The sequence below is a fragment of the Cervus canadensis genome, chromosome 23 (genome assembly GCF_019320065.1).
Source record: "Cervus canadensis isolate Bull #8, Minnesota chromosome 23, ASM1932006v1, whole genome shotgun sequence".
In the NCBI taxonomy this organism is placed as follows: Eukaryota; Metazoa; Chordata; class Mammalia; order Artiodactyla; family Cervidae; genus Cervus; species Cervus canadensis.
The window spans coordinates 31,972,186-32,044,274 of NC_057408.1; the positions used below are offsets into that span (position 1 = coordinate 31,972,186).

The 72,089-nt window shown below is 36.7% G+C and overlaps 1 long non-coding RNA gene across 1 annotated transcript; it reads right to left on the reverse strand.

The window, feature by feature from the left end:
• Positions 1 to 13,645: 13,645 nt before the first annotated feature.
• Positions 13,646 to 39,448, reverse strand: LOC122425563. Its single transcript, XR_006264902.1, has 3 exons — positions 39,433 to 39,448; positions 34,984 to 34,999; positions 13,646 to 13,791 (listed from the first exon to the last, which is right to left on the reverse strand). It is a non-coding gene; the product is annotated as an uncharacterized LOC122425563 (long non-coding RNA).
• Positions 39,449 to 72,089: the final 32,641 nt, after the last annotated feature.

The following is a 72,089-nucleotide window of genomic DNA, read 5'->3' on the forward strand; positions in this document are numbered from 1 at the left end:
AATGAAAGAGCCCCGAGCATTCATGTTAGTGTAACCGAATGTATTTATACTAAAAGAGCTAGTCAAAAATTCAAAATGAAATAAAAGCTAAGAAAATAAGTATTTTTTTAATAAGTATGTTTTTATATTTACAAACTTTATTAAGTTTTCACTGGCTAGCACTTTCAGTATTATATTAATAAATTGTGGAAAATAAAATAGCATCTTATGTATCTGAATTAGCTAAGAAATGGTGTGTTAGGAATGACTACATTTGTCATCACTGAAATATTTTTTAATCATTTAAGATTATTAAATGATTAATCTCATTCTTTAGTTAACATATTATGTGAAATATATTTATATTTATGTTGAGGGGATTAAGCGTCATCATTATGAATATATCAAACAAACCAATCAAATCAATTGAGCCTTGAAACCTCTGGTAATGACAACAAAGTGAAGTGGATATATGAACATTGCCACAGATAATAATTATAAAAATTTAAATAGAATATATTATAAAAATTAGTTAAGACACTGGAAAGCATATCAAAGCAAAGAAAAACAAGACAATAGTTAATTTTCAAAAAACTGAAAATGGAAGAGAAAAGTTCTACTGGTTTATGTCTTTCTGGCTTGAGGATGTTGGCCATCCTTCAACTTGACTTCAGTGAAAGTAGAAAAATAGAGTGATAGGATATTTGCCATAGCCTCAAATGATTCCCCCAAACATTAATTACTGTCATGATTTTAATATATATATATACTCCACTTTTTTCAGTATTCTTCATCTCAGAAAGCAAACTTAATTCACATTAATTTCTTTTCTTTTAAATGTGGGCTGGACTTAGTGATTGATTTATAAAGAAATCACATCAAGAAAGAAAAAAAAAATACTTTACAGTGGTGAAACCTAACAGATGTCACTTCAGCCAAATTGCAAAGTTAGCATCACCAGTTCCAAGTCATGATAGAGTTTACCCATTGACATGGTGTGATGGAAGGACACTTCATCTCTTTGCTATGCTTTCCTAAAATCCATAACCCCAGTCTAATCATAATAAGCATCAGACAAACCAAACTGAAGAAATATTATACACAATTCTTGGCTGATAATTTTCAAAAGTGTCAAAGTGATGTAAAAGAAGGAAAGATGGAAAAACTATCACAGATGGAAGGAGACTATAGAGTCATAGTAACTAAATTTAAATTGGGATCCTGATTTTAATCTGGAATAGAAAAAAATAGTATAAAATCTGATGAAATTCAAATAAAGCCTATAGTAGATGAATAGTACTCTGCTAATATCATGGTCATGTTAACATTAAGAGAGACTGGGTGAAAGGTATATGGTGAAGCTCTGTACTATTTTTTATAACTCTTCTGCAGGTCTATAAGTTCAAAATAAAAAGTAAAATGTAAACAAAACAAACAAAAGCATCATCTCTTACATCACACACTGTGAATGAGACAGAAGCTCAGGACTATCACTAATTTCTCAACTGCAAGGATCTGGACCAACCTCCATCACTTCTGACTGCACATCTTTGGAGCAAGTGACTGCTATAACCAGTGTGTGAAATCCCCCAGATATATTGTGGACTTCAAAATGGATGGGATATTTACAGTTTCACAGGCAGCTAACACGTTGGCCAGCAGGTGAAAAGGACAAGATTTAAAAATTGGCAAAAGAACAGTGAAAGTCATGGCTATCTCCCAATTGGTCGAAGTATTACCAAACCAGAGTGCTAAAGAATATAGAAAAGGTAGTTAAGTTGATCCACGTAAAGGGCGTTCCAAAGAGGAATGGCAGATTTCTTCCTTACGACCTAGACTGGTAAGCTACCTCAATCCTATCTTTATGTCAGAGAGTCCTAGGCCAATTTCTCTGACTTCAGGGAGGTTGCAAGCTTGGCATGGCCCAGAGAGCAAAGGGATCTGCAGCTGAAGTTACTGTGACTGAAAAGACAAATCTTTGCTGATTGCAGGTATGTCTCTGTCTAAGGCAAACAGTCACTGGATGTACTAACCAATTATATGAACATATGGATTCATAAACATTACCTATAATTTGCTTAAAATACCTTTTTTTCCCCCAAAAAATAGAAGATAGAGTGAGCCAAACAGAATAGAGGCAAATAAAAGGACAATTAAAAGAAATTATTAATTTAATATTTGCTGAAAAGCAAAAGCAAATTCTGTAGAATTCTTGTTTGATATAATCATGAAGGTGACTGTGCCTCATCTGTGTTATGGATGTTTCCACATTTTATGTTGTAAAGAGATAAAATATAGTTAAGTCTCAGCAGCTCAATTATAAGCGATAAAAATTGCCAGTTATGACTTCTTTAGATCTCACAATAAGCAAATTATGGAGCAAATTTTCTCATCTTGGTTCACAATTGAGTTCATATTATGTAATGTTAGCCTAGCTTTTTCATTAAAGCAACAGTAGAAAATGATTGTTAATGAGCATAAGAAAGTATTTTTGACATGGAAATAGCTATTTCTACTTTTCAAAACTGTTTGTTCTTTTAAGAAGACAAATATTCCACCTTATAAACATGTTTGCAAAATGCCCATTTTTAAGATAAAGTCCAAGTCAGCACATGCGTAGATGAGCACACTTAATAAATGATATCTGAACTTTTTCTAATTTTTGATAAGAAAAGAAGGAGAGGGAGAAAGACAGAAAAAAGAAGAGAAAGAAAAGAGGGGAAAAGAAAGAAAAAAAATAAAGAAGAAGCAGAAAGGATGGAGGAAAAGAAGTATACATAGGAGGTAGACTGCTTTCTTTAGGGACCACTATGCATGTTATATGTACATGTATATTAGCTACTTTCTTATACTTGTCTTCATTCAAAATTCAAAAGTTTGCAGACCAGAGAGAAACACATACTTTTAAACCACACATCTTTACTCCCCAAAGAGGATTTGATAATGAAAGATGAATTAAAATCCTCAGATATTCACTATTCCTTCATACAGAGTTCTAATCTAATGAAAGGAACCAGAATATGCCATCTTGAATATGTCTGTTTGGTATACAGATTATTTTGAACTAAAAGCCTTTGAGAACCAACAGAGGCAGGAAAAACTCTAAAACCAGGGCACAAGTTTTCCTTTTGTAAAGAAAATTTACATTTTTAAAATAAATTTCCATTTGTAAAGATGTCTCCTTCTCCCTGACTTGAATAAGGAGACATTAATAACTTATCAATGAAAAAGGTAATGGCTTAAATTTGCAACATCAATATTACTAAACAAGCCTACTTTACCAAACTTTTTCTTTATCTTCTCCCTATAACTTGCCCATCACAGAAGTCCAATGCCTCTTTCTTTTTTTTACCTTGAAATGACATTTAAAATATTCTAACCAACTCTGAATTACTCATAACTGGGTGCTGCCATGTATAAATGTAGGATGCATGTGCCAACGTCTATTTTTCTCTTGTTAATCTACCTTTCCCCAGTGTAATTTATAGGGTTGTAGGGAAAGAATCTAAAATGGAAAGAGGAAAAAGATTTATTATTCTTCTTCTACAATATACAACATTCCATAGGTAACTTAGATCATGATTTTCAGTTGAAAAATGCAGAATTTAGACACAGATGAATTCCTAGACTTAAAGGAATACAACTTGTTAACATAAGATTTTCATCTATTTTCTGTGGTAATTAGCACCTTTATTGCTACAATTTGACAAATATGCAGTGTGATGTTTTACCATTGTGAGATGATTACCACGATCAAGCTAGTTAACATACCCATACCCATCACCTATTTTTGGTGTGGTGAAAACACTAGGAATTTACTCTCTCAACAAAATTTTAAATATATAATACATTATTATTAACTATAGTCACCAGTACATTAGGTTTCTCTAACTTATTCGTGCTTTGACTAGCATCACCCTATTTCTCCCAGGGCCATTTTTTTTTATTCTAATTATTTCAACATCAGATTTCTCCCCTCACTACTTCAGAGTCTGATAGATTAGGAGTAGTAGTGTAGAATATTATCATTAAAGAGTGCTGTTTGTTCACTGCATGAAACATTTTTAGACCCTGATGCTGGAAAAGACTGAAGGCAGGAAGAGAAGAGGATGACTGAGGATGATGATTTGATTGCATCACCAACACGATGGGAATGAGTTTGAATAGGCCTGGGAGTTGGTGATGGACAGGGAAGCCTGGCGTGCTGCAGCCCATGGGGTTGCAAAGAGTCAGACATGACTGAATGACTGAACTGAACTGAACTCCGTTTTGTTCTGTTCAGACACCAAGTCATGACACCAGGGACTGCAGCACGCCAGGCTTCCCCGTCCCCAGCCGTCTCCCACAGTTTGTCTGACTTCATGTCCATTTCATTGTTGATGCCATCCAACCATCTCAGCTTCTGTTGCCCCTTTTTCCTTCTATTTTCAATTTTTCCCAGCATCAGGGTCTTTTCCAATATGTTGGCTCATCACATCAGGTGGCCAAAGTATTGGAGTTTCAGCTTCAGCATCAGCCCTTCCAATGAATATTCAGTGTTTATTTCCTTTAAGATTGACTGACTTGGTCTCTTTGCTGTCCAAGGGACTCTCAAGAGTCTTCTCTAGCACCACAGTTCAAAAACAGCAATTCTTCAGCACTCTGTCTTCTTTACGGTCCAGCTCTCACAACCGTATGTGACTACTGGAAAGACCATAGGTTTGACTATACAGACCTTTGTTAGTAAAATGATGTCTTCGCTTTTTAACACACTTGTCTAGATTTTCATAACTTTCCTGCCAAGGAGCAAGCATCTTCTAATTTCATGATGCAGTCACCATCTACAGTGATTTTAGAGACCAAGTAGAGGAAATCTGTTACTGCTTCCACATTTTCCCCTTCTATTTGCCATGAAGTGATGGGGCCTGATGCCATGATCTTAGGTTTTGTTTGATTTGTTTTGTTTACTTTTTAGCATTTAGTTTTAAGCAGTCTTTTTCATTTTCTACATTCATGCTCATCAAGAGGTTTTTTAGTCTCTTTTCACTTTCTGCATTAGAGTGGTATCCTTCACATATCTGAAGTAGTTGATATTTCTCCCAGCAATCTTGTTTGAAATCTCCCAGCAATCTTGATTCCAGCTTGTAACTCATCCAGCCCAGCATTTCTCATGATGTGTTCTGCATTAAACATGGTTACGATATTCCTTGACATACTCCTTTACCAATTTTGCACCAGTCAGTTGTTCCATGTCTGATTCTAACTGCTACTTCTTGACCCATATACAGGTTTCTCAGGAGATAGGTAAGATGGTCTGGTATTCCCATCACTTTAAGAGTTTTCCACAATTTGTTATGATCCACACAGCCAAAGGCTTTAGTGTAGTCAATGAAACAGTGGTAGATCTTTTTCTGGAATTCCCTTGCTTTCTCTATGATCCAGCCAAAGTTGACAATTTGATCTCTGGTTCCTCACTTTTTCTAAATCTTGCTTGGACATCTTGAAGTTCTTGGTTCATGTAATGCTGAAACCTAGTTGCAGGATTGTGAACATAACCTACTGGCATTGGAGGTGAGTGTAACTGTCTGGAGGCTTGAATATTCTTTAGTACTGTGCTTCTTGGGAATTGGGATGAGGATTGATTCTTCCTAGTCCTGTGGCCATTGCTGGGTTTTCCAAATTTGCTGACATATTGAATGTGGCAATTTGGTAACATCATCTTTTAGGATTTTAAATAGCTTTGCTGAAATTCCATCACCTCCACAAGCTTTATTGGCAGCAGTGCCTCCTAAGGGCCTCTTGAATTCACATTCCAGAATATCTGGCTCTGGGTGAGTGACCACACCATCATGGTTATCTGGGTCATTAAACTATTTTTTGTACAGTTCTTCTGTGTATTCTTGCCATCTCTTCTTGATTGTTTCTGCTTCTATTAGGTCTTTACATTTTCTATTTTGTTGTAAAAATCTTTGGATGAAATATTCCTTTGATATTTCCAATTTTCTTGATGAAATCTCTGATCTTTCCCCTTTTGTTGTTTTCCTCTGTTTCTTTGCATTGTTCATTGAAGAAGACCTTCTTGTCTCTCCTTGCTATTCTCTGGAACTCTGCGTTTAGTTTGGTGTACCTTTCCCTTTCTCTCTTGCTTTTCACTTCTCTTCTTTCCTCAGATATTTGTAAAGCCCCCTCAGAAAACCACTTTGTCTTCTTCCTTTTCCTTTTTCTTTGGGATAGTTTTCATTTTTTTTTTTTTTTCTGCCTCCTGTATAATAATATGGACCTCTGTATATAGGTATTCAGACACCCTGTTTGTTAGATCTAATCACCTGAATCTATTCATCACCTCCACTGTACATTCATAGGGGATTTGATTTAATTCGTACTTGATTTCCATAGTGGTTTTCCCCACTTTCTTCAGTTTAAGCCTGAATTTTGTGATAAGGAGCTGATTATCTGAACCACAGTCAGCTCCAGGTCTTGTTAGATTTATATAGAGTTTCTCTATTTTTGGCTAAAAGAATGTAATCAATCTGATTCTGGCATTGGCCATTTGGTGATGTTGACATGCAAAGTTGTCCCTTGTGTTGTTTAAAAAGAGTGTTTGCTATGACCAGTGAGCTCTCTTGGCAGAATTTTGTTAACCTTTGCCCTGCTTCATTTTGTACTCCAAGGCCAAACTTGTCTGTTAGTCCAGGTATTTCTTGACTTCCTGCTTTTACATTCCAATCCCCTATGATGAATAGGATACATTCTTTTTAGAGTTAGTTCTAGGAGGTCTTCATAGAACTGATCAACTTAAGCTTCTTCAGCATAGGTGTTTGGGGCATAGACTTGAATTACTGTGATGCTGAATGGTTTGCCTTGGAAACAAACTTAGATCATTCTGTCGTTTTTGAGGCTACACCAAAGTACTGCATTTCAGACTCTTTTGTTAATTATAAGGGTTATTCCATTTCATCTATGGATTCTTGCCCACAATAGTATATGTAATGGTCATCTGAATTAAATGCACCTATTCCCATCCATTTTAGTTCACTGATTCCTAAGAAGTTGATGTTTACTCTTGGTATCTCCTGCTTGACTACGTCCAACGTACCTTGATTCATGGACCTATTATCCAAGATTCCTATGCAATACTGTTCTTCACAGCATCGGACTTTACTTTCACCACGAGACACATCCACAACCGGGCGTCGTTTCTGCTTTGGCCCAACTGCTGCTTTCTCTCTGGAGCTATTAGTAGTTGTCCTCCACCCTTCCCCAGTAGTATATTGGACACCTTCAGATCCAGGGTTCCTCTTCTTTTGGTGTCATATCTTTTTGCCTTTTTATACAGTTCATGGGATTCTCATAACAAGTATACTGGGGAGGTTTGCCAGTTTCTCCTCCATCCCCACCAAAGTCCTTCTCAATTCCCTAGATTTCTGCTTGCTTAGATATTCTATGACATCTTTTCTTACTATTGCAACCCAAAGGAAGTTTTATTTCTTTAAAACCTTGAACTGTGTTTAAGATCTGTACACTCTGGATGTATCACTTAGCATTTGATAATGGCCAATTATATGTATGTATATAATTCTATGTATATTATATGTATGTATGTATTATAATATGTATGTATATAATTGATGTATATACATCACCAATCCTTTGAAATCAGCCTGAGTTTATTTTTCCACTGGATGTGCAAGACTTAAATCTATTGTCATTATCTGTCATTAGGTCATAAGGTAACAATGGAAACGGGCCAAATGTTTCATGCAAACATCATCAAAGCCATGAACAGGATAGTTGAAAGTGATGGTAAAGTATTGGCTACCACGACGGTGAATTTTCTTCTTAGCAGCAAAGTTGTACATTTTTTAAATAATTAAAAGATAATTATTATAGAAAACTTCAAAGTTTAAATATTTCACAGTTTAAGCATTGAAGCCATCACTTGTTTTCCTATAACAAAATGCTAAGAAATCACTGCCCCTCTCAGCCAGTGAGATACATCATTAATGCCATACATCGAACTTAGAGAGTCATTTCCTATTTAATCTCCTGGATTTGCTATATAATTTCTCCCCGAATGTCCCATTGAGCTGATATTTTTTATTACTTCAGCTCAACACAAAAAGTTAACTTGGGTATAGGAAATATTATTTTTTAAATGAAAGTACTTTGCTTAGAAGGAGTCTTTGAAAAGAGCTCAGATGGATTCAGCAAGAGCATATGCTTTGATATGTTGAAAGAAACCTGCTTCACGAATAAGATGAGTTTTTTTAATGCAAATGACCTCATACTGATATATGTTGCAGTGAGTATATATTTAGATGATTTTTAAAAGAATTTCAGTATGGAAAGAAAGATCAGGAGAGTAGTAGAAAGCCAAGGAATCACACAAATGCAATTCTAACAATCTTTAGCCTGAAAAGTGTGGGAATCATGCTTCAGAAGTAGAGTCCCACTTCCAGAAGTAAAACCACTTACTGCAAGAGCTTCATATTGCACATAACAAAAATGACAAAAACCAACACATGAGCTGCCACTCCCTACTCCTGTAGACAGGACAGATATAACATCAAAAATTTCTTAGTCAATCTTTGTCTCTATCTCTAGCTATAGACAGTCATTTACATGCTTTCTCTATGCATGTTTTTCTACGTTTTCTTTTTTTTTTCTGGTAGTTTCATAAAAATGAAAAAAATGAAATAATATGTAGTCTTCTACTCTGTCTTCTCCACTTAAGATAATGATTTTGAGGTTTATCCTTGTTGTATATGTTAGTATTTTGTTATTTATTAATCAATTGTGCTCAATTTATATAAAACATTTTGTTTATACTTTCATCATTTGATGCACATTGGGATTGGTTCTAATCTGGGGCTATTGTGAATAATGTTCCCATGAAAGCCTTTGCATACCTAACTGCTCTTGGTAGATTCCCAGGTGTGGAGATGCTGGGTCATAATGGTCAATTTCTGCTTAATTTTCAAAAAGCTATTAGGTTCCAAATGGGCTATCCAACCTAACATTCACATTTAACCATCAATATAGGCACTAGTGCTAAAGGACCCATCTGTTGGTGTAGGAGACATAAGAGACATGGGTTCGATCCCTGTGTTGGGAAGTTCCACTGGAGGAAGGCATGGCAACCTACTCCAGTATTCTTGCTTGGGGAATCCCATGGACGGAGGAGCCTGGGGAACTAAAATCCATAGTGTCAGACATGACTGAAGCAACTTAGTGCACACACATGAAGAAGCTGTAAATTTTACACATACTTGTAGCCTGTATTTTATGAGTATGGCTATTCTAATTGGGTGTGAAGTGGAATCCTGTTTTACTTTTTATTTTCATAATTGCTAAAAATCTTATAAATCTTCTGATGTGCTTAATAGCCATTCCTAACAACTTCTTTATTGACTGTGCAAATCTCTGTGCAGATCTTTTTTATTTGATCTTTTCCTCTGATTATTTAATTAAAAAAAAACTTTTATGTTTTCTGTATGCAAGTCATTTATTAGATATATGATTTGCAAATAATTTCTCCTAATTTGTGGTTTGTCTTTTTTTTTTTTTTTTTGACGGCTTGTTTTTCTTTTTTTATTAGTTTATTTTTTTATGAATTGTTTTTGAAATTGCACCTAAGAATTCTATCAAATCCAAGTCCCTGAACATTTTCTTCAGCCAGTACCACACTGCCTTTACAAAGTCAAAACTTCAGAAACAGTAAAATTAAAACTAGGCCAGTAGAGTAGTGTTTAGTATGAAAGAGTTAATCGTTCACAAAAATACAGTTTGCAAGCTGAGTCTTCAAATTCAAAACTGATGTGAAGTTGAGGGGCAAAATGTTACAGGATGGTCTATAAAGTGAAAATGAGAAAGTTGTTTATCTTTTACAAAAATTGGATTACAATGAGGGTTTCCGTTTGTCGGGGTGCTGGTTAAAATGATTATCTTCTACCATTTTAAGAAGATAACATTTTTTGGTCATCAGAGAAACAAGGAATAACCAAAGTTTCCTTAATGTTCATAAAATAAGGTAGGTTTAGTTTTGCTCAAGGGACTTCCCTGGTAGCTCAGCTGGTAAAGAATCCACCTGCAATGTGGTGGACCTGGGTTCGATACCCGGGTTGGTAAGTCCCCTGGAAGAGGGCATGGAAACCCATTCCAGTATTCTTGCCTGGAGAATTCCACAGACATAGGAGCCAGGTGGGCTAGTTTTTAGGGTCACACAGAGTTGGACACGACTGAAGCAACTAAGCAGCAGCGTCCATTTTGCTTCAGGGCTCAACTGGTTGGTTGCTTGGGGGATTTTCAAACCACTTTATTTTAACAACTTGTATATTTGAATTAAGTATGTAAATTGCTCTTTTTCTCCTCTTCCTTCCCTTTTATTCTTTGTCTTCATTTTACTCAGCACTTTCAAAACACATTTACATCTGTTTTCTGTCTTCACTCTATTCTCTCTCATGACATCCCATCCCTTTTCCTTATTTTCTGTAAATAAGTCTTTTTTCTTGGGAAAGTTTTAAGATTTTCTCTTTATCTTTATTTTATGTGTTTTATTTGTTTGTTTTAATCATGTGTGGGGTGCACTGAATCTGAATTTCTTTAATCTTTAATTTGATGTCTTTCATTACATTCAGCCAATATTTCTTCCTACATATATTTTTTTCACCCCATTTCCTCTTCTTTTGCTGCTTCTGGGCTTCCATACAAACAAATTTTACGCTCACTTATTTATTTTTCACAGATATTATGTTTTCTTTCTTTTTTTTTTTTCTTTTTGTATAATTTCAACTGTTCTGTCTCATGTTCACTAATTCTTTCTTCTGCTGTATCCATTCTGCTGATAAACTCATCAAAATTATTTTTTATCTCTGATGCCAATTTTTTCATTCTAGAATTTTTAGCCAAGATTGTTAATTTTATCTTATTTTTACATACACATTCTTTGTTATATCCTTTATTGTACTTATTGTTTTAAAGTTCATCTTTGATAATTTCAACATTAGTGCTTCTGTTTCTACTGATCATTTTACCTTTTAGTGATTGGTCACAATTTTTTTTTTCCCTCATAATTTTGATTGAACACAGGCAGTATGTGAAAAATAACTGGAAATAATAAAGTATATACTTTTTGTCTATGCAAGTACATGTCTGCTTTTTGTTCAGACTGGCACCATGAGGAAGAGGTTGCTGAGTCAATCTAGTTTGTTGTGCTTGGTCTGGTCTTTGATCTAGTCCATGGTTGAGCATGGTCTAGTCTCCGTTCTTACATTAAATTCAAATTTGCAAGTAATTTAATTAATTTGAGGATGGAATTTCAACCCTCCCATCAAGCTTGGGATCTGAGTGCCTGGAAGTTTTATCTTTTTTCTCCTGTTCTACCTTCGTATTCTGTTCATCCTGTGTACCCTTAGGCTATTCTCTCTAAAGTCTACTGCATCTTCTCAGCAACAGACTGCCATTACCTAGGTCTTAATGTAAGCAAGAGACTGCCTAGGATTCTCTCTGAGCTCATGCTCTCCTCACAGATTTTAATGTGTCCAGGAACACCTGCTTTTTGGTATTCTGTGACAGGTCTAATTTCCATTATTACTCCTTCACTACTCACTATAGTTACTATCTCAAAATTAGTCTAAAAACTGGAAGATTTACCCAAAGATGTCAAAACTCCTCCAGTTTCTCTGTATCTAAGGCATTTGCAATCCTTTTTATAAACATTTATCAGATTACAATAATTTGAATATAATAATAATAATAATCTCTCCTCCCTCTAAATTCATAACTAATTCATTAATGTAATTTTACCTAACAATAAATCCCTATGTTTACTTTACCTTTCAAGTTTATTAAAACACCTGTATGTTCATGTTATAATAAATGCATTGAGCACATTAAGACATAATATATATTATCTAAATCTAGGACATCTATAGTCAAACACTTGTAGAAAAAATAATTGGGTCAATACTTGTACCCCATCATCCAGATTACAGCTAAATGTCTATTTCATTAAAAACTCTCATTTCTTTTTGTGGACATGACAATTATACTGAATAATGTCAAGTAGTTGCAAAATGAAATATTTCAGTTAAATACATACAATGTTTTCTCCATATTCTTGCAATATCATTATTGTGTGATGAATAGAGTAAATAGTTATGTAATAGATAACTGCTCCTAAAATCTAGTATAACACAGCAATTTTGATTCTGTAAGTTATATTTTTTGAAAACCAAAGATCAGCAATTATTGAATACTTCGATCTATAAAGAATGCTATATATATTGAAAGGCATGAGACACGGCTACTGTAATCTTTCATTTGTAAAAATATTATGTTTCCTAATTCGAACTTCAAATGTTAAAACTAGAAAACTGAAGTCTAGTTTATAGTTATCCATGTGTTGATTTAAAGATAAATGTCACCAGAATGATAATATGAAAATTATCTTAAACTTTGTGTTATAGGTGTTCTACTAGACCACTTAGAAATAGACATTAAATCAATAGTAGAAGGTTTCATAATGTAAGGATTAGTTATAATTCTACATTTTGTGTAATATTCATTATACCAATGTAAATTGATTTAGTATTTATCAATGGCAGTGCCACTTTCTACACCTCAGACACATGTTAAAAAAAAAAAAAAAGAAAGAAATATCTTCTCCCTGGAATAAGCTTTTGCTTTCTCTCAGATGAACTCATGAAACCATCACAGGAACTTGAATATCACAAAGATAATGCAGTACTATAAAGTGCCTTTATTTTGTAAGATCGCCATGCTGCTGCTGCTGCTGCTGCTAAATCGCTTCAGTTGTGTCCGACTCTGTGGGACCCCATAGACGGCAGACCACCAGGCTCCGCCGTCCCTGGGATTCTCAAGGCAAGAACACTGGAGTGGGCTGCCATTTCCTTCTCCAAAGTGTAAAAGTGATAATTGAAAGTGAAGTTGCTCAACATGTCCGACTCGTAGCGACCCCATGGACTGCAGCCTACCAGGCTCCTCCCTCCATGGGATTTTCTAGGCAAGAGTACTGGAGTGGGGTGCCATTGCCTTCTCCAAAGATCGCCATAATAGAGCACTATAAACTGAGTGCTTAGATGGAGAAATGCATATTCTTTGCAGTTTGAAGTCTAGAATTCCGAATTTAAGGTGTTGATAGGATCATGTTCCTTTTAAAACCTCCAGAGGAGGGTCTTGCCTTCCTTCTTCCAGCTTCTGGTCACAGCAGATGTTCATGGCTTTCAGCAGCATAATTCCAATCTCTCCTATCAACCTTGGTCCTCTTCACTGTCTGTTCACATTGTCCTTATTGTCTTGCTTTTGTGCTTGTCTGGGTCCACATTTCTTTCTTCTCATAAAAACACAAGTCATAATTGGTTAAGGGTCAGTGATACTTCAACATTACTTCAACTTAACTAATTACATCTTCCACAATTCTATTCCCAAGTACGGTCATATACAGGGGACTGGGATGAGAAATTCATATATATTTTGAAGAGAAAATCCAACCCATAAAATGAGTATTTGTGACTCATCAGTGTTCATTTCTGTCATAGGAGTTCAGTCTTATTTCTCAAGGGAAGATCTCTTGGGGGTCTTCTGTAGTTCTCAGCTAAATTAGTGTGTAATAATCTGAGCTTCTCCACAGCAAATATCACCATAGTTCAGTCCAGTACAATTCAGTTCAATCACTCAGTCATGTCCAACTCTTTGTGACCCCATGGACTGCAGCATGCCAGGCTTCACTGTCCATCACCACCTTGCGGAGTTTGCTTAAACCCATGTAAACTGAGTCGGTGATGCCATCCAACCATCTCATCCCCTTTCATTCTCCTTTGTTCCTGCCCTCAATCTTTCCCAACACCAGGGTCTTTTCCAGTGAGTCAGTTCTTTGTATCAGGTGGCCAAAGCACTGGGGCTTCAGCTTCAGCATCAGTCCTTCCAGTGAATATTCAGGACTGATTTCTTTTAGGTGGACTGGTATGATCTCCTTGCAGTCCAAGTGATTCTCAAGAGTCTTCTCCAATACCAGAGTTCAAAAGCAACAATTCTTTGGCGCTCAGCTTTCTTTATGTTCCAACTCTCAAATCCATACATGACTACTGGAAAAACCATTGCTTTGACTAAACAGACCTTTGTTGGCAAAGAAATGTCTCTGCTTTTTAATATGCTGTTGAGGTTTGTCATAGCTTTTCTTCTAAGGAGCAAGTGCCTATTAATTTCATGGTTGTGATCACTATCTGTAGTGATTTTGGAATCCTAGAAAATAAAGTCTCTCACTGTCTCCATTGTTTCCCCCTCTAACTACCATGAAGTCATGGGACCAGATGCCATGATCTTAATTTTTTAAAAGCTGAGTTTTATGCTAGCTTTTTCACTCTCCTCTTTCACTTTCATTAAGAGGTTTTTAGTTCTTCACTTTCTGCCATAGGGTGGTGCCATCTGCATATCTGAGATTACTGATACTTTTCCTGGCAATCTTGGTTCCAGCTTGTGCTTCATCCAGCCCAACATTTTGCATGATATACTCTGCATAAAAGTTAAATAAGCAGGGTGACAATATACATCCTTGTAGTACTATTTCTCAATTTTGAACCAGTCCATTGCCCCATGTGCAGTTCTAACTGTTGCTTCTTGACATTCATACAGATTTCTCAGGAGGCAGTTCAGGTGGTCTGGTATTCCCATCTCTTTAAGAATTTTCCACAGTTTGCTGTGATCCACACAGCCAAAGGCTTTAGTGTAGTCAATGAAGCAGAAATAGATATTTTTCTAGAATTCTCTTGCTTTTCCTATGATTCAAGGGATGTTGGCCATTTGATCTCTGGTTCCTCTGCTTTTTCTAAATCCAACTTGAACATCTGGAAGTTCATGGTTCAGGTACTGCTGAAACCTGGCTTGGAGAATTTTGAGCATTACTTTGCTAGCGTGTGAAATGAGTGCAATTGTATATGATAGTTTAAGCATTCTTTGGCATTACCTTTTTTTGGGATTGGAATGAAAACTGACCTTTTCCAGTCCTGTGGCCACTGCTGAGTTTTCCAAATTTGCTGGCATATTGAGAGCAGCACTTTCACAGCATCATCTTTTAGGACTCGGAATAACTCAACTGGAAATCCATCACTTCTACTAGCTTTGTTCATAGTGATATTTCCTAAGCCCCACTTGACTTAACACTCCAGGGTGTCTGACCCTTGGTGAGTGATCACACCATCATGATTATCTGGATCATTAAGATCTCCTTTTTATTGTTCTTCTGTGTATTCTTGCCACATCTTCTTAATATCTTCTTCTTCAGATATAATGATATAATGGTCATTTGAATTAAATTAACCCATTGTCCATTTTAGTGTACTGATTCCTAAATTTGTCAACAGTAGGAAATAAGTCATTGAGGTTAGTTTCTTTTTAATGTAATAGATATATATTTAATTAACTTATATTAATCATATCCTACATTTAAATATATTTAAAATTTTGTATCATATGTTTTTATTAGATGTTCATAAGACATTTTGAAAAACTGGCAAAAAGCAAACATTACTAAATTTCAGAGTAGAATTCTTTTTTGTTTATGTGATTTAATTTTACATATGCATATATGGTATTTTTGAAATTGTTTTCCATTATAGTTCATAACAAGATATTGACTATAGTTCCCTGTCCTATACAGCAAATCATTGTTGCTTGTTGTGTATATGTATATATTTTTAAATTAGGAGTCTAGCATTCTATTTATATTAATTCAAATAACTATAATAAAAATGTCATACATTTTTTACTTAGGCAAAAATTCAGAAGTTTTCTAATATATATATGTATATATTATATGTATACTAAAGCTTTTCTACTACTATGTTTGATAAAGACTTGCAAAGCATCAGAAAAAGAGATGGATAAGCTGGAAAACATAAACTAAATGAAATGGGAGCACTAAATATGAAACAAGCAAAGTGAAACAAGCTAGATAAAAGTAAAATATCTTCATATAGTCCTTTTTAAAATATATATATATTTATTGAGGTATAGTTGACTTACAATGTTTCAGGTGCAGAGCAAGGTGATTTAGTTATATAGAAACATATATTATTTTTGAAATTGATTTTCATAATAAACTATTACAAGATACTGACTATAATTCCTTAAGCTATACAGTGAACCTTTGTTGCATATCTATTTTTTAATTAGAAATCTAGCATTCTAGTCATACTAAGTCAAACAAGTAGAATCAAAATATCATAATGTTTTTAGTTAGGCAAAAATTCATATGTTTTTAAATATTTATATAGTATGTGTTTATATATATACACATGTGCTACATATATATATATATACACACACACAAAAGCTTTTCTACTATACTTGATGGCTTGAGAAAGAACAACAACAACAACAACAAAAGAGATGAAGAAGTTGGAGAACATAAGCTAAATGAAATGGGAGTGCTGATTATGGTATAAAAAAACCAACTAGATAAAAGTAAAAGTTTATCATACAGTCCAGTTTTTTAAAACATGATTGCTCATTAGAAACATATCTGGAGCTCTGGCAAAAAGAAAAAAAAGCATCTTCTGGGCATTTGTATTTTTCAAAATATTCCAAGAGAATTCTTATATGCATCTGGATTTTAAAAACTGATTACAGATTTTTCTATTAAATTGTATAGCTCTTTTTTAAGAGGATGAACATTCTTTGACTTTACCTGAACTACTTACAGATGGTTTTCTAAAGCCAAACTGTTTCTTCTTGCTTAGTACTTGTAGGTCTGTTTCCACTTGGTACCCATTGAAGGCCAATCTCTGCTGAGGGTGATATGACTATCAGCTATTTTTAAAGACAGCCTTCAACAATACCTAAGAGCAGATTGGAGCCCAGAACCCTTTGAATGCATGAAAGGTGGAAGAGAAAGTGTCAATTGATATTAGAAATTACAGTCCTCATCACTAACCAGTTTTAAAACTATGTCCAAAAGCATTATAGCTTCAAATGTTAGCAAGTTTTAGTGCTCTTCCACATTCTTTGATATCAGTAATGATGATAAAAGTAAAAGTGAAGTAAAAACCACATAGAAAAAGAAAGAATTAAAAGAATTGCTCTCTGTAGTTTGTTCACCAACCATACCTTCTACATTTTCCTACTGAATGATTTTTGCCACCACAATATAATGAATATATCCTTCTCAATACTGTCTCCAGCAAAACCTATTCTGCAAATAAATGGAGTTAACATATTATAATATTACTTTACTGTTTTGGCACTAAAATGAAAGAGCATTACATATTTATCCCCAAATCCTCTCTCTTTCTCTCTTTCTATATGATTCCCTCTCTTAGAATATCCATTATCTGGATATACAATGAATTGCTTCAGCTTTGTAATATATAATAATTCTGGTTAACACATCCATTAAGTGTTCAATGTTCTATACACATGAACAAAGATAGATTGCTCAGTCACTAAATCATGTCTGAGTTTTTGTGACTCCATGGACTATAGTCTTCAAGGATCCTCTGTCCATGGGATTCTCCAGGCAAGAATATTGGAGTGGGTCACCATTTCCTCCTCCAGGGGATCTTCCTGACTCAAGGACTGAACCCGCATCTCCTGCATCTCCTACATTGGCAAGGAGACACTTTACCACTGAGCCACTGGGAGCCAAAGATAGATTAGGTCACTGTTGACAATAACCAGGTGGTTATTTCTTCACCTGATTTTTTTCCTGGAAATTGGGCATATTTATTCAGTTTCCTTGCTGTCTTTTAAACTTTGACCACTTTCCATGATATTAACTGGTTAGTTGCTATTTTACTTGTTTGGAAGCCAGGTGATTTGAATAAAAGCTACTAGATGCAAAATTATACATTTCAAAAGAAATTTACCAGTAGGAGAAAGATGAAATATATCTCATTTCTAGTTTTTCTCTTAAACTTATAATCGAGACAATTATTTAGATAATCCAAGCAGAAATCTTACGGTTTGAGTTGAATGAATTTTATTGTATTATTTTTCCTTTGAAAGATTGAGGATTCTGTTGTCTTGGTATTGTCTCTATCTCCTTGAGGTTTCAGTTCTTGGAGGTGTTTTAATTAAAATTATAAACAAAGCATTATAATACTCATATTTTATCCCCTGCACTATGCAATGTGTACTGGCATAAGACAAATTGCTAATTTAAATTCATTAGGCTACAACTTCTTCTTAATATAATTATAATAAAATTAACTCTAATTTTTCAACATCTATTTTCTCTAATTATTGTTGTTCAGTCACTAATGTCCACCTGTTTATGATCCCATAGACTGCAGCACACCAGGCTTCCCTGTCTTTCAATATCTTCCAGAGTTTGCACAAACTCATGTCCATTGAGTCAGTGATGCCATCTAACCATCTCATCTTCTGTTGCTCAGTTCTCCTCCTGCCTTCAATCTTTCCAAGCATCAAGGTCTTTTCCATTGAGTTGGCTCTTTGCATCCGGGGGACAGAGTTTTGGAGCTGCAGCTTCAGCATCCGTCCTCTCAATGAATATTCAGAGTTGATTTCCTTTAAGATTGACTGCTTTGATTACCCTGCTGTCCAAAGGACTATCAAGGATCCTCTCCAGCACCACAATTCAAAAGCATCAAATTCAGCTTTCTTTACGGTCCAACTCTCACATCCATGGCATGAATGCAGAAAAAAACCAAAAAGCATAGCTTTGACTATACAGACATTTGTCAGCAGAGAGGTGTCTCTGTTTTTTAACACACTGTTTAGGTTTGTCAGAGGGTAGACAGAATAAAAATCACAATCACAGAAAACAAACCAACATGATTACATGTGTCACAGCCTTATGTAACTCAATGAAAATATGAACCATGCCATGTAAGGCCACCCAAGACAGACAGGTCATGGTGGAGAGATCTGACAAACATGGTGCACTGGAGAAGGGAATGGCAAGCCACTATAGTATTCTAGCCTTGAGAACCCCATGAACAATATGAGAAGGCAAAAAGACAGGACACTGAAAGATGAACCCCCAGATCAGAGTGCTACAGGAGAAGAGTGGGGAAATAAGTCCAAAAGGAATGAAGAGGCTGAACCAAAGTGAAAATGATGCCCAGTAGGGTATAAGTCTGGTGGTGAAAGTAAAGTCTGATGCAATAAACAACAATATTGCATAAGAACCTGGAGTGTTAGGTCCATGAATCAAGATAAATTGAAAGTGGTCAAACAGGAGATGACAAGAGGGACCATTGATATTTTAGGAATCAGTGAACTAAAATGGACAGAAATGGGTGCCTTTAATTAAGGTAACCATCATATCTATTAAAATTGGCAAAAATCCGTTAGAAGATATGGAATAGCTCTCATAGCAAAAACCAACCAACCAAACAAAATACAGTATTTGGGTGCAAACTTAAAGGTGACAAAATAATCTTGGTTCCTTTTCAAGGCAAACCACTCAACATCACAGAATTGAAGTTTATGTCCAAATCCCTAATACCAAAGAAAATTAAGTTAATGGTTCTATGAAGACCTACAAGAGCTTCTAGAACTAAGGCAAAAAAAAAAAAAAAAAAAAAAAAAAAAGATGTCCTTCTTATCATAGGGGGCTGGAATGCAAACATAGGAAGTCAAGAGATACCTGGAGTAACAGGCATGTTTGGTCTTGGAATATAAAATGAAGTAGGTCAAAGGCTAACAGAGTTTTGCTTAGAGAACACACCTAGTCATAGCAAGCACCCTCTTCCAACAACACAAGAAATGACTACACATGGACATCACCAGATAGTCAATACTGATACCAGATTGATTATATTCTTTGTACCCAAAGATGGAGAAACTCTATATATTCAGCAAAAACAAGACCATGAGCTGACTGTGGCTCAGATCATGAGCTCCTTATTGCTAAATTCAAGCTTTAATTAAAGAAGGTAGGGAAAAACACTAGACCATTCGGGTATGACCAAAATCAAATCCCTTATGACTATACAGTGGAAGTGACAAATAGACTCAAGGCATTGGATCTGATAGGCAGAGTGCCTAAAAAATCTATGGACAGAGGTTTGTAACACTGCAGGAGGTGATGACTAACACCATCCCCAAGGAAAAGAAATGCAAGAAGGCAATATGGTGGTCTGAGGGGCCCTTACAAATAGATGAGAAAAGAAGGGAAGTGGAAGGCAAAGGAGAATGGGAAAGATATACCCAATTGAATGTAGAGTTCCAAAGAATATCAAGGAGAGATAAGAAAGCCTTTTTATGTGAACGATGCATGGAAAGAAACAATAGACTGGTAAAGATTAGAAATCACTTCAAGAAAACTAGAGATACCAAGAGAAGATTTCATGCAAAGATTAGCACAATAAAAGACACTCACCATGCCAACAAATTTAGAAAAATCAGCAGTGCCCACAGGACTAGGAAAGTTCAGTTTTCATTCCTATCTCAAAGAAGGGTAATGCCAAATAACATTCAAACTACAGCACAATTGTGCTGATTTTACAGGCTAGGAAGGTAATGCTCAAAATCCTCAAGCTAAGCTTCAACAATACAGGAACCACAAGCTTCCAGATGTAGCAGGTGGATTTAGAAAAGGGAAGGGAACAGAGGTTAAAATAACAACATCTGTTGGGTCAAAGAAAAAACAAGAGAATTCCAGAAAACACATCTATTTCTGCTTCACTGGCTGTGTTAAAGACTTTTACTGTGTGGATCACAACAAACTGTGGAAAAAGAGATGGGACTACCAGAACACCTTACCTGCCTCCTGAGGAACCTGTATGCAGATCAAGAAACAATAGTTAGAGCCAGAGGTGGAACAATCGACAGGTTCCAAACTGAGAAAGAAGCATGTCAAGTCTGAGTACTGTCACCCTGTTTATTTAACTTATATGCAGAGTGCTGTGCTGTGTGCTTAGTCGCTCAGTCATGTCCGACCCTCTGTGGCCCTATGGACTGTTGCCCCCCAGGCTCCCCTGTCCATGGGGACACAGCAGGCAAGAATACTGGAGAGGGTTGCCATGTCCTCCTCCAGGGGATCTTCCCAACCCAGGGATCGAACCCAGGTCTGCCTCAATGCTGGTGAATACTTTACCCTCGGGGCCGCCGTTGGAAATCCAAGAATACTGGAGTGATTAGCCTAACATTTCTTCAGGGGATGTTCCTGACCCGAAGTCTCCTACTTCGGTAGGAGGTAGGAATACCTCCTGCAATTCTACGAAGAATTGCAGGCAGATTTTTTTACTAGCTGAGCTACCAGGGAAGCCCCTATATGCAGAGTACATCATGCAAAATATTGGGCTGGATGAAGTTCAAGCTGGAATCAAGATTGCTGGGTGAAATATCAATAACTTTAAATATACAGACGACACCATCCTAAAGGCAGAAAGTGAAGAATTAACCACCTCTTTATGAATATGAAAGAGAAGAGTGAGAGGAAAAGCTGGTTTAAAACTCAACTTTCAAAAAAACTAAGATCATGGCATCCACCCCATCAATTTATGGCAAATAGGTGGGGAAACAATGGAAACAGTGATGAACTTTATTTTCCTGGGCTCCAAAATCACTGTGGACAGTGACTGAAACCATGAACTTTAAAGATACTGGTTCTTGGAAGAAGAGCTATATGACAAACCTAAACATTGGCATCATTTTGTCAACAAAAGTCTGTAAGGTGCATATAGTCAGAGCTATGGTTTTTCCAGAAGTCATGTACCAATGAGAGAGGCCATAGAAAAGGCTGAGCACCAAAGACATGATGATTTCAAACTGTGGTGCTGGAGAAGACTCTTGAGAGTCAGCAAGGAGATGACACCAGTCAATCTTGAGGAAATCACCCATAATATTCCAGAAAGGACTGATGCTGAAGCTGAAGCTCCAATACATTGGCCACCAGATGTGAAGAGGTGACTCACTGGAGAACACCCTGATGTTGGGAAAGATTGTAGGCAAGAGGAGAAGGGGACAACAGAGGACAAGTTGTTTGGATGACATCATGGACTCTGTGGAGATGAGTCTGAGCAAACTCTGAGATAGTGAAAGACAGGAAACCCCAACATGCTGCAGTCCATGGAGTCATAAAGAGTGGACCCAACTAAGCAACTGAACAACAAAATGGTTTGCCATAGCTTTCCTCCAAGGAACAAGTGTCTTTTAATTTTCTGGTTGCAATCACTGTCTGCAGTGATTTTGGAGCCCAAGAAGATAAAATCTGCCACTGTTTCCAAGTTTTTCTCATCTATTTGCCATGAGGTAATGGGACCAGATGTCATGATCTCAGTTTTTTTAATGTTGAGTTAAGCCAGCTTTTTCGCTCTCCTCTTTTACCATCATCAACAGGCTCTTAATTCCTCTCACTTTCTGCCATTAGAGTGGTTATTGATATTTCTCTTGGCAATCTGGATTCCAGTTTGTGATTCTTGCAGCCTGGCATTTCACATGTGATGTTCTCTGCATATAAGTTAAACTAGCAAGGTAACAATATACAGTCTTTTTTTTTTTTTTTATTAGTTGGAGGCTAATTACTTTACAATATTGTAGTGGTTTTTGTCATACATTGACATGAATTAGCCATGGATGTACTCTTTCTCAAGTTTGAACCAGTTCATTTTTCTATGTCTGTATTAATTGTCACTTCCTGTTTCACATATAGGTTTCGTAGGAGACAGGTAAGGTGGTCTGGTATGCCCATCTCTTGAAGAATTTCCCACAGTTTGTTGTGGTCCACACAGTCAATGGCTTCATAGTCCATGAAGCAAGAATAGATGTTTTTCTGGAATTTTCATGCATTTTCTGTGATCCAATGGATGCTGACAATTTGATCTCTGGTTCTTTTGCCTTTTCTAAATCCAGTTTGTACATCTGGAATTCTCTATTCACATACTTTTGGAGCATATATTATCAAGCCTTACCTTGATAACATGTGAAATGAGTACAATTGTAGGGTAGTTTGAACAATCTTTGGCATTGTCAAGTCATTTTCTGTAATGTTTCTGGCTCTCTCATGATTAGTTCCTAATTCTTCCTTGATACATAATCAACTTTATTCATGATGTTTTCCCAACAGTCTTGAAGACAAAATTTTTCTCCTTTCTATCACCTAAGCTAATTCAGTGTAGGCTACCTTCTAATTCTCAACCTCTCACCTCAATAGCCACCTACATATAATAATTTAGTTTTTGGATTTGAAGCAAAACTTTTGTAATTTAAAAGGGTATTTTTACATCATTTCATTCATCCTAAAATGTTGCTAGGAATTTTTTGAAAATGAAATTCAAATTCAGGTAGATCAAGTGATTAATCACATTAAGGTGACTTACACACATGACACTGGGTCTGGGACTTGGGATTTAGTACATTTGAGCCCAATTTTATTTATTTTTCATTATATTATAGTGTTCTAGACACAGTTCATTGCATTGTACACTGCTAATGTACTTATACTGGTAAGTGAAAGTGTCTTCAGGAGGTCAAAGGATAAAATAACTGATTTCCAGTATCTAAGTATAGAAAAGCAATGTTTCCTGATATACTCTTCCTTTATACTGTGCAATACAATTGTAAATGAGTAAAGGGAAATGGGTTAGACATGGACAACAGCCTTGTCTAACTCAATGAAACTATGAGCCCTGCCCTGTAGGGCCACCCAAGACAGATGGTTCATGGTGGAGAGTTCTGACAAAATGTGGTCTACTGGAGAAGGGAATGACAAACCACTTCAGTATGCTTGCCTTGAGGACCCAAAGAACCATATGAAAAGGCAAAAAGATAGGACACTGAAAGATGAACTTCCCAGGTCAGTTAGGTGCCCAGTATGCCACTGGAGATCAGTGGAGAAATAACTCCAGAAAGAATGAAGAGATGGAGCTAAAGCAAAAGCAACACCCAGTTGTGGATATGACTGGTGATGGAAGCAAGGTCTAATGCTGTAATGAGCAATATTGCATAGGAACCTCGAATGTTAGGTTCATGAATTAAGGCAAGTTGGAAGTGGTCAAATTTGCCTTTTGATGGCAAGAGTGAACATCGACATTTTAGGAATCAGCAAATTAAAATGGACTGGAATGGATGAATTTAACTCAGGTGATCATTATATGTAATACTTTGGGCAAGAATCCCTTGGAAGAAATGGAGTAGCGATCATAGTCAACAAAAGAGTTCAAAATGCAGTACTTGGATGCAATCTCAAAAATGTTAGAATCATCTCTGTTTCCAAGGCAAACCATTCAGTATCACAGTAATCCAAGTCTATGCCCCGACCAGTAACGCTGAAGAAGCTGAACTTGAACAGTTCTATGAAGACCTAGAAGACCTTTTAGAACTAACACTCACAAAAGATGTCCTTTTGTTATAGAGGACTAGAATACAAGAAACACCTAGAGTAACAGGCAAATTTGGGGTGCAGAATAAAGCAGGGCAAATTCTTGTAGTACAGAATAAAGCAGGGCAAAGGCTAATAAAGTTTTGCCAAGAGAACACACTGGTCATAGCAAACACCTTCTTCCAACAATACAAGGGAAGATGCTATACATGAACATCACCAGCTGGTCAACAACAATATCAGATTGATTATATTCTTTACAGTCAAAAATGGAGAAGCTCTATACAGTCAGCAAAAACAAGACCAGGGGCTGACTGTGGCTCAGATCATGAACTTATTGCCAAATTCAGACTTAAATTGAAGAAAGTAAGTAAAACTACTAAGCCATGCAGGTATGATATAAATCAAATCACTTACAATTATACAGTAGAAGTGTGAGATAGATTTAAGGGGTTAGATCTGATAGACAGAGTGCCTGATGAACTATGGACAGAGGTTCACGACATTGTACAGGAGACAGGGATCAAGATCATCCCCCAAAAAAATAAACACAAAAAATCAAAATGGCTGTCAGAGGAGGCTTTACAAATAGCTGTGAAAAGAAGAGAAGCAAAAGGCAAAGGAGAAAAGGAAAGATATGTCCATTTGAATGCAGAGTTCTAAAAATAGCAAGGATAGACAAGAAAGCCTTCCTCAGTAATCAGTGCAAAGAAATAGAGGGGGGAAAAAATAGAATGGGAAAGACTAGAGATCTCTTCAAGAAAATTAGAGATAACAAGGGAACATTTCATGCAAAGATGGGCTCAATAAAGGATAGAAATGGTATGGACCTAACAGAAGCAGAAGATATTAAGAAGAGGTGGCAAGAATACACAGAACTGTACATAAAAGATCTTCATGACCCAGATAATCACGATAGTGTGATCACTCACCTAAATCCAACATCCTGGAATATGAAGTCAAGTGGGCCTTAAGAAGCACCACTATGAGCAAAGCTAGTGGAGGTGAATTCCAGCTGAGCTATTTCAAATCCTGAAAGATGGTGCTGTGAAAGTGCTGCACTCAATATGCCAGCAAATTTGGAAAACTCAGCAGTGGACACAGGACAGGAAAAGGTCAGTTTTCATTCCAATCCCAAAGAAAGGCAATGCCAAAGAATGCTCAAACTACCACATGATTGCACCCATCTCACACACTAGTAAAGTAATGCCCCAAATTCTTCAAGCCAAGCTTCAATAACATGTGAACTTCCAGATGTTCAAGCTGGATTTAGAAAAGGCAGAGGAACCAGAGACCAAATTGCCAACATCACCTGGATCATCGAAAAAGCAAGAGAGTTCCAGAAAATCATCTATTTCTGCTTTATTGACTATGCCAAAGCCTTTGACTGTGTGGATCACAATAAAACTGGAAAATTCTGAAACAGAACACCTTACCTGCCTCCTGAGAAATCTGTATGCATGTCAGGAAGCAACAGTTAGAAATGGACATGGAACAACAGACTGGTTCCAAATAGGAAAAGGAGTACATCAAGGCTGTATATTGTCACTCTGTTTATTCAACTTTTATGCAGAGTACATCATGAGAAACGTTGGGCTGAAAGAAGCACAAGCTGGAATCAAGATTGCCAGAAGAAATATCAATAGCCTCAGACATGCAGATGACACCACCCTTATAGCAGAAAGTAAAGAAGAAATAAAAGAGCCTCTTGATGAAAGTGAAAGGGGAGAGTGAAAAAGTTGATTTAAAGCTCAGCATTCAAAAACTGAGATCATGGCAGCTGGTCCCAACACCTCATGGCAAATAGATAGAGAAACAGTGAAAACAGTGGCAGACTTTATTTTGGGGGGCCCCCAAATCAATGCAGATGGCGAATGCAGCCATGAAATTAAAAGACCCTTACTCCAAGGAAGGAAAGTGATGATTAACCTAGATAGCATATTAAAAAGCAGAGACATTACTTTGCCAACAATAGTCTGTCTAGTCAAGGCTATTGTTTTACCGGTAGTCATGTATGGATGTGAGAGTTGGACTATAAAGAAAGTTAAATGGGGAATAATTGATGCTTTTGAACTGTGGTGTTGGAGAACACTCTTGAGACTCCCTTGGTCTGCAAGGAGATCCAACCAGTCCATCCTGAAGGAAATCAGTTCTGAATATTCATTGGAAGGACTGATGTTGAGGCTGTAACTCTAGTACTTTGGCCACCTGATGTGAAGAACTGACTCATCTGAAAAGACCCTGATGCTGGGAATGATTGAAGGTGGGAGGTGAAGGTGATGAGAGAGGATGAGATGATTGGATGGCATCACTGACTCAATGAACATAAATATGAGTAAACTCCGAGAGTTGGTGATGGACAGAGAGGCCTGGCCTGCTGCAATCCAGGGGGTCTCAAAGATTCAGACACGACAGAACATCTGAACTGAAATGAACTGAAAAGAAAATGTGAATCAAAATTGATTGGAAAAGAGAAAAAGAGTGCCTTGTGAATGTGTCCTGAAATAAAGTGTTTGGGTACAAATAAATGTCAGAGAGGGAATCATGATCATGGGGGGGAAATACTAAGATTTCCATTTCTCACTTTTCTGTAATTGGGTGAGTTTTTGAATTTATCATTGATGATCTTTTTAAACTTTTTTTTGAAACAGAGAAGGTATTTGCCTGGGTAGTCATTTGGCCATGTGGACCAAGGATTTCCACAGTTATATAGACTAACCTAACTACTTTTGACTGAAAAATGTGACTACCATACTGGAATATTCTAAATGAGAGCACTTCTTACATGATCAGTCCTTTAACACTAAGATATAACACATATAAGCCAGGATCACATTCCAGTGTACCACAGCAAGTAGAAAAAAATATATTTGCAGGTTTATGCAGTGATTGTTTTATTCATGCCAGTCACGTGTGTGTGTGTGTGTGTGTGTGTGCATTTGCTTACATTTTCTAATTAAATTATTTGCCCATAGTATCCATTGTATTTGGATAATACTTATATTCTCCACATGAATTAATATGATGGATATTCTTCAGTATTATATATATATATATATATATATACATATATAAACAAATGGGATATTTACAAAATTCTCATTCAGAGCCCTAAGTTGGCCTCAGAGGGACAGAAGTTATATTGGCAACTTGATATAGATTTTCCCAAGGAAAGAAACGTTGAGAGCATTCAGATATCATTGTCTTTCACATTCTTTTCCTTGCCCTCATCTTAGGCCTCAGTAAAAGTGAGAAAAATATATTTTTTGTTCCATCAAAAGGTTTGCCTTGATATTAAAAAGCAATCGACATATAGAACTTGGAGAAGAGTTTTTTTTTTTTTTGTGCCCTAATGAATGAATTAAAATTTACTTTTAGAATCATTTTCTTTATGATACTGTTTCTGATTTCAATGGCCTAAAAATAATGTCTCTTTTGAATATGACTCATTTTGGAACCAATGTTCTAAAGACATATGAATGTGAATGCCATTGAATAATTTAATGGGACTGTGCAAAGCAAATAGAGCCGTTCGAGTCCTTGCCAACAGAGTAGGGAAAAGCTGAATGCAAGAAACTTTGTCTGCACAAGTAAACTGTTCTACTCAAACACATACAAAAAGAGGCAGATGATCAGCCAGCTGCCACTTTTTATGTATAGCAAACAAACCCAATTATATAAGGAGGAATGTTCAAGTTGGCATTAAAAAGTTATCAGAAGGCCTGCAGAGATTCCCTCTGGAGCCTCCAAGACCAGATTCGGTAGCCAGTCATTTCTACTTTCTTAGATAATGTGCAAGGGCCATGGTGCTGATTAGCTCTTAAATCACACTCTCCCAGGAAAAAGTAAAGCCTTTAATTTTGTTAGTGGGCAGAGACATGTCCTGGGCTTCCTGTTTTTCACCTTAAATACTGCCCTGACAGGTGTAAGACACAATATGAGAATTATGTTGATGTCTGTGTGTCTGTCTGTGCAAGAAGAAGTTGAAGAATTTGCTCCTCTGAGGTGTACATTGATTCTTTATTAAATTAATAGGAAAAGGTTCCCCATGAATTTCAATTCAGAATTAGTATGTAAGTCATAGGGAATAAATCAAAAGTAAAATAAATAAATATTTAACAACTTAAATTTTTAAAATTTTGTGTATGAGAACTATAAGTAAAAGAGAAAGACTCACCCAGGGAAAGTAATTCCAATAAATATGAGAGAAGTTTGACCATCTTAATATGTAATATGCAAGTCAGTGACATTTCAGGGATATGAGTAAATAATTAACAGGTGAGATAAAAATAAACAAAAAATAGGCAACCTCACCATCAATAAAGTGTCATTCTAATTTTTTGAGGTCGAGTCATTATTAACTGGGATATATCAAGTTAACTTACCATTAACTGATCTACCACCAACTAACATATTGGAAAATATAGGGCTTTTTTTGTTTTCTCTTTTTAATGTGACATCTACCTACAATTAGCAGAGAAATACCTATAAGTAATGGAAATGGTATGCAATCATTGAGTCTTTAATATATAGTATTAAATATTTAGCTGTTGTTCAGTCCCTAAGTCATGTCTAACTCCTTGCATGAACTGCAGCATGCCAGGCTTCCCTGTCCTTCACCATCTCCCAGAGTTTGCTCAAATTCATGTCCATTGAGGCAATGATGCTATCTAACCGTCTCTTTCTCTGCTGCCCCCTTCTCCTTATGCTTTCCATCTTTCCCAGCATCCGGGTCTTTTCCAATGAATCAGCTCTTGGCATCAGTTAACCAAAGTATTAGAGCTTCAGCATCAGTCCTTTCAATGACTATTCAAGATTGATTTCCTTTAGGATTGACTGGTTTGATCTCCTTGCAGTTCAAGGGACTCTCTAGAGTCTTCTTCAACACAATTCGAAAGCATCAGGTTTTCAATGTGCAGCCTTCTTAATGATCCCACTCTACCATCCGTACATGACTACTGTAAAAAACATAGCTTTGACTATATGAACATTTGTCAGTAAAGTGATGCCTTTGCTTTTAATTAAATGATAATTATTTTAATACATAAGTTTTAATGACTTTATTTAATTGCTCTTTCACACTTACCTATAAATTCACAAATGAATAGAAGATCATTTTCCTGGAGATTAATGCCTTTCTCATGGACAGAGAAAGAAATTTCTCTCTCTTTCTCTCTCTCTATCATATATATATATATGACAAGCTTTCCCAGATACATCTGCCTTTCCTCCATCACACAGAGCGTGGTTCACTTACCTGCATCTACACAAGAGTATTACTGAGAACTCAGCTCAGGGAAAATAATAAAGTGAAAACATATATCAAGCCAGTTCTCTGGAGTTTTCATGGTCTATTTCTTTGCTGGAAGCAAAGATGGATAAAAGTATTTACCTCTTAAATGTTTACCTAATATTGTATGAAGCAGTGACCTTAAGTGGTCTTCACAGCTCATAGACCACACACACAAAACTATGAATGAGCAATTTTTATTCCCCTGAAACTAATGGTTCTAGCACACTCTTTTCCACTTCTAGAGAACTGCAAGTAAAGTCTCTGATAAAATTACTATAATTCATAAATGGCAGCGACCAGATTTCTGAATTTAGGTAAAAGTGGAAGATGTAATGGAAAACAGCAGAGAAAAATTGTCAGACCTTTATTAGAAAAGGTTGATTCAGTTGACTTGGAACTCCAAATTTTACCTTGTGTAATCAATTAACTAACCAATATTCATAACTTCAACCAATGCCTCCTGTGTGTCAAGATATAAACTCAAATTCCTTCAAGAGCCAGGTAGTCAATGAGACAAACAGGTAGGAGATCTAAGCTGAACATTTTGTAAATGTACTTCTACATATTGATGTGGCTACTCATTTGTTTTTCTCCCTCTCATGCATGAGTATAAAATCCACTGATATCATAACTTCTGGTTTTGAAAGAAGTCAGAAATTGATACCTATGTGTAAAATTTCCATAAAATAAATTTTGAAACCAATTATTTTTGTTTTAAAAACACATTATTTTATTTTTAAATACATTATATTTGCTTTAAAATGCATTATTTTTGTTTTAAATCAATATTTTGTTTTATAAACAGGCTAAATAAAATGTGTTTTTGTAGAATTCAGCTCACAGGTTTCCAGTTACAAAATTTTGGGTAAGACATTGTGCTAGACATTTTTAAGTGAGACACTGAAGTTTTAAGTTGTAATTGTTGCTCTCAAAAGCTTTCCATAGCAATGAAAAAAAAGGTATACATAGAAACATGAATTTTAAAAAAAAAGCATAGAACAATCTCTCCCACTTCCTTTCTGTGAAACTAGCAACAGTAGGAACCATATACAGAAGGATGACTGAACCCAGCAAGCTGAAGATATGGTCTGGTGCATTTGAAGTCCATGAAGGTTAAGAGTTGGTAGATTGGGGGTTTCATAGTGTTGAACTGGGGAGCCAAACTACAGGAAAAGAAAAATAAAATTAGAATGAACCTGAAATATAGGATCAGAATTGAAGATATTGCTACAAGGTCATACTTTTACACATATACAACTATATATATACATATATATATAGTTATATACATTTATATGTATATACAACATATATATAACATTGTATAAATTTATACAAATATAAATTTTATATATAACCTCAAAGTAAGTGGAAAGCTAAACTTATACTAGATACACAAAAGAAAATGAGAAACATATCTAAGTGTACCACTAAAGAAAGTCATCTAGCTACTTGGGCAGAAAGTAATAGAAGAAGAAGAAGAAGGAGAAGAAGAAGAAGAAAGAGAAGGAGAAGGAGAAGAAGAAGAATATATATATATGTATATATATTATATTTATGTATATATTCATATTTATATATGCTTTTCTAAATCACCAACTCAATGGACATGTGTTTGAACAAACTCCAGGAGATGGTGAAGGACAGGGAAGCTTGGTATTCTGCAGTCCATAGGATCACAAAGAGTTGAACACAACTTAGCAACTGAACAACAAATTAAATATAGATGTATGTAGATAGGTATAGAAGTTATAGGTATATAACTTTTATATATAGATATAAGTGTGTGTGTGTGTGTGTGTACTCACACTTGTTTTTTAACTCTCTTCTCTGAAATGACTTGGAGCAATGACATTCCAGTATCAGCAAGAACACTGAATGTCCAAATCTTGGTTTCCATGTAACATTTCCAGTAAAATAAGTGGAGAGAAGTAGAAGGAAAATATAGAATAAGCTTATACCATTTTTCTGGGCCAAAAAGTAAAAAAACAAACAAACAAACAAACAAAAAAACCCTCAAATAATAAAGAAGGTAAATGAAAGAGAAAAAGAAGCTAGACTGAAAAGGTTTTTAGTAACCCCAAACTAAAGCAATTTGAGAATCTTTTAAATTTGTATCCTAAATCATTGGAGAAATTGGAAATCCACAGAACCCACTAGGAAGAAAGAAGGAAGGAAAGAAAAAGACAGGCAGATAAACTCACTTTTTAATAGAATGACAACTAATGAATGTAGCAAAAGTGAAGTAATTGGAAAATTACTCTTCTGTAAACACTAGAGGAATAATTAAATTGTGGAAAAGACATCAGTGAATATTAAGATTACAAAAATGAAAGTATTTGCAGAAGGTTATATTTATACAAGAATCTTAGGATATCTTAATGCAAAATATTTATTGCATATAATAACTTTATAGAGTAGAAAACTCTACCAGATAATATCTCAGTCAGACTGATTTGAACTCCCATAAAGGAGCTAAGAGAGTCATCTAGAGCCTCAATTTTACAACTGTTCCCCAATGAACATCTTCAGGCTTCCTGACTTTTGTGACAAGTGGTGCTTACAGGGCAGTATATATTTGCATTCTTAAAAAAGCTGCTGCCTGGGAATATGGAAGAGTTTTCCAGACAAACAAAAGGGATACATAAGATAAAAAGATATAAAATGTGGCAACAAAAAATTTTTAAAAATGAAGGGGAGAGTAAAATGCAGAGTTTTAGGATATGTTCAAATCTAAGTCATCTAAATGAAGTAAAGTATTACAAATATAAATTTTATATATAACCTCAAAGTAAGTGGAAAGCTAAGCTTATAGTAGATGCACAAAAGAAAATGAGAAACATATCTAAGTGTACCACTAAAGAAAGTCATCTAGCTACTTGGGCAGAAAGTAATAGAAGAAGAAGAAGAAGAAGGAGGAGAAGAAGAAGAAAGAGAAGGAGAAGGAGAAGAAGAAGAAGAAGAAGAAGAGGGAGGGGGAGGAGGGGGAGGGGGAGGGGGGAGAGGGGGGAGGGGGAGGGGAAGAAAACAGGGGAACACCAATGTAGCCAGAAAGCTAATATCAAAATTGCAATAAGTACATATTCATCAATAATTATATTAAATGTAAATGAACTAAACTCTCCAATAAAAAACACAGTGTAGTTGAGTGTATAAAAAATAATACCCGTGTACATGCTGCATACAAAAAATGCTCTTTGGATGTAAAGGCACACAAAAGACAAGTTAAGACATGGTCTTCTGGTTCAAGATGGCAGAGTAGAAGGACGTGCGCTAATCTACTCCTGCAAGAGTATCAAAATTGCAACTCGTTGTTGAACAACCATTGACAGAAGTTTACTGGAACCCACCAAAAAGATACCCCAGGTCCAAAGACATGAAGTTATAGCAAGACAGGTCCAAAGACATGAAGTTATTGCAAGGAGGGGTGCAATTCTGATAAAATCAAATCCTATACCCACCGGCTGGGTGACCCACAGATTGGAGAACAATAATACCAAAGAAGTTCTCCCACTATTGTGAAGGTTCTGAAACCCACATCAGGCTTTTCAGCGTGGGGATCTGAGAAAGGGTCAAGGAATCACCAGGAAATCTGGCCTCGAATTCCAAGTCCAGGATTCAATAGCAAAATAACTAAGACAGAAAAATGGATAAATAACCTGGAGGAAGAATGGTGGAAATCTCTGCCACAGAACAGAATATAGAAAAAAAAAAAAAAGAGAGAGAGAGAAGAAATGAAGACAGTCTAAGAGACCTCTAAGACAACATTAAACACACCAACATTCACATTATAGGGGTCACAGAAGGAGAAGAGAGAGAAAAAGGACCTGAGAAGATATTTGAAGATATAATAACTGAAAACGTCCCTACCATGGTAAAGGAAATAATCAACCAAGTCCAGGAAGCACAGAGAGCCCCAGGCAAGATAAACCCAAGAAGCAAGATCCCAAGACACATAATAATCAAGCTGACAAAAATTAAAGACAGAAATAAAACATTAAAAGCAGCAAGGGAACAACAACTAATAACATACAAGGGAAGTCCTCTCAGACTCTCAGCTAATTTCTGATAAGCTGACTTCTCACCTGATAGATTTTTAAACTTGTAGAAGCTCTATAAGTCAGGAGGGAATGGGATGATATATTTAAACTGATGAAAACGAAGACTCTACAACTTAGAATATTGTACCCAGCAAGACTATCCTTGAAATTTGATGGAGAAATCAAAAGCTTTCCAGACAAGCAAAAGTTAAGAGAATTCAGCACCAACAAACCAGCTTTAATAAATGCTAAAGGAGCTTCTCTAGGCAGGATACCCAAGAAAAGGAAAAGACCTACAGAAAATAAGCACAAAACAATTAAGAAAATGGTATTAGGATCATGTGCAGTGCTGTGCTTAGCTGCTCAGTCGTGTCCAACTCTTTGTGACTACATGGACTGTAGCCTGCCAGGTTCCTCTGTCCATGGGGGTTCTCCAGGCAAGAATACTGGAGTGGGTTGCCATGCCCTCCTCCAGGGGATCTTCTCAATCCAGGGATTGAACCCAGGTTTCCGGTATTGCAGACTCTTTACCATCTAAGCCACCAGAGAAGCCCAAGAATACTGGACTGGGTAGCCTTTCCATTCTCCAAGGGATCTTTCCAACCTAGAAATAGAACCAGGGTCTCCGGCATTGCAGTCAGATTCTTTACCAGCTGAGCTAACAGGGAAACCCAATAGGATCATACATATTGATAATTACCCAAAATTCAAATGCACCAACCGAAAATCAGATTAGCTGATCAGATGAAAATATTTACATTTATGTAATTCCACTTACCACATGACTCAGCTTGACGCCCTTCCCCTACAATTGTATGTCATTATTTTAAATCATTAAGTTAATCATAGTCCCATTATGGATTGTGACTGTAATTATCTTTTTAATCTGGTTATTGATTGTGTAAAATGATAAACATCTTTTACTATTGTGACTATGTAATTATTGTTCACTTAATACCATTATATCATGATTGGTCAACAGAAAAATAATAAAACTCTATATCACCAAAATGAGGATCTAATAGAAAAACCAATTCAGTTCAGTTCAGTCACTTAGTCCTGTCTGACTTTTTGCAACCCCACGGACTGCAGCATGCCAGGCTTTTCTATCCATCACCAGATCCAAGATCTTGCTCAAACTCATGTCCATCGAGTTGGTGATGCCATCCAAGTGTTACGTAGTTAGAATAGGAAAAAAGAGTCCAGAACGGTAGTGGCAAAAAGACAAGGGAAAAGACCACAAAAATAGAACAAAGGAAGGTACAAGAACTGGATTGAGAACATCAGGTAAAACAAACAGCTCTACTGGCTAGCCCAATTTAAATACCTCAGGCTCAGGGGAAGGAGGAAAAACATATGAAAAGAGAAGTGAAAATTGAGCTGCAGACTTCTGTTTTCTTTCATCTTTTGGGTAGGCCCACCCTCATGCCTCCAGGATGTATTTTCCTTAGTGTGCTAAATAAAGCTGAGCTGTAACATGGAGCTGTAACACTGGTCTGACTATCGCTTCAAATTTTTGCTGCGGAGCAATAGAACTGAGGAAATTACAAACTCCCTCAACACAATCATCTAATCCTCTGTCATCTCTTGCTCCTCCTGCCTTCAACCTTTCACAGCATCAGGGTCTTTTCCAAGGAGTCAGTTATTCACATCATGTGGCCAACCAAAGTATTGGAGCTTCCCCTTCAGCATCAGTTATTCCAATGAATATTCAGGATTGATTCTTTTAGGACTGATTTCTTTTATGATTGACTGAATTGATCTGCCTACAGTCCAAGGGACTCTCAATGGTTTTCTCCAACACCACAGTTTAAGAGCATCAATTTTTTGGTGCTCAGTTTTCTTTGTGGTCCAGCTCTCAAATCCATGCGTGACTACTGGATAAACGATACCTTTCATTAGACGGAACTTTGTTGGTAAAGTAATGTCTTTGCTTTTTAATATGCTGTCTAGGTTGGTAGCTTTTCTTCCAAGGTATAAGTGTTAATTTCATGGCTACAGTCACCATGCATACTGATTTTGGAGCCCCCCCAAAAAATGAAGTCTCTCACTGTTTCCTTTATTTCCCTATCTATTTGCCATGAAGTGATGGGATGCAATGCCATAATCTTCGTTTTTTTGAATGTCGAGTTTAAGCAAGCGTTTTCACACTCCTCTTTCACTTTCATCAAGTAGCTCTTTAGTTTCTCTTCTCTTTCGGCCATAAGGGTGGTGTCATTTGCATTTAAGAGGTTATTGGTGTTTCTCTAGGCAGTCTTGATTCCAGCTTGTGCTTCATTCAGCCTGGCATTTGGCATGATGTATTCTACATATAAGTTAAATAAGCAGGGTAACATTACACAGTCTTGAGGTACTCCTTTCCCAATTTGGAACCAGTCCATTGTTCCATGTCTGATTCTAACTGTTGCTTCTTGTCCTGCATACAGATTTCTCAGGAATCAGGTAAGGTGGTCTGGTATTCCCATCTCTTTAAGAATTTGCCTGTTTGTTGTGATCCACACAATCAAAGGCTTTAACCTAGTCAAAGCAAAAGTAGAAGGTTTTTTTGGAACTCTCTTGCTTTTTCTATGATTCAATGGATGTTGGCAATTTTATCTCTGGTTCCTCTCCCTGTTCTAAATTCAGCTTGAACATATCAAAGTTTTCTGCCCACGTTCTGTTGAAGCCTAGCTTGGAGAATTTGGAGCATTACTTTGCTAACGTGTGTGTTGAGTGCAATTGTGTGGTAGTTTGAACATTCTTTGGCAATGGCTTTCTTTGGAATTGGAATGACTGACCTTTTCCAATTCTGTGGCCACTGCTGAGTATGCCAAATTTGTTGGCATATTGAGTTCAGCACTTTCACACCATCATCTTTTAGGATTTGAAATAGCTCAACTGGAATTCCATCACCTCCACTAGCTTTGCTCATAATGATGCTTCCTAAGGCCCACTTAACTTCACATTCCAGGATGTCTGGCACTAGGTGAGTGATCACACCATCATGGTCATCTGGGTCACGAAGATTTTTTTTTTGTATAGTTCTTCTGTGTATTCTTGTCACTATAATAATTCAGTTCAGTTCAGTCACTCAATTGTGTCTGACTCTTTGAGACCCCATAAACCGCAAGATGCCAGGCCTCCCTGTCCATCACCAACACCTGGAGTTTACCCAAACTCATGCCCATTGAGTTGGTGATGCCATCCAACCATTTCATCTTCTGTCATCCCTTTCTCCTCCTGCCTTCAATCCTTCCCAGAATCAGGGTCTTTTCCAATGAGTCAGTTCTTCACATCAGGTGGCCAAAGTATTAGAGTTTCAGCTTCAACATCAGTCCTTCCAATGAACACCCAGGACTGATCTTTAGAATGGACTGGTTGGATCTCCTTGCAGTTCAAGGGACTCTCAAGAGTCGTCTCCAACACTACAGTTCAAAAGCATCAAATCTTCTATTTTGTAGATAAAATAAGGCAACTTCAAGGAACAACATGGTGGACAGAGTGTTCAGAGCAAATTCATCTACAAACCACACATATTACCCTATAACTACTTTATATGAGGGCTGTGACAGGAACTCTTTAACGGAAGAAAATCTGCAATGCATTTAAAAAAGAGATGGAACATTTTCTCTGCCTGTTTTGTGCTCTTCTTTGATCTTCTTTGCTTCTCTTGCAGCCACATTTTTTTTTTTTTTTTCTTTTCCTACTTTCAATCTGTGGAAGCATTAATGAATACCTATGAGAGGGAGCTTGGGCTATCTGAGGCCTTCATTTTCAGTACATTAGTTAAGAGAACACAATTCTGCTGAGCTCTTGGGTGAACTCTGGGTTGGTTTTGTGTAAAAAATTCTCAAATTGTGATCAGAAAATGGAGGCTTTCATTCCTGAATGTCAGTCTTCAAGAAATGAAGGAAAACAAACAAACATAAAAACTGTGAGTGAATGCCTTGAATTAATTAAGCTCTTACTTCTCTAGTTATTCACTAACAAGACAGAAGAGAATGATGCTGATATCACCAATGATGGGGTAATATGTTATCCTTTTTAATGAATAAAATGTTTGTTAACTAAAAAATAATAGTTAATTGTGTAGAAGATAGACATAGAACATGAGAATTTACAGCTCATTAGCACAAATTGTGTTATATAAAATGATTTTAGAAATTGAGAGACCTTAATGTTATAATGGTCTTCCCTGATAGCTCATTTGGTAAAGAATCTGCCTGCAATGCTGGAGACCCCAGTTCAATTCCTGGGTCAGGAAGATCCACTGGAGAAGGGATAGACTACCCTTTCCAGTATTCTTGGGCTTCCCTTGTGGCTCAGCTGGTAAAGAATCCACCTGCAATACAGATGACCTGGATTTGATCCCTGGGTTGGGAAGATCCCCTGGAGAAGGGAAAGGTTACCCCCTCCAGTATTCTGGCCTGGAGAACTCGTGGACCATGGGGTCACAAAAAGTCAATTACAACTGAATGACTTTCACTCACTTTCAATATCATAATGTATCATATTTGCTATATTTATAATAGCAACTCATATTTATCAAAATTTAATTTGTGGCAAGTACTGTTGTAATTAAGTCTACTTAGCTGTGACTGTACACAATGAAAGCCTTACATATAAGGAATATATAAAGGGCATGCTTGCATGCTCAGTCATGTATGACTCTGTGGCCCTGTGGACTGTAGCCTGCCAGGCTCCTCTAGTCATTGGATTTCCCAGGCAAGAATACTGGAGTGGGTTGCCATTCCTTCTTCAAGGGATCTTCCCAACCCAGGGATGGAATCTGAGTTTCAAAAAGAGCAAACAAAAATTAAGACAATATATGTTGAAACTATATATACATTTTTATACATACATGTTTCTTATAAATTTGTATAGCAATATTTTGATTGAAGAAAAATAGAATGGTTGTAAGTGATAATAGTCCTTCAAGTCAGACAGTGTCAATGTAATGTTCACTTAAAACAATCAGTCCCCTTTGTAATGCCAATTAAAACTTCAGTCTGCTGTCTCACTAATAGCCAGAGTTGATCAGAAGGATATTCAAGTTGGAATATGGCATTCAATCAGTGATTTTTCCAAAGATTTTAAGAAAATGTTTTAGAAATATCTTAGTAATTTATTATAAAAATACATAAAAGTAAATTTTCTTATTTATCCCTGAAAACAGAGGAAAAACCTAGCTGGCTACCCCTACCCTTTTTGGCTGTTCCTGGATGGGGTTTGGGGAAGAACTTTTTCAAGAAGCAGATTGGGGTGAAAGACAATCTCTGAGAAGTATAAGTTTTAAATCACTAAACTAGATCTCCAATATCTTAATAAAATCTAAATTTCATGATCCACATGATTCTAATGTCTTGGTGTTAATGATATTTGGTCATTGGAAAGCTCCAGGAGGGCATGGTAAAGGAAGAAAATTTGTAGTAGAAAGTTTCTAAACATTGTCTAGACTATCAGTTTTAATTAGTGTTGACCCTAATATTACCTCAGCTTTGTTTTTATCAGTCCAATCTATCTTCCTTATTTATTTCTTGGTATCCAGGAACTTACACAAACCTCAGATTAATTATAATTAACCCTGTGTTCTATGGCGGGACTTCTCTGGTGGCACAGATGATAAAGAATCTGCCTGCAATGCAGGAGACCTGGGTTCAGTCCTAGGTTGGAAAGATTCCCTGGAGAAGGAAATGGCAAACCACTCCAGTATTCTTGCCTGGAGAATTTCATGAACAGAGGAGCCTGGCGGGCTACAGTCCATGGGGTCACAAAGAGTCAGACATGACTGAGCTACTAGCACTATGGTCTATGATAACTAGAAAGATACAGAATCAAGTTTCTTTTCGTTCAGCCACTCAGTCATGTCCAACTGTTTGTGATCCCCATGGACATATGGGGCCATACCAGGCTTCCCTGTCCCTCACCATCTCCTGGAGTTTGCTCAAACTCATCTCGACCTAGTCAGTGATGCCATCCAACCATCTCAGCCTCTGTCATCCCCTTCTCCTCCTGCCTTCTATCTTTCCTAGCATCAGGGTCTTTTCCAATGAGCCAGGTCTTCAAAACAGGTGGCCAAAGTGTTGGAGCTTCAGCATCAGTCCTTCCAATGATTATTCAGGGTTGATTTTCCTTAGGATTAACTGGTTTGATCTTGCTGTACAAGGGATTCTCAACATTCTTCTCCAGCACCACTGTTCAAATGCATCAATTCTTTGGCACTCACCCTCATTTACGGTCCAACTCTCACATGCATACTAGTGGAAAAACCATAGCTTTAACTATATGGACTTTTGCCAGCAAAGTAATGACTGTGCTTTTTAATATACTGTTTAGGTTTGTCACAGCTTTTCTTCCAAGTAGCAAGCATCTTTTAATTTCATGGCTGCAGTAAGTGTCAGAGGTGATTTTGGAGTCCAGAAAGTAAAGTCCGTCACTGTTTCCATTGTTTTCCCATCTATTTGCCATGAAGTGATGGGACCAGATGCCATGATCTTAGTGTCTTTGATGTTGTTAAGCTAGTTTTTTCACTCTCCTCTTTCACCTTCATCAAGCGACTCTTTAGTTCCTCTTAGCTTTCTGCCATTAGGGTGGTGTCACCTGAATATCTGAGGTTACGGTATTTCTCATGGCAATATTGATTACAGCTTGAACTTACTCCAGCTGTACATTTTCTACTTATATTTAATCATTTTGGTGTTTATAAAGGCGATGGGTAAAGTAGGTAAAGTAGGTGTTGCACATGTTCACTAGTGTCCAATTTTGTGTGACCCTGTGGAGTGCAGCCTGCCAGACTGCCCTGTCCATGGGATTCTCCAGGCAAAAATACTGAAGTAGGTTTCCATGCCCTCCTCCAGGGGATCTTCCCAACCCAGAGACCGAACCTGCATCTTCCATGTCTCCTTCACTTGCAGGTGAGTTCTTTGCCACTAAGGCCACCTGGGAAGCTGTATTGCTGCACCCTCAATGGTCGCTATATCTCACTGTGCGCACTATTCACTGAACCCACGGTAGGCAAAGAACAAGCTAAGAGGCTAAGAAGAGGAGGAGCTGTAGGAATTGCAGACACATTTATTCTTTCCTGGTTGATGCAGCAGCCATAGCATAACCTAACACAGTACAGCCGTAATAGTATACTGACCCAGCAGCCGTAATAGTATTCTCTCCTGGCTGATGCAGCGGCCATGGCAGTAAACATGCTTTATTCTCTCCTCTCATGGCTGACCCAAGGGACACTGCTGTGATGTAGCCATAAATGCTGCCACTTTCTAGGTGGAGCTCACTGTATCCCTATAGCACAAAGTAGTTCATGATTGACTACCTCATGATGCACATGTACAACGCTATAAATGATTTCAGCTGTTACACAATTATTAGTTATTATTTACAAAACGTGGGGCGAGAGAACCTGAACACACCGTCTTGGCCAATTTTCTCTTTCCCTACAGAAGCCCAAGATACAACGCTTTGAAGTACCGAGGTCTAATATAGCTTGCTTTCTATCTGGAGATAGCTGTCTAGTTCCAGGATCTATGATGTGTCCCATGCATTTAACTTGTTGCTTTGAGATTTGTGCCTTTTTCTGGGAGACTCTATCAGCCCGGGTCCCAACGAAATTAAGAATTTCAATGGAATTCTGATCTGAGTCCTCCATGGAGGGGCTGCATATTACTATATCTACATACTATAGAATAGCCCCTTCTTTTAGGTGTATTTCCCTCAGTTCCTTTCGTAGTTATATAAACATTTATAGGTTAACCAACATGCTTAATACAAATTTATCAACTGTCAAAATTACATGTTGGTCATGTGTAGTATACTAAGGTGGTTATTATCTACTTTCTGCTGCCATCCTGGAAGAGCCTCATTTGTTGTTTGTTTGTTTGTTTTACTTTTTTTTTTTTTCATTTATTTTTATTAGTTGGAGGTTAATTACTTTACAATATTGTAGTGGTTTTTGTCATACATTGACATGAATCAGCCATGGATTTACAAGTATTCCCCATCCGGATTCCCCCTCCCACCTCCCTCTCCACCCGACTCCTCTGGGTCTTCCCAGTGCACCAGGCCAGAGCACTTGTTTCATGCATCCAGCCTGGGCAGGTGATCTGTTTCACCCTAGATAATATACATGTTTCGATGCTGTTCTCTCGAAGCATCCCACCCTCGCCTTCTCCCACAGAGACCAAAATTCTGTTCTGTACATCTGTGTCTCTTTTTCTGTTTTGCATATAGGGTTATCATTATCATCTGTCTAAATTCCATATATATGTGTTAGTATACTGCATTGGTCTTTATCGTTCTGGCTTACTTCACTCTGTATAATGGGCTCCAGTTTCATCCATCTCATTAGAACTGATTCAAATGAATTCTTTTTAATGGCTGAGTAATATTCCATGGTGTATAATGTACCATAGCTTCATTATCCATTCGTCTGCTGATGGGCATCTAGGTTGCTTCCATGTCCTGGCTATTATAAACAGTGCTGCGATGAACATTGGGGTGCACGTGTCTCTTTCAGATCTGGTTTCCTCAGTGTGTATGCCCAGAAGTGGGATTGCTGGGTCATATGGCAGTTCAATTTCCAGTTTTTTAAGAAATCTCCACACTGTTCTCCATAGTGGCTGTACTAGTTTGCATTCCCACCAACAGTGTAAGAGGGTTCCCTTTTCTCCACACCCTCTCCAGCATTTATTGCTTGTAGACTTTTGAATAGCAGCCATCCTGACTGGCGTGTAATGGTACCTCACTGAGGTTTTAATTTGCATTTCTCTGATAATGAGTGATGTTGAGCATCTTTTCATGTGTTTGTTAGCCATCTGTATGTCTTCTTTGGAGAAATGTCTGTTTAGTTCTTTGGCCCATTTTTTTATTTATTTTTCTGGAATTGAGCTTCAGGAGTTGCTTATATATTTTTGAGATTAATCCTTTGCCTGTTGCTTCATTTGCTACTATTTTCTCCCAATCTGAAGGCTGTCTTTTCACCTTGCTTATAGTTTCCTTTGTAGTGCAAAAGCTTTTAAGTTTCATTAGGTCCCATTTGTTTAGTTTTGCTTTTATTTCCAATATTCTGGGAGGTGGGTCTTAGAGGATCTTGCTGTGATTAATGTCGGCGAGTGTTTTGCCTATGTTCTCCTCTAGGAGTTTCATATAGTTTCTGGTCTTACATTTAGATCTTTAATCCATTTTGAGTTTATTTTTGTGTATGGTGTTAGAAAGTGTTCTAGTTTCATTCTTTTACAAGTGGTTGACCAGTTTTCCCAGCATCACTTGTTAAAGAGGTTGTCTTTATTCCATTGTATATCCTTGCCTCCTTTGCCAAAGATAAGGTGTCCATAGGTTCGTGGATTTATCTCTGGGCTTTCTGTTCTGTTCCATTGATCTATATTTCTGTCTTTGTGCCAGTACCATACTGTCTTGATGACTGTGACTGTGCCTTTGTAGTAGAGTCTGAAGTCAGGCAGGTTGATTCCTCCAGTTCCATTCTTCTTTCTCAAGATTACTTTGGCTATTCGAGGTTTTCTGTATTTCCATACAAATTGTGAAATTATTTGTTCTAGTTCTGTGAAAAATACCGTAGTTGCAGGATATAAAATTAACAAACAGAAATCCCTTGCATTCCTATACACTAACAATGAGAAAACAGAAAGAGAAATTAAGGAAACAATGCCATTCACCATTGCAACAAAAAGAATAAAATACTTAAGAGTATATCTACCTAAAGAAACAAAAGACCTATACATAGAAAACTATAAAACACTGATGAAAGAAATCAAAGAGGACACAAACAGATGGAGATAAAATGTTCATGGATTGGAAGAAGCAATATTGTCAAAATGGCTATACTACCCAAAGCAATCTATAGATTCAATGTTTGTTTGTTTTTGGAAGAGCTTTAATCCTCATTTGAGTTTGCCTTACTTATATTGTTAAATAAGATGCACTAACTTCACATTTTTTAATAAAACAAAAATGAATATTTTTAGTGATAAAAGGCACAAAGAAGATAGAAATCATCAACCATTAAACACCTTAACAACAAAGAAACAAGATATATAAAGCAAAAATCAGAAGAAATATAAGAGAAAAAAATGTAATCATAGTGAGACATATTAACATTTCTCTGAGAATACTTTTTATGAAGTGAAGAAAAAATAAGAAAAGGGGCATCTTTAATGATGTCATCAATAATTTAAATATAATAGATTTATATTTAATGAATTTATATTAATCATATCCCACACAAAATTTTGTATCTTATATGTTGTTATTAGATGTTTTTAGGACATTTAGAAAAACTGGCAAAAAGATAAACATAACTAAATTTCAAAAAGTAGAGTTCTGTTTTGTGTGTGTGATTCAGTTATATATGCACATATGCTATTTTTCAAATTCTTTTCTATTATAAGCTATTACAAGACATTGCATATAGTTCCCTATGCTGTACAGTAAACATTTGTTGTTTGTTTCATATCTATTTTTTAATTAGAAATATAGAATTCTATTCATATTAAGTCAAGCAAGTGGAATCAAAGTATCATTAATTTTTTACTTAAGCAAGAATTCATAGATTTTCTAAACTATAAATATATATATATATATATATACACTTTATACATATTATTTACACATGTATACAAAACTTTTATAGTAAACTTGACAAAGGCTTGAAAAAGAATATCAAATTAAAAAAGAGAGAAATTGGAAAACTTAAACTAAATGAAATGGGAGAACTGAATATGAAATAGAAAAAGTGAAGCAAACTCTAAATGTAAAATATCCTCATACAGTCCAGTTGTTTTTAAACATGACTACTCATTAGAAGCATATCTAAAGCTTGGAGCAAAAAAAAAAAAAAAGCAATATCTGGGCATTTGTATTTTTAAATGCCAACATAATTCTGATATGCATCTGGATTTTAAAAAGTGATTACAGACATTTATATTAAATGGTAGTTTTGGCAACATATAATTCTATAACTTTCTGTGGACCAATGATGATACAATGGTAATAAGTGAATAACAGTTATATAATCACAATAATAAAAGATGTTTATCCGTTTTCACAATGAATAACCAGACAAAAAGTAAAAGAGAACTACAATTGCAAGCCATAATGGGAACATGATTAACCTAATATAAAATAATTACGTACAATTTGGGGAGTCAAGCGGAGAGATGTGTTAAGTGGAAGTGTATACAGGTAGATGTTTTCATCTGCTCAGCCAGTCTATGTCATTTGACCCATTTACATTTAAGGTAATTATAAATATGTATGATCATATTCTGAATTCTCTTAACTTTTCCTTGTCTTGAAAGCTTTTGATTGTGCCATCAAATTTGAAGGAGAGTCTTGCTGGGTATAGTATTCTTGGTCGTAGGTTCTTCCCTTTCATTACTTTAAATGTATCAAGCCATTTCCGCTGGCTTGTAGAGTTTCTGTTGAGAAATCAGCTGATAGCCTGAGAGGAGTTCCCTTGTATGTTATTTGTTGTTTTAATATTTTATCTCTGTCTTTAATTTCTGTCAGTTTGATTCCTATGTGTCTCGGTGTGTTCCTCCTTAGGTTTATCCTGCTTGGGACTCTCTGTGCTTCCTGGACTTGGTTGATTAGTTCCTTTCCCATGTTAGGGAAGTGTTCAGTTATTATATCTTCAAATATTTTCTCAGGTTCTTTCTCTCTTCTCCTTCTGGGACCCCTAAAATGTGAATGTTGGTGTGTTTAATGTTGTCCCAGAGGTCTCTTGCTGCTGCTGCTAAGTTGCATCAATCGTGTCCGACTCTATGCGACCCCATAAATGGCAGCCCACCAGGCTCCACCGTCACTGGGATTCTCCAGGTAAGAACACTGGAGTGGGTTGCCATTTCCTTCTCCAATGAATGAAAGTAAATAGTGAAAGTGAAGTCACTCAGCCATGTCTGACTCTTAGAAACCCCATAGATTGCAGCCTACCAGGATCCTCCATCCATGGGGTTTTCCAGGCAAGAGTACTGGAGTGGGTCGCCAGTGGCTCTCTTTATTTCTTTTCATTCTTTTATATGAATATATATATATATATTCATAGAATATAAATTCTAGAAAATATATATATATTCTATAGAACTATATGTATTCTATAGAATAGAATATATAGAATAGAATATATATTTTAGAATATATATATTCATAGAATATATATTCATATTCTGTTCTGTGGCAGTGATTTCCAGCATTCTGTCCTCCAGGATATTTATCCATTTTTCTGCCTCAGTTATTCTGGTATGGATTCCTTATAGTGTATTGTGCATCTCTGTTTTTTTCTTTAGTTCTTATAGGTCTTTGGTAAACATTTCTTACATCTTCTCAATCTTTGCCTCCATTCATTTCCCAAGATCCTGAGTCATATTCACTATAATTATTTTGCATTCTTTTTCTGGAAGGTTGCCTATCTCCACTTCATTTAGATGTTTTTTCTGGGGTTTTATCTTGTCCCTTCACCTGGGGCATAACTTTCTGCTTTTTCATATTGATTAACTTTCTGTAAGTGGTTTTGTTTTAGTTTTTATGGCATTCTTGCTTCTTCTATCTGTCCTCTGACAGCTGAGCTTAAGAGGCTTGTGTAATCTTCCTGATGGGAGGGACTGGTGGTGGGAAAAACTGGGTCTTCCTCTGGTGGGCAGGACCTTGCTCAGTAAAGCTTTAATCCAATTATCTGCTGATGGGTGGGTTTGCACTCCCTCCCTAGTAGTTATTTGCCTTGAGGCAACCCAGCCCTGCGGTCTATGGGCCCTATGATGAGATTAATGGGACCTTCAGGAGTATTTAAGCCAAAGAGAACCTTCCTAGAAAGTTGCTGCTGGTGAGGCCCTGCTGACCCACACCTTCACAGGAGGTAGCAGGTAGGCTTGGTTCAGTTTCCTGCGGATTCACTGCTCCTTTTCTCTGAGTCTTGGTGCTCACAGGGTTTTATTTGTGCCCTCCAATTCAGGAGTCTCTCTTTCCCCCAGTCCTGTGGAAGTCTTGTAATCACATCCCACTATGCTTCAAGGTCAAATTCCCTGGGGATTTCCAGTCTCTTTGTTGGGTTCCCAGGCTGGGAAGCCTCACATGAGGTTCTGAATCTTCACAACAGTGGGAGGACTTCTGTTCTCCAGTTTGTGGGTCATGCGTTTGTGGCAGGTATGGGATTTGATTTTATCGTGATCATGCCCCTCCTACCATCCCTCTGTGGCTTACTCTTTGTCCTTGGACATGGGATATATTTTCTTGGTTGACTCCAGCATCCTCCTGTCGAAAATTGTTCAACAGTTAGTTGTGATTTTGTTGCTCTTGCAGGAGGAGATGAGTGCACATCATTCTACTCCACCATCTTTAACTGGATTCTCTGAGTTCACATATTTTTATGAAACTGAATCTATGGACATTATTTCTTTCAGAATGTTATCATGATAACAGTGGTATTCATGTGTCTTTTACTAGAGTAAAATGTCCATGCAAATTGATAAACATTTGGCTTAAGTAAACATATAATAAACTATATCAGACACAGTAAGATTTACAAGTACTAACATTTATCATTACCTATCAAAAATTTAGGAAAAACCAGTCAAGTAGACCTGATACAGTAGAGTTTCCCTTTTAATTATCCTCTTGGGTATCAATAGTTGATGCTTCCTAGTATTTCTATATTGACCTGGGTTCAAAAAATAATTTAATATAACAATTATAGAGAGTTTTCAATCAATTCTGTTTGCAATTCTCTGAGTTCTTTCCTTGTTTAGTGCATTGCTACTGTCTATTTCTCTAGCTTTTCCAACAACATTCATTTATTAAATACTAGAGTTTAGAATGGTCCTTCATTAATACTTCAATCACAAAGCATGCAATTTATTTTGGGGGGAGGAAGAGGTCTCTTTTCTGCATACATTCAGGCAAGAAATTCTGAGAGCTACCTCTGTAATCCTGGAACCTGCTCTGTTCTCTCTTTCTGCGGTTCTCTTCCTCTCTCTCTAACAGTCTATTGATGAATATATAAATAATAGATAGATAGAGAGATAGATATTTAAACAAGTAAACTTCCTCCTTTCTATTTGTCTTTCTCTTCCCACTCTTCCTCACCTATGGTCTAGGAGACATTACTTAATATTAAAACAGACTGTAAAATTCCTCACTTTTTGGAGGAGGAAAGTAATATGTCAATTGAAAAACACACTCTCATCTAACAAAAGTCTTTTAAAAGAGTTTGATCAGGGGTTCTTCATATTATTTTCAATAGTCAATTCCCCACTCCATGATCTATTGCACCCTGAGACTGCCTATGACCCCTAACACATTGGCCACTTGTCATTAATTTTATTTCATTGGTGTTCATACTAGGTCCCTGGAATTTTCTCTTTTCAAAGAGGACAAAATGAAGCCTCAAAGAAGTTATCAATTACTCGAAGTCTTATATTTCATCCACTCTTACATTCACCAAATTTTTAGAATTATGCCATATCACCCAAAGTTTACACTGTGTATGGATTTTGATGTTTTAATCAACATGACTCACCATTTTCAGTTAGTTTTTAAGCAGGAAAAAAGATGATCCAGATAATCTTGGAGGAAAAGGGTGTGTGTGGCAGGAACAGAATAGAAAAACAAATAAGTCCTCAATGCAACAGGGAAAATGAGGTATATCAGATGAACAGAGAGAAGACCTAAATTGTTCATGGTGAGCTCTAGAATGGAAGGGTGGGAATCTGTGGTTGCTGCTGAGGAAGAGGCCATGTGGCAGAGGCTTACTTTCCTTGTGGACAGTGGCAGAGCTCTAAAAACAACAATGAAATAACCACACTCACCCAATTGTGAGATGCTTTTATATGTGTAGGTGATGGAAGAAAGAGAATTTTGGCAAGGAGACAGCTAAAGGTTTGGAAAGACAATAATTAAATATCATAGAAAAATCATCAGGACCTGAATTACAGATTGTGTTGTAGAGAATAAAAGATAAAATGGATACTTTTTTGCTTCAATATCACACTGTTTATAAAAAGCACTGAAAATGAACTATTTTCTGAGGGGCTGAGGAAGTCTCCTCTACCATCATGCTTGGTCTGCCCTTTTTATAGCAGCTTTTAATGGTGCTACTCCAGTTTAGCAGGAAGCACTACGCTTTATGTCTGCACTGTCATTTAAGTGTTTCTTCCCTAAACACAGTGTGTTTTATACCCTAAGTTACCAAAGGTATTACTGCTTGGCAGAATTTCTTTTTCATAAGTCATTTAAAGTGTCCTAGGTATCATTTTATGACAACTTTACAAGGTTTTTGTAGGTTATCATAGTTTCCTAGGTATGACCATAGTTATCCCCTGAAGATATAACTAATGATTTTACTTCCTCATCCTCAAATTTCTGTGAATTCACATTGTAATGAAAGCTATAAAACTCATAAGATTTGTAATGAAAGTAACACTGGGTGTTCTAGAAGAAAATCAAATGTCAAGATAAAGTCTCTGGGACATTATAATACAGCTGTATAAAAATTGTCAGATATTCATGTAGGCTGCTAGTTGCATAGAATTCATAAAATTATGAATTATCATTAAAAGGACAAAGTAAAGTTAAATGGTGAGGAGGCAATGGCTGGTTCCTTATTGGTAAACAGTGAGTATAATCTCAATCATTGTGTCTTGAAAACAAGCAGAAAAAATGTGAAGCCTGAATTCTTAGGAGATCCCACACAGTTCTCCAACACTAATAAGGTTTTTAAGAGAATTTTCATGTGACAAATATGTAATAGCATACAGCTTAGTAAGCTCTATGCTAGGCACCATGAGTAATGCAAAAGCAGTTTACAATTAGAAATATAAACCTATATGTATTATTTATGAGTTAGTAATGGTAAGTAGAAAATACTGGAAGAAAAGACATTATGTCATGTTGAATTGAATATAATTGACAGGACAGGATATAAAGACTGAACAAGCTAAACATAAATTCTTGTTACAGATAAGCTACTAATTTTGCTATCTTTGACTCATTGTTTTATCTTAATTTTCTCAACTAAAAAAAAAGATAGTATACTTTGGAATAGTAAAACAAAATTGTTTAAACAGGTCTTTCTGTTTTTCACACTTTTAATTAAAATTATTATTGGAATAGTATAGATATATAAACAGCTGTGTCCAAATTAGCACTAAGCTGCTTGTATATATGATTCAAAACTCTATAATGGCACAACTTAGTTGCTGACTTGAAAGAACAAGCTTTATAAAATCCAACCAGTTATTAAAAAAATGAGGATTTCATATAAATTCATGTACTTGATCCAAGTATATGAAGTTGATCTAGCTTCTTTAAAATAAATAGCCACAATTGGATGAAAATGGCAAACAGAATGTGTATATAATTCAATTTCCTTTTCCCACAGTATTACATGTCTCTTTTGAAAACAGAGACCAGTGAAAGAAATCTGTTGACTAACTTAAAAATAATTAATGTGTCATTTAATAAGCCATCTGAAAGCGTTTCAGTGGACAGGAAGATTCAAAGGTTCCTCAACAGTTTTGACTAATTAAGATAAAATGGTGAACCAGCTTTAAATATATATACACTTATGCAACTGAAAGGAACTAACAGATGTTCTGGTAACAATGAACTTTGTACATATAAGAGGTAAAGTCATTTGTAAATTATACTTAAAACAATCAAGGGTTACTCATATCTCCAGGACTATCTAACAGTTGCTCTGTCAATATAGATAGTAAGAAACTAAAGAAGAAAAATGAGCTTCAGAAATATCCTTCAATTTTCAAATTAGAAAATAAACAAATAAATAAATAAATAAATTACATGCCAACAGCATCCACAAATATAGAATGCCTCCAATAACAGGTAGTCAGAGAACTATTGAGAAGGCTGGAAAGGCATCTTTCCACAATCTTCTCATAATAAAAACTAAATGTTTGTCTTTAGAGAGTAACCTTTTTTCAGTTATTGATTTAGATATAGTGAAAGATCTGAATTAGATTCCACTTTTCTAGAAAATTAAAAACCCACATTTTCTTGGAGGGTAAAACAAAGCCTTGTGTGCACCAGGACCCAGAAGAAAGAAGCCCTGACCCTACAAGAGACTGAGCCAGGCTTGCCTGTGAGTGTCCTGGAGTCTATGGTGCAGGCGTGAGTTGACAGTGGCCTGCTGCGGGGTCTGACTAGAACAGTCCTGAGAGCCTCGGTGTACTAGCATAAGTCCTTCTGAAGGAGGTTGACATTACCGCTATTATCCCTACCATAGTTTGGCCTCAGGCCAAACTACAGGAGGGAGCACAGCCCCACAGTCAGTAGAAAATTGGATTAAACACTTACTGAGCATGGCCTCACCCACCAGAACAAGATGCAGCTTTCCCCACTGCCAGTCCCTACCATCAGAAAGTTTCCACAAGCCTCTTATCAGTATCCATCAGCGGGCAGACAGAGTGCAAACCAGAGTCATAGAAAATTAACCAAACTGATCACATGGATCACAGCCATTTCAAACTCAATGAAATTATCAGTCATGCTGTGGAGGGCCATTCAAGAAGGACTGGGCATGGTGGAGAGTTCTGACAATATGTGGTCCACGGGTGAAGGGAATGGCAAACCACCTCAGTACTCACCTTGAGAACTCCATGAGCTGTATGAAAAGACAAAATTATGCGGCACTGAAAGATAAATTCCCCAGGTCGGTAGATGACCATTATGCTAATGGAGAAGAGCTGAGAAATAGCTCCAGAAGGAAAGAAGAGGCTGAGCCACAGTGGAGGCAATGCCCAGTTGTGGATATGTCTGGAGGTGGAAACAAAGTCCAATGCTGTAAAGAACAATATTGTATAGGAACTTGGAATATCAAGGTAAATTGGAAGTGGTCAAACAAGAGATGGCAAGAGTGAATATTGACATTTTAGGAATCAGTGAACTAGAATGGGCTGAAATCGGTGAAATTAATTCTCATGACCATTATATCAACTACTGAGGACAAGAATCCATTAGAAGAAATGGAGTAGCCCTTATAGTCAACAAAAGAGTTCGAAACGCAGTACTTGGATACACTCTCATAAATAGCAAAATGATCTCTATTCGTTTGCAAGTCAAACCATTCAACATCATAGTAATCCAAGTCTGTGCCCCAACCACTAATGCCCAAGACGCTGAAGTTGAACAGCTTTATGGAGACCTACAAGATCCTCTAGTTCAGTTCAGTTCTGTTCAGTTGCTCAGTCAAGTCCGACTTTTTGGGAACCCATAGACTACAGCACTCAAGGCTTCCCTGTCCATCACCAGCTCCTGGAGTTTACTCAAACCCATGTCCATTGAGTTGGTGATGCCATCCAACCACCTCATCCTCTGTTGTCCCCTTCTCCTCCCACCTTCAATGTTTCCCAGCATCAGGGTCTTTTCGAATGAGTCATTTCTTTGCATCAGTTGGCCAAAGTATTAGAGTTTCAGCTTTAGCATCAGTCCTTCCAATGAATATTCAAGACTGATTTCCCTCAGGATGGACTGGTTTGATCTTTCTGTTCAAGGGAGTCTCAAGAGTGTTCTCCAACACCACAGTTCAAAAGCATCAATTCTTCAGTGCTCAGCTGTCTTTAATGCCCTGCTCTCACATCCATACATGACTAGAAAATCCATAGCTTTGACGAGACAGACATTTGTTACCAAAGTAATGTCTCTGCTTTTTTTTTTTTTTTCATTTATTTTTATTAGTTGGAGGCTAATTACTTTACAATATTGTAGTGGTTTTTGTCATACATTGACATGAATCAGCCATGGATTTACATGTATTCCCCATCCCAATCCCCCCTCCCACCTCCCTCTCTACCCAATCCCTCTGGGTCTTCCCAGTGCACCAGGCCCAAGCACTTGTCTCATGCATCCAACCTAGGCTGGTGATCTGTTTCACCATAGATAATATACATGTTTCAATGCTGTTCTCTCAGATCATCGCACCCTCACCTTCTCCCACGGAGTCCAAAATCTGTTCTGTACATCTGTGTCTCTTTTTCTGTTTTGCATATAGGGTTATCATTACCATCTTTCTAAATTCCATATATATGTGTTAGTATGCTGTAATGTTCTTTATCTTTCTGGCTTACTTCACTCTGTATAATGGGCTCCAGTTTCATCTATCTCATTAGAACTGATTCAAATGAATTCTTTTTAATGGCTGAGTAATATTCCATGGTGTATATGTACCACAGCTTCCTTATCCATTCATCTGCTGATGGGCATCTAGGTTGCTTCCATGTCCTGACTATTATAAACAGTGCTGGGATGAACATTGGGGTGCATGTGTCTCTTTCAGATCTGGTTTCCTCGGTGTGTATGCCCAGAAGTGGGATTGCTCTGCTTTTTAACATGCTGTCTAGATTGGTCATAGCTTTTCTTCCAAGGAACAAGTGTCTTTTAGTTGCATGACTGCAGTCCCAAACTGCTGTGATTTTGGAGCCCAAGAAAATTAAGACTGTCACTGTTTCCATTGATTCCCTGCCTATTTACCATGAAGTGAGGGGACCAGATGCCATGAACTTAGTTTTCTGAATGTTGAGTTTTAAGCCAATTTTTTCACTCTCCTCTTTCATTTTCATCAAGAGTCTCTTTAGTTCTTCTTCACTTTCTGCAATAAGCATTGTGTCATCTACATATCTGAGAATATTGATATTTCTCCTGGAAACCTTGATTCCAGCTTGTGCTTCATCCAGTCCATCATATCTCATGATGCACTCTGAATATAAGTTAAATAATCAGGGTGACAGTATACAGCCTTGACATACTCCTTTCCTGATTTGCAGCCAGTCTGTTGTTCCATGTTCAGTTCTAACTGTTGCTTCTTGACCTGCATATAGATTTCTCAGGAGACAGGTCAGATGGTCTGGTATTCCCATCTCTTTAAGAATTTTCCACAGTTTGTTGTGATCCATACAGTCAAAGGCTTTGGCATAGTCAGTAAACCAGAAGATTATTTTTTCTGGAACTTTCTTGCTTTTTCAATGGTCCAACAGATGTTGGCAATTTGATCTCTGATTCCACTGCTTCTTCTAAATCCAGCTTGAACATCTAGAGGTTCACAGTTTACACACTGTTGAAACCTAGCTTCGAGAATTTTGAACATTGCTTTGCTGGCATGTGAGATGAGCATTCTTTGGGATTGCCTTCCTTTGGGGGTTTCCCTGGTGGCTCAGAGGTTAAAGCATCTGCCTGCAATGCAGGAGACCCGGGTTCGATCCCTGGGTCAGGAAGATCCCCTGGAGAAGGAAATGGCAACCCACTCCAGAATTCTTGCCTGGAGAATCCCATGAAGGAAGGAACCTGGTAGGCTACAGTCCATAGGGTGGCAAAGAGTTGGACACGACTGAGCTACTTCACTTCACTTCACTTCACTTCTTTGGATTTGGAATGAAAACTGACCTTTTCCAGTCCTGTGGCCACTGCTGAGTTTTCCAAATTTACTGGCATATTGAGTGCAGCACTTTCACAGCATCATCTTTCAGGATTTGAAATAACTCAACTGGAATTCGATCACCTCCACTAGCTTTGTTCGCAGTGATGCTTCCTAAGGCCCACTTGACTTCACATTCCTGAATGTGTGGCTCTAGGTGAGTGATCACACCATTGTGATTATCTGGGTCATGTAGATTTTTTTTTGGATAGTTCTTCTGTGTATTCTTGCCATCTCTTCTTAATATCTTCTGCTTCTGTTAGGTCCATACCATTCCTGTCTTTGATTGTGCCCATCTTTGCATGAAATGTTCCCTCGTTATCTCTAATTTTCTTGAAGAGATCTCTAATTTTCCCATTCTATTGGTTTCCTCTATTTCTTTGCATTGATCACTGAGGAAGGCTTTCTTATCTCTCCTTGCTATTCTTTGGGACTCTGCATTCCAATGGGTATATCTTTCCTTTTCTCCTTTGCCTTTCACTTTTCTTCTTTTCACAGATCTTTGTAGGGCCTCTTCAAACAACCATTTTGCCTTTTTGCATTTCTTTTTCTTAGGGATGGTCTTTGTCACTGCCTCCTGTACAATGTCACAACCTCCATCCATAGTTCTTCAGGCAGTCTGTCTATCAGATTTAATCCCTTGAATCTATTTGTAACTTCCACTGTATAATGGTAAGGGATTTGATTTAGGTCTTTTAGAACTAACACACACAAAAAAGGTGTCCTTTTCATCATAGGGAAATGGAATGCAAATGTAGGAAGTCAAGAGATACCTGGAGTAACAGGCAAGTTTGGCTTTGAGATACAAAATGAAGCAGGCAAAGACTAACAGATTTTCACCAAGAGAATGCACTGGTCAGGGTAAACACCCTTTTCCAACAAAACAAGAAACAACTCTACACATGGAAATCACCAGATGGTCAATACTGAAATCAGATTCATTATATTCTTTGAGCTGAAGATGGAGAAACTCTATACGGTCAGCAAAAACAAGGCTGAGCACTGACTATGGCTCAGATCACTTACTCCTTATTGCAAAATTCAGATATAAATTGAAGAAAATAGGGAAAACCACTAGGCCATTCAGGTATGACTTAAGTCATATAACTTATGATTATACAGAGGAAGTGACAAATACATTCAAGGCATTAGATCTGATAGACAGAGTGCCTGAAGAATTATGGCTGGAGGTCCATAACATTGTACAGGAGGCAATGACTAAAACCACCACCAGGAAAGACATGCCAAAAGGCAAAGTGGTTGACTGAGGAGGCATTACAAATAGCTTAGAAAAGAAGAGGAGCTTAAGGCAAAGGAGAAAATGAAAGACATATTCATCTGAATACACAGTTCCAAAGAATAGCAAGGAGAGATTAGAAAGCCTTCCTAAGTGAACAATGTAAAGAATTAGAGAAAAACAGCAAAATGGGAAAGACTAGAGATATCTTCAAGAAAATCAGAGATAGCAAGGAAATATTTCATGCCAAGATGGACACAATAAAAGACAGGAACAGTATGGACCTAACAGAAGCAGAAGATATTAAGAAAAGGTGGCAAGAGTACACAGAAGAACTATACAAAAAAGGTCTTCATGACCCAGATAACCTAGATGGTGTGATCACTCAACTAGAGCCAGACATCCTGGAATGCAAAGTCAAGTGGGCCCTAAGAAGCATCACTAGGAACAAAACTAGTCAAGGTGATGAAATTCTAGCTGAGCTATTTCAAATCCTAAAAGATGATGCTGTGAACATAGTACATTCAATATGCCAGCAAAATTGGAAAACTCAGCAGTGGACACAGGACTGGAAAACGTCAGTTTTCATTCCAATCCCAAAAAAAGGCAATGCCAAGGAGTGTTCAAACTACCGCCCAGTTGAACTCATTTCATGTGCTAGCAAATTAATGCTCAAAATTCTCCAAGCTAGGCTTCAAAATTACTTCAAAATTGAGAATTTCCCGATATTCAATTGGATTTAGAAAAAAACAGAGGAATCAGAGGTCAAATTGCCAACATCCATTGTATCATAGAAAAACCAACAGCATTCCAGCAAAACATCCACATCTCCTTCATTCAGTATGCTAAATCCTTTGAATATGTGGATCACAACAACTGTGGAAAATTCTTTAAGGGATGAGAATACCAGACCACTTTATCTGTGTCCTGAGAAATATGTATGCAAGTCAAGAAGCAACAATTAGAACTGGACATGGAACAATGGACTAATTCAAAATTGGGAAATGAGTATATCAAGTCTGTATAGTGTCACTCTGTTTATTTAACTTATAAGCAGAGTACATCATGTGAAATGCTGGACTGGATAAAGCACAAGCTGGAATCAAGATTGTTGGGAGAAACATCAATAACCTCAGATATGCAGATGACACCACCCTATTGGCACCAAGTGAAGAGGAACTAAAGAGCTTCTTGATGAAGTGAAAGAGGAAAGTGAGAAAGCTGGCTTAAAACTCAACAGTCAAGAAAACAAAAATCATGGTGTCCAGTCCATGACTTCATGGCAAGTAGCTTGGAAAACAATGGAAACAGTGACAGTCTTTATTTTCTTGGGCTCCAAAATCATTGCAGATGGTGACTGCAGCCATGCAACTAAAAGACCCTTGCTCCTTGGAAGAAAAGCTATGACAAACCGAAATAGCATATTAAAAAGCAGAGACATTACTTTGCCAACAAAAGTCCTTCTAGTCAAAGCTATGGTTTTTCCAGTAGTCATGTACAGATGTGAGAGTTGGAATATAAGGAAGGCTGAGCACCAAAGTATTGATGCTTTTGACCTGTGGTGTTGGAGAAAACTCTTTAAAATCCTTTGTAATGCTAGGAGAGCAAACCAGTAATTCCTGAAGGAAATCAGTCCTGAATATTCATTAAAAGTACTGATACTCAAGCTGAAGCTCCAATACTTTGGCCACCTGAATAGAAGAGATGACTCATTGGAAAAGACCCTTATACTGGGAAAGATTGAAGACAGAAAGAAAAGAGGACGACAGAGGATGAGTTGTTTAGATGACATCACTGACTCACTGGACAAGAATTTGAGCAAAGTCTTGGAGATGGTGAATTATAGGGAAACCTGGCCATGCTGCAGTCCATGTGATCACAAAGAGTTAGACACGACTGAAGAACTGAACTTCAACAATAACATTTTGGTAAAGATAGAGTGACTTGAATTTCTGCTTATCATTTTTGTGTGTTACTTTGACATCAAATATACCAGAGCTGTGCTCATTCATCTCCAACTCTTTGCAGCCCCTTAGACTGTAATCCATCAAACTCGCTTGTCCATGGAATTTTCCAGGCAAGAATACTAGAGTGGGTTTCCATTTCCTCCTCCAGGGGATCCTCTGGACACAGAAATTAAACCCGCCTCTCTTTTGTCTCCTGCACGGGTAGGCAGTTCTTTACCCCTGAACCACTGTGGTAGGTATATTTGATAGCAAACTTACTCCAAGTTCCAAACAGAAGTTGTGAATGAGAGTTTATGTAGGAGAGATCTTTCAGCAAAATACTACACAAAGTCCTACCAGTATTGGTGGTCATGGTAGTTTAGTCACTAAGTTGGGTCTGACTCTTGAGACCTCATGGACTGTAGCCTTCCAGGCTCCTCTGCCCATGGGATTCTCCAGGAAAGAATACTGGTGTGGGTTGCCATTTCCTTTTCCAAATGATCTTCCTGACCCAAGGATCAAACCCAGGTCTCCTGCATTGCAGGCAGATTCTTTGCCAACTTAGCTATGAGGGAAGCCCCACCAGTATTAAAGTACCACAGTAGTAAGCTATATGTTCTCTTACCCCTTCATTTCTACTTTCCATGAGTAAACATTACATGTATAGAGTAATGCCATTATCATGGCAATAAGAACTTCTTGACATCTTTTCTGTAAAGAACACTGATTTTGATAATAATCTCTTTACAAGGGTGTCTTTGCTGAATTTCAGGATTTCTAAGAGACACTTAGCACATAGATGAGGAGAAAGAAAGAAAGAGAAAGAAAATAAAAGATTTAAAAAAATGAAATTAGATGCACTGATTAGAATAAGAAGAATATTTTCACTTTTCCTTCATAATTTCTACTTAAGAAGGTCCAGCTCAGTACCAAGAGAAACCTTGTTTTACAAACCCCTGCAATTTCTTCTACAAGGAAAGATGAAAGTGTGTGAAAGAGTTTCCCCAGCTATGTAGGATAAAAGGAGACCCACTTCTTCCCTGTCCCAACCAGAATATTTAGTTGTGATTTGAATGACAAGGTTAACAGTGGCAATATCAAAGAGATGACAATCTTATTAACTAGAAATCAATAAAAGGGGGGATTTTAAAAAATTACTAATATGTGAAAATTAAATATCATATTCCCAAACAGCCAATGGGTCAAAGAAGTAATCAAGGGGAAATTAAAAAAAAAAAAAGAAGAAGAAGAATCTTGAGATAAACAAAAATGTAGACAAAATGTACCAAAACTTATGGGAAACAGTAAAAGTAATTCTAAGGGGAAATTCTGCAGTGATAAATACCTATATTAAGAAAAAAGAAAGAGTTCAAATAGCCAAACTAGCTTTATATATCAAGGAACTGGGAAAAAAAGAGAATAAATTATGACCAAAGAAAACAGAAAGAAGGAAATAAGAAAGATTAGATCAGAAATTTAAATAATAAAAAGAGAAAGAGACCAGAAAAAGAATAGAAAAGATCAACAAAATTAAGCTAGAAAAGACATATGAAATTGACAAACCTTTAATTATAATAAGAAATAAAGAGAAAGAGAAAATAAAAAAAATTCAGAAATGAAAGAGGAGACATTACAACTGACACCACAGAAATATAAAAGATTGTTGAAACTATCATCATTGAATATCCTAGAAGAAATGGATAGATTCCTAGAAACAGTAATTACCCAATCTGAATCATGAAGAAATGGAAAATCTGTACAGACCAATAATGACTAAAGGGACTAAATTTATAATCAAGAACGTAGCAAAAAAGAAAAGTCCAGAACCAGATTGGTTTCATTGGTGAATTTTACTAAGCATTTTAAAAAGAACTATCAATCCTTTTCAAATACTTCCAGAAGCTTGAAGAAGATAGAGCACTCCCAAACTCATTTTACAAGGAAATAATTACCCCAAACATAACAAGACAGAAGAAGACAATCCAAGGAAAGAAAATTTTCAGACAATAATCTTGATGACTATAGATGTAAAAATTCTAAAAAATATACTGATAAAACTGAATTCAACAACACTTTAAAAGAATTATATACTGTCATCAAGTGAAATTTATCCCTGGGATGCAAGGATGGTTCAACATATGCAAAAAAAAAAAAGGAATAATAATCAATGTAATATATTACAATAATGGAATGAAAGCTAAGACACATGAAATTCTCCCAGCAAGAATGCTGGAATGTGTTGCAATTCCCTTCTCCAGGTGACCCTACCAACTCAGGGATCGAACCCGTGTCTCTTGCATTGCAGGCAGACTTTTTACCACTGAGCCACCAGGGAAGCCCCAAATCAATAGCAATAATTAACTAATAATCTGATGTAAAAATAGGAAGAGAACCTGAACAAACATTTTTCTAAAAGAGACATGCAAATGGCTAACAAATACATGAAAAGATGTTCAACATTACTAATCATCAGTGAAATGCAAATCACAACCACAATGAAATATAACTTCACACCTATTGCAGTGCTTATAGTGTTAAAAAAAATAAGAAAAAAAGAGTTGCTGGTGAGGATGTAAAGGAAAGTGAATCCTTTTACACTATTGGTGGGAATGTAAATTGGTCTGGTTACTATGGAAAATAGTATGCAGATTCCTATGAGTTAAAAGTGAAATTAAGTATGGCCCATGGTTCTACTTATGGGTATATATCTGAAGGAAATAAACTCGTTACATCAATAAGACATCTGCACCCTCATGTTCATTGCAGGACTATTCACAGTAGCCAAGACACAGAAATAACCTAAAGATTCATTGACAGATGAATAACCAACATGTTATATGTATAGCTATAAATGGAATATTATTTAGTTATAATTACAGTGGTAACATACACATTGCAAAAGGAAAATGCATCCTTGATATGTTGCCAATAATTTAATAAAATATTATATTTGTGTCATTGTATTTTGCTGCATATATTTTTATAGTATTCTAGTCAAGGAGAAAATGGGAAATACTGATATGTCCTGTTGAATCCAAAGATACTCTTCTTCAGTTTAGGCTCATTTGATTTGACTGTACTGGTAACCCTGCAATCTGATACATCTATTGGCTTGTTGGTTATAATAATAAAGTCATTAGGAACTGACTCACAGTGTGTGAAGTATGGATCAGTGATCTAGCATAGTTCGGTACCTGGGACCATATAGTGGGACCATGTGACCTAAGTTAGACCTTTTTGCTATGTCTATAAGTAATCCTGTGTGTGTGATCAGTCCCTTCAGTCACGTCTGGCTCTTTGCAACCCAATGGACTGTAGCCTGCTAGGCTCCTCTGTCCATGGGATTCTCCAGGCAAGAATACTGGAATAGGTTGCCTTGCCCTCATTCAGGGGATCTTCCCAACCCAGGGATCAAATTTATATTCCCAGGGTCTCCTGCATTTCAGGTCAATTCTTTACTGCTGAACCACCAGGCAAGCCCCCATGAGTAATCCTATGAGCTACTAAAGGCATAAAGAGGAAATCATTTTAATTTACTGTTATGAATTACTTAAAATACAGTTGTTAGTAGGCCACTATTTTATATTATTTTAAAATAATTGTGCACATACAGATTATCAATATAAACTTTCAGCCTACTTAGTCTGGGATAATGAGGTACAATTTTATTTTACTAATATATACAATTTATAGATGATTCTACCTTACACTGTCTCAATTTTCTATTATTTCAGTTTAGTGGATGAATTTAATGTGTACAGGAATCTCTCATCTATTGTGCTTTTTAATGTACACAGGTAAATCAGAAATTTGTCTTGTGAGGTTGGAAACTTACTTATAACAAATGAGAATAAGGAAACACAAATCAGTTGATTTGATTCCAGAATCATATTGAATCATATTGGAACTGCACTGCAGGGAGGCTGAGCCAAGTTGGACATGTTCAAGAGAAAAACATCTTGTTTAGAATCCTTGGACTTGTTTGGGTGAAGTCTGCTGGGAGTAGGTAGATGTAATTGAAAAAGAGAGTTTGAGGTACATTTTTTTCCCATGAGCTCTTTTGCCATGCAGAAGGAATTAGACCTTTATCTTGGGAAATGGAGTTACCTGCTGGTCTGGGAATAAAAAGAATGTTGCTGTGAAGAGACATATTTGTTAATTATCTCCAGGAGAGTTTAAAAATCAAGTAGACATGAATTCATGTTTTGTTTGTTGCTAACATGAATAATGGCATCTTTCTCTTCTTTTTTTTTAAACTGATTTGGGGATTTTGTTGTTATTGTTTTCCTGCTTTCACTAGCAGCTCTCTTTTAAGTCTCTAGAATTCTGTTTCTGTACTCTAAGCCATTCTTCCTCTTTCAGAAATATATTCTATCATTACTTCTATACTAGTTTTCAACGTGTCACAATCTTATCATGCAATTGTTCAAATTAAATTATTCCAACTATTCATGGTTCAGTAGAAGAGATGGTTCATACCTGAAGCATTCATCAACAAAAGAATATAAAGAGTCATACTGGGCTGTAAATTTCCAAGACGGGAAATAAAAGCATCATTTACATAAAATTGGTAAATACTGATGTTGAATGCTAAAGTTTAATGCCTATCAAAATATATGTAAACTCTCTCAGCTTTCTCATTTTGAATTTATCAAAAATGAAAAATTAACTTATCTTCTTTCTTTCTTTTTGGCCACACTGCATGGCTTGTGGGATCCCAGTTCCTTGACCATAGATTAAACCCTGGGCCTTGGCAGTGAAAGCTAAAACTCCTAACCACTAGGCTACCAGAGAACTCTCTAAATTATTTTGAATCATTTTATTTTTAACTTATAAAACCCTAGACAAGGTGAGTTCTATGCATTCTCACCACTATCTCTATCACATCATCCAATTTGTGAAATGACTTATGCATTAACTGTATTCAAAACTAGTGCATATAAGATTACAGTGCAACTGGTTTAGTGTTTCTTGATAGCTGGTGTTGCTATTGTCAAACTTCTTGATCGGCAAGTATACTGAAACTAGAGGTGGGTGTGAAGGGGAGAGGGGGATAATTAATTGCAGGCACAAAGGACTGGTACTGAAGATGGGATATAATTAGAGACTTAAATATTTTCTCAGAACACATAAATAACCTTAAATGAAGTTATCAGTAAAATAATTTATGAAAACAAATTGATTAGGCTGTAAACTCAGAAAGATAACAAGGAGAATAAAAGAAAGAACATAAGGAAAGAAGAGAAGAAACAAAATTAGAAATCAATGCAATAGAGAGACATGAATTACTAGTAAAGAAATTTTAAAGTTATAAAAATTAAATCATAAAAATGTGAAACTGGTAAATTCAATTAAGAAAAGGGGGAAAAAGAATGCACACTAGAAGATATGTTAATAGAAAAATAACCACCGATATATAAGATAAAAACAAGAAAAAAATAAAACAAGACCTAGGGCTGGGGCTTACTGTGGCTCAGATCTTGAGCTCCTTATTGCAAAACACAAGCTTAAAATGTAGAAAGTAAAAGCAAAACAAGACAAAATACTGGGTCATTGTGGTGTGACCTAAATCAAATCCCTTAAGAGTATATAATAGAGGTGACAAACAGCTTTAAGAAGTTAGATCTGGTAGGTTGAGTGCCCGAAGAACTTGGACAGAGGTTCACACCATTATACAGGAGAAGCTGACTAAAACCATTCCAAAGAAAAATCATTTTTCATGTTAGGAAGATAAAGCTCAAAATCCTTCAAGCTAGGTTTCAGTGGTAAGTGAACCAAGAACTTCCAGACCAGCTGGATTTACAAAAGACAGAGGAACCAAAAATCGAATTGCTGACATTCATTGGATCATAGAGAAAGCAACAGAATTCCGAGGGTGGGGGGGGGGGGGGATGGGATTCTACTTTTGTTTCATTGACCACTTAAACATCTGACTGTGTGGATGACCACAAAATTCTTCAAGAGATGAGAATACCAGACCATTTTACTTGTCTCCTGAGAAACCTATGCAGGTCAAGAAGCAACAATGAGAACCAGTCATGGAACAACTGACTGGTTCCAAATTGGGAAAGAAGTATAACAAGACTGTGTATTGTCAACCTGCTTATTTAACTAACATGTGGAATACATCATGTGAAATGCCAGGCTGGATGAATCACAAGCTGGAATCCAGATTGCTGATGAAATATCAATAATCTCAGAAATGCTGACGATACCACTCTAATAGCAGAGAGTGAAGAGGGACTAAATCTTGATAAGGGTGAAAGAGGAGAGTGAAAAAAAACTGGCTTAAAACAATATTTGGAAAACTAAGATCATGGCAACTTCTCTCATCACTTCATGGCAAATAGAAGGGGAAAAAGTGGAAACAGTGACAGTTTCTTTACTTGGGCTCAAAAATCACTGTGGAAGATGACTGCAGCCATGAAATTAAAAGACGGTGGCTCCTTGGGGGGAAAGCTATGACAAAACTAAACAGTATAGCCCTTTAACAGAGACATCACTACCAAAAAAGGTCCATTTAGTCAAAGATATGGTTTTTCCAGTAGTCATGTATGAAGGTGAAAGTTGGATCATAAAGAAGGCTGAGCACTGAAGAATTGAGGCTTTCAAATTGTGGTGCTGGAGAAGACTCTTGAGAGTCCCTTGGACTGCCATTAGATCCAACCAGTCAATCTTAAAGGAAATCAACCTTGCATATTCATTGGAAGGTCTGATGCTGAAATTCCAATACTTAGGCCCCTTGGTTCGATGATTCAACTCATTGGAACAGACCCTGATGCTGGGAAAGATGGAAGGCAAAAGGAGAAGGGGGTAGCAGAGGATGATATGATTAGATACCATCACTGACTCAATGGACATGAATCTGAGCACTATTCGGGAAATAGTGAAGAACAGGGAAGTCTGAAGTACTGCAGTTCATGGGGTCTCAAAGAGTTGGACATGACTTAGCAACCAAACAACAACAATATAAGAAAATATATGTTCAATATGGAAAATATTTTAATCAATTTTATACAAAAATTTAAAATTCTCAGGAAAATTGTATGATTTTGAAATGAAATATAATTGTTCCAATTAGCATACAAGATACGGATGCTCAATAATCTATTGGTATGTATAATTTAAATATTCCTTAAATCAATATGAAGGAAAGAAGGACAGAGTTAGGCAATAAAGGAGCCACTTCTCCTCCAAAACAAAGCAAAATTGATCTTGATATATATTCATTCCTGATTGTTAACATAAAAGTCAAAAAGTGTAAGCTTTACATAAAGAATATTAAAAATATTACCAATGTCATCCAAATAATTAATTACATAGCAGTGCAATGAATATCAAATTAATAGTGCAAAGTATAAAAATTATTAAGCACATTTTAAAATTCTACTGAAAAACATTTTAAAAAGCTTGAAAAAACTATCTCTTATTCTTGTATTAGAAATCTATTATTTTAAGTAACACAATCTTAGATTATATTGTATACATTTAATATTAATAGTTAAAAGGAAGAAAACAACAGATGACTATGGGGTTCCATGTATGCTATGAAGTAACAACAGAACCTGGAATTACATGCTATATAGTAGCAGAGGAAACTTTACAATCTCAGCATATAAAAATCAACTGCATTGCAATTTCAATGAATCAATGGAACTTAAAATATTAAAATTCCTCTTTCACTTGATGAAAGTGAAGGAGGAGAGTGAAAAAGCTGGCTTAAAACTCAACATTCAGAAAACTAAGATCATGGCATCTGGTCCCATCACTTTATGGGAAATAGATGGAGAAATAGTGGAAACAGTGTCAGACTATGTTTTTGGGCTTCAAAATCACTGCAGATGGTGATTGCAGCCATGAAATTAAAAGACACTTACTCCTTGGAAGGAAATTTTTTCAACTAGATAGCATATTTAAAAGCAGAGACATTACTTTGCCAACAATGGTCCGTCTAGTCAAGGCTATTGTTTTTCCAGTGGTCATGTATGGATGTGAGAGTTGGATGGTGAAGAAAGCTGAGCAGCAAAGAATTGATGCTTTTAAACTGTGATGTTGGAGAAGACTCTTGAGAATCCCTTGGACTGCAATAAGATCCAACCAGTCCATCCTAAAGGAGATCAGTCCTGGGTGTTCAATGGAAGGACTGATGTTGAAGCTGAAATTCCAATAGTTTGGCCACCTCATGTGAAGAATTGATTTATTGGAAAAGACCCTAATGCTGGGAAGGATTGGGGGCAGGAGGAGAAGCGGACGACAGAGGATGAGATGGTTGGATGGCATCACCGACTCAATGGACATGGGTTTGGGTGAACTCCGGGAGTTGATGATGGACAGGGAGGATGGGTGTGCTGCAACTCATGGGGTCGCAAAGAGTCGGACAAGACTGAGTGACTGAACTGAACTGACTGAAAATATTAAAAAAAGAAAAAATGAAAAAAAAAAAAAAAACTTTAAGGATAAATGTTACAAAATATTTGCTAGCCATGTTCACTGATGGACGACCAAGGAAGCCCAAGATTACTGGAGTGGCTAGCCTATCCCTTCTCCAGCATATCTGCATCACCCAGGAATCGAACCAAGGTCTCCTTCATTGCCGGCAGATTCTTTACCAGCTGAGCTACCAGGGAAGCCCCTAAAATGTTAAAAGGAAATTAAAAAAAGGATACATTCAACAAAATATTTGCAACCCATGTACACTGATAATTATAAAATCTGAGAAAACTTAAAAAATATATACACAAATGGAGAGACATACCATTTTCACAGACAATTGGACATCTTTAAACATCTTTCCCAAAGTCACTCATGTGTCAAAGTGAGTGAGTGAGTACTCAGTCACCCAGTCCTTCTACAAATCTTTGCGATCTCATGGACTTAATCCCTAATAAAACCCTACAGGAGTTTTTAGAATTTGATGAGCTGATTTTAGAATTTATATGGAAATGAAAATGTTTAGAATAGTCAAAACAATACCAAAAAGAACAAGGTTGGAGATTTTTCTTTATTTGAAGACTTACTATAATAAAATAGTAAATAGGACAAAGTATTCCTAAAGTAAGAATACATCATTATCAGTGAAGCAAAATATAGAGTCAAACTATCAATTTACCTTGTACATATGAGTTCAGACCCATAGATGAATGGTCAATTGATTTTCAATTAAAGTGCCAAGGTGATTTATTAAGGAAAAGCATCTTTACAACAAATAGTGCAGGAAAAAAAAAAATATATATATATATACACACACACACACACACACACACACACACATATTTTTGTTGTTTTTCAGTAACTGAATCATGCCTGACTCTTTCCAAATCCATGGACTGCAGCATGTCAGGCTTCCGTATCCTTCACTATCTCCTGAAGTATGCTAAGTTTCATGTCCATTGAGTCAGTGGTGCCATCCAACCATCATAACCTCTGTCAACCCCTTCTCCTCTCACCTTCCATCTTTTCCAGCATCAAATTTTTTCCAGTAAGTTAGCTTTTTGCATCAGGTGGCCAAAGTATCGTAGCTTCAGCTTCAACATCCAATGAATATTCAGGACTGGTTTCCTTTAGGATTGAGTGGTGTGATCTCCTTGTTGTCCAAGAGACTCTCAAGAGTCTTCTCCAGCACCACAATTCAAAATCATAAATTCTTCACCACTCAACCCTATTTATGGTTCCACTGTCATGTTCATACATGAGTACTGAAAAAGCCATAACTTTGACTATTGACTATTGTTGCTGTTCAGTCAATCATGTACAATTCTTTGAGACCCCAATAGAATGCAGAATGTCAGGCTCCCCTGTCCTTCATAATCTCCCAGAGCTTCCTCAAACTCATGCCCATTGACTTGGTGATGCCATCCAACCTAGCCCTCTGTCATTCCCTTCACCTCCTGCCTTCAATCTTTCTCAGCATCAGGTTCTTTTCCATTGAGTCATCTCTTTGAAGTGGCCAAACTATTAGAGCTTCAGCCTCAGAATCACTTCCTCCAATGAATATTTAGGGCTGATTTCCTTTAGGATTGACTGGTTTGATCTCCTTGCAGTCCAAGGGATCGTCAAGAGTCTTCAACCGCACAGTTCACAAGCACGAGCCTTCATTATAGCCCAGCTCTCACATCCATACATGACTACTGGAAAAACCATAGCTTTAGCTAGACCAACCTTTGTTGGCAAAGTAATGTCTCTGCTTTTTAATATATTGTCTAGGTTGGTCATAGCTTTTCCTCCATGGAGCAAATGTCTTTTAATTTCATGGTTGCAGTCACCATCTGCAGTGATTTTGGAGCGTAAGAAAATAAAGTCTGTTTCCAATGTTTCTCCATTTATTTGCCATGAAATGATGGGACCGGATGCCATGGTCTTAGTTTTTTGAGTGTTGAATTTTTTTTTTTTTTTTTTTGAGTGTTGAATTTTAAAACAGTTTTTTCACTCTCCTCTTTCAGCAACATCAAGAAACTCTTTAGTTCTTGTTTGTTTTCTGCCATAATGGTGGTGTCATCTGCATATCTGAGTTTATTGATATTTCTCCCAGCAATCTTGATTTCAGCTGTGCTTCCTCCAGCCTGGCATTTCACATGATGTATTCTGCATATAAGTTAAATAAGCAGGGTGACAGTATACAGCCTTGATGTACACCTTTCACAATTTGGAACTAGTCCATTTTTCCATATCTGGTTCTAACTGTAGCTTCCTGACATGCACACAGGTTTCTCTGGAGGCAGGTAATGTGGTTTGGTATTCTCATTTCTTTAAGAATTTTCCACAGTTTGTCATGATCTACAGAGTCAAAGGCTTTAGCATAATCCATGAAACAGAAGTAGATGTTTTTCTAGAATTCTCTTGCTGTATCTATGTCTATATCTATATCTTTATGTTTCTGTGTGAAAAATAAGGAATCTCAAACTTTATCTGGCAGCATAAAAGAAAAATTAACTCAGATAATGAATCTAAATGTAAAAACTAATATAAATTTTTCAGGGGAAAAGAAAAAATAAGAAGAAAATGTTTACTGGACAGCACAAATTAATACAACATTGTAAGGCACCCATATTTCAATACATCTTTTTTTTTAAAGGAGAAGAAAATGTTTATGTTCCCATGGAGAGCAGATATATCTTCTATAGAGCCCAGATAGAACTAATCATAAAAGACAAATATAATAAACTGATCTTTACTAAAGTTGAAAACTTTGCTCTTTGAAAGACACTATTATGAAATAAAAAGGGAAATCACAGACTGGGAAAAAATATGTGTCACATATATATGGCACATAACTAATGTCCAGAAACCATATTAAAATTTTTTTAACTCCCAAATAATTACATGAGCTCGATTTTTAAAATGAGTAAAAGAATTAAAAAGACATATCATATATAAAAATATGCAAATGCCAAAAGCACATGAAAAGAAACCCAAAAACATTAGCTTGAAGGAAATATAAATCCATAGAGAGCTATTCCTACACACTCATTAGAATGACAAAATTAACACACTACATGCACACACAAATGACATATAATATTATTGAGAATATAAAGCAACTAATGTTAGATGTTATACACACAAATGTTAATGTTAATATTATACACACAAATGACATATAATGTTATTGAGAATATACAGCAACTCTTTTTAGGAACTAATCAGAAGGATTTTATGCAGGTATGAATATAATGTTAATGTAATTAGAAAAGCAATTGAAAATGAAAAACTGAAGAAATGAGAAGTAGCTAATAGTATGGGATAGAACATATTTCACATATGCAGTTATTTAAAACAGCTTTGAAACAATGTGTGAATGGACCTAGTAGATGCTAAAGAGATGAAGAAGAGATGGAAAGAATATGCAGGAGAACTGTATGAAAAAGGTCTTAATGAACCAGATTTCTATCATGGTGTGGTCAGTCACCCAGAGACAGACATTCTGGAGTGTGAAGTCAAGTGGGCCTTAGGAAGCACTGCTGTTAATAACACTAGTGGATGTGATGGAATTCCAATAGAAGTATATTCAGAATCCTAAAGGATGTTGCCATCATGGTGGTGTATTCAACATGGCAGAAAATTTGGAAGATCCAGCAGTGGCCACAGGACTGGAAAAGGTCAATCCTCACCCCAATTCCCAAGAAGGGTAGTAGTAAAGAATGTGCTAACCATCAGACAATTACATTCATCTTTCAAGCTAGGAAGGGCATGCTTAAAATCTTGCATGCTAGGCTTCAGCATTATGTGAACCAAGAAAATTCCAATGTCCAAGCTGAGTTTAGGAAAGGAAGAGGAACCAGAGATCAAACTGCCAACATTCGCTGGATCACAGGGAATTCCAGAAAAAACATCTACCTCTGTTTCATTGACTACACTAAAGCCTTTGAACATGTGGATCATAACAAACTGTGGAAAGCTCCTAAAGAGATGGGAACACCAGACCATTTTACCTGTCTCCTGAGAAACCTGTATATGGGTCAAGAAGCAATAGTTAGAATCCTGTATGGAACAACTGTTTGCTCATGATTGAGAAAGAAGTACAACAGGATTGTCTGCTATCACCCTGTTTATTTAACATATATGCTGAGCACATCACATCATGAGAAATGCTGGGCTGGATGAGTTAAACTGGAATCAAGATAGGCAGGAGAAACATCATCAACGTCAGACATGTGGATGAAACCACTCTAATGGCAGAAAGTGAAGAGGAACTAAAGAGTGTCTTAATGAGGGTGAAGGAGGAGAGTGAAAGAACCAGCTTAAACCTAAATGTTAAAACAAAGAAAAAAAGAAAGAAAAAAGGCTAAGATCATGGTACTGGTCTCTTTACTTCATGGCAAATAGAAGGGGGAAAGGTGGAAGTAGTGACAGATTTCCTCTTGGGCTCTAAAATCACTGTGGATGATGACTGCAGCCATGAAATCAGAAGACAATTGCTTCTTGGTAGGAAAGCTATGACAAGCCTAGACAATGTGCTGAAAAGCAGAGGCATTGCTCTGCTGACAAAGATCTGTATAGTCAAGGCTATGGTCTTCCCTGTGGTCACATATAGTTGTGAGAGCTGGATTGTACAGAAGGCAGAGCACCAAAGAATTGATTCCTTCGAACTGGGGTGCTGGAGAAGACTCCTGAAAAATCCCTTGGACAGCACGGAGATCTAACCAGTCAGTCTTCAGGGAAATCAACCTTCAATACTTGTTGGAAGAACTGATGTTGAAGCTGAAGCTCCAGTACTTAGTCATCTGATGTGAACAGCTGACTAATTGGAAAAGTCCCTGTTGCTGGAAAGACTGAGGGCAGAAGGAGAAGAGGGGAGATGGCTGGATGGCATCACTGATGCAATGAACATGAACTTGGGCAAACTTTGGGAGGTGGTGAAGGACAGGAAAGCCTGGTATGCTGTAGTCCATGGGGTCACAAAGAGTTGGAGACGACTGGGCAACTAAATAACAATAACGAATGGGTTAAAATAGAGACACAGTGCTTTCACCAGTGTTTTTATAATTAATTTAATGAACATGATATCTTACAAATAATACTGTCTAGGTGGGAGTTCAGAATTAGGTTTTGAGTTTCCTTAGTTTATTAAGGGTAGAGCAAATTTGAAACACGTCTAATATGGCAGAAGCACTTCTATAACCAAGGGGTATATTCTGATTAGATGTGTGCTCTCTGAAAAACAATTCCATATAGATCAGGGATTATCTGCACCATAGTCAAGTTGAATATTTTAAAAATTTAACTGTCTGATGTACTGATTGATTCAGTTCGTACTTTTTTCCATCTATTTAAGCATTTTATTTAGTCTGAGTATAATGTGACCAGAAATATTTCATACAACAAGTGGAATTCAGATACCCTAATTTTCCTTTAGGAAAGTTCGTTTGCCTTTTTGTATGTGGATATAATCTGCTTTAACATTGACAGTAGTATATAAAGCTTGAAGAGGTCAGAAATATTTCAAATCATGCAAACTTTAACAGAAATTTATGCTCTAAAATTGTGGGAGGAGGGAAGTGGGAAAGGTGGATGGTAAAAGAAGACTAAACTTGAAGGATGAAGATGAATTGTCCTAAAATTCCTGTACTGTTTATATAAGAAAGCAGAATGAATCCTTGCAGTGCTGGTTTTTATAACTTAATGAAAGTCATGGTGAAGGGAGCTAAAATGAAGATCATAGGAAGTGACAGTGACTTCAGAGGTTCAGGCGAACCCCTGAGGTCTCCAGTCTAGCATTGTCTCTGGTCTTTGAACTTACCAGGCACAGCACATCTTTGCACTCGCTAACCCTGCTACCTGGAAAGCTCTTCTCAAAGGTTTAGATTCTCCCTTTTTCCCACCTTCTCTCCAATATTCACATACTCCAAAATGCCTCCCCTGGGCACTTTGTGTAAAGCTGCAACTTATCTGTGATCACCCTCATCCCACTCCCCTCATGCAAACTTCCTGTTGGGCATTCCTGTTTTAGTTTCTCCTCAACACTTCACAGGGTCTGGTATAATTAGGCAGACACAGATAGATTTTTAGATAGATAGATAGCAGGTCAATATTTTTTTTCTGCAGTTTATTCTCATCTTCAGAATAGCCTCATGGGGGCAGAGACTGATGTGTGTTTTGTCACTGATTTATTCCCAGCACCTATGATGGTACATGACATACAATGGTGCTAAATAGACATTCGTTGCCTGATTGATCAAACAAATGAAGGAATTAGTGATTGACTTAAGATTGAAAATTATGGATAAGGCTTGAAGTTTAAAACTGGTACACGGAAAGAAAATATAAATGACAGTTTCATGGACTACTCCAGTCAGAGAATCTTTCTCTAACATTTTTGAAGTAATAAATTTAGGGTTAATAAAGAGATTTTATTATACACTAGAACAGGATCCATGTGAAAATACCTTAATGAAATTT